This window comes from Physeter macrocephalus, chromosome 5 (genome assembly GCF_002837175.3).
Source record: "Physeter macrocephalus isolate SW-GA chromosome 5, ASM283717v5, whole genome shotgun sequence".
Classification (NCBI taxonomy): domain Eukaryota; kingdom Metazoa; phylum Chordata; class Mammalia; order Artiodactyla; family Physeteridae; genus Physeter; species Physeter macrocephalus.
This window is the reverse complement of record NC_041218.1, coordinates 97,503,913-97,564,045: the sequence shown is the minus strand read 5'-3', so window position 1 is coordinate 97,564,045 and position 60,133 is coordinate 97,503,913. Positions and strand designations below refer to the sequence as shown.

General features: G+C 41.5%; 1 long non-coding RNA gene across 1 annotated transcript; it reads left to right on the top strand.

Moving 5' to 3' along the window:
- Window positions 1–15,549: 15,549 nt before the first annotated feature.
- LOC102976215 (uncharacterized) lies at window positions 15,550–21,368 on the top strand. Its single transcript, XR_449097.3, has 3 exons — window positions 15,550–15,624; window positions 19,864–19,893; window positions 20,641–21,368. It is a non-coding gene; the product is annotated as an uncharacterized lncRNA (long non-coding RNA).
- Window positions 21,369–60,133: the final 38,765 nt, after the last annotated feature.

Here is a 60,133-nt window from a genome sequence, read left to right as displayed (position 1 = left end):
CGTGTCCCCTGCATCGGCAGGCGGACTCTCAACCACTGCGCCACCAGGGAAGCCCGAGAGGATTAAGTTTTTATGAATCAGTGGAGAATATATGATTGATGTGGTAACACAGAAAGGGAGTGTGGGAGACTGGATGGGGCACATTCAAAGACATTACATTGAGATGCGCTAATGTCAGGCAGATCTCAGAGAGACACAGGAGATCGTGACTCACCGGCATTTAAATAAATAAATACCCAAGATGTATTCAGCACCCATGTGGGCAAATGAGAGAGCATCTCTCTTCTGAGGGTCCCAACGGTCCGTGTCGATGGCATGGGTTAGTCATGCCTCTGAGTCCGGGACTCTCCTCCATCAGGACCACTAAGGACTCTGTTGAGCAATATCGATGTCACAGCTTCTTATTGATGATTCTTACCTTGAGCAGGTCTTCAGGTTTTTTTTTTTTTTTTTTGCGGTACGCGGGCCTCTCACCGCTGTGGCCTCTCCCGCTGCGGAGCACAGGCTCCGGACGCGCAGGCTCAGCGGCCATGGCTCACGGGCCCAGCCGCTCCGCGGCACGTGGCATCTTCCCGGACCGGGGCGCGAACCCAGTTCCCCTGCATCGGCAGGCGGATTCTCAACCACTGCGCCACCAGGGAAGCCCAGGTCTTCAGGGTTTTAATGATCTTATTAAGACCTCTTGCAGATCTCTGTCTCTGCTGTTTCACACATGAAGACACCTATGCCCAGAGAGGTTGCAGAGGTCACTCGGGGTCATATGATTATTTTATGGTGGAGACAGGATAAGAATCCTGATTAATCAATCAAAGGACTTCGAGTTGCAAGTAAGAAAGATCTGGTTTCAAATGGACTTGGACAACAAAAATATTTACCATCTTGCTGAAGGGGAAGTCCAGAAGGGGGTGGGGACGGCTCCTGGTCTGGAGCCATCATATCAGGGACCTTACTTGATTTTCCTGCCTCTCTCTTGCTCTGTCCTCCTCTACATGTCAGCTTTGTATTCAGGCAGGCTTTCCTCTTGGTCACGGTTGGTTGCCAGCAGGAGCCGGGACCATACCCTCTCCTGTTCCTTTCGATCAGGAGAAAGAGAAAATATTTCCCCCAATCAAAAGTCATTTTCTTCAGTATAATTGGGCTAGCATAGGCTTCTAACCACCTCAGGACAAACAGCTATAAACAGGGGCATAGCATGCATTGGCTGCCTTAGCCTGAGTTGTTCAATTAGCTCCTGGCAAGAAGGAATGGAATTATTATCATTGGCTAAGACTAATTCAGACACGCTCAGGGTTGGCTTTCACTGAATAATGTGGGCAGAGAAGGAGAGGACAGCCGTTGAAGCGAATCAGGGTTCAGTTAGAACAGCGCTGTTCAACAGGACTTTTGGCGATGAAGGAAAAATATTCTGTGTCCACACCATCCAATAAGGTAGCCACTAACCAAATATGTTGATTGAGTACTTGCGATGTGACTAGCAGAACTGGGGAATTGAATTCTTCATTTTGTTTCATGTTAATTCATTCAACTGTTCCACTGTGCTGTCCGAATTTTAATTCATTTAAATGGAAGTAGGCATGGAGTTAGAAGGACGAAGGGGTTGTGGATGCTCGAGGTAGCCGCCTGTGTCCCCCACCCTAGTGTCACGGGTCCTCAGTGTCCATCCCACGACTACGGCTGCGTCTCGCAATGATTGCTCCCCATGCTTTACTTTCATATTTACCACATTGCCATACTATGATGTCCAAAGGGAAGCTCAGGATCTGACGATGGGGTTGGAGCGGGAGGAGAATGACAGTTCTCTAAGAAAATCTAAGCACAGCATTTAGATCAAGTTAAGAATCCTCCTGCACACTGAAAGCAGATACAAAATGATTTTTTTCAACAACACAGATTTCCCCCAAATATAAAAGACCGTTTGAAATAAAAAAGGATGGAGAACCACAATGCTTAAATCCCTGATAAATCAGTGTACTAACAACATCTATTAAACTCAGAGAATAACGTGAATAATTACTATAGAAACGGAATACTCTCAAAGAAATTACCCAGCATTTTTAAAGAAAGAGCAGCCCTTTTTGTTTTGTACTTTTTACATAAAGCTGCATAATCCAAGATGATGGTTGTGCTTGCAAGTAGCTCTTCGGTGCTTATAGCCAAGCAAAGCTCTGCAGAAAGGATGTGCCCAACAGCACGAGGACAGACCAAAGCCAGTAGTATGGTGACTACACACTCCCATATAACTGAGATGGTTCTGTGTTTATACTTGTTATTCATTCTGGCACTTTCACAAGTGTGCTGGTTTGGGCAATAAATTCTACTGTCACTCTGCCAATGGAATACAAAGAGCCAGCGTGGCATTCCTCTCTGGTAGACAAAAGGAATATACCTTGATCTCTTAACACATGTGAGGTGCACAATACCTTGGGAGCTGACTGGCTCTGGCACCTCTGAAAACCATCTCACCTTGTGGAAAAGCGGCCTAACCTCAGGAGCACATCCAGCAATGCCACGGGACTCCTCCACTGGCCATCACTCGGCATCACATCCCTATACATGGAGCTGCCCTCAAAAGCAATATGGCGATGGGTGAGGTTGGGGCAAGAGAGCAGTAGACACGGGTGCAGAGTCCAAATCTGCCACTCAGGAGGATGTGACCTCGCTTGAACTCTTTGACCTCTCTGATCTTCTGACCCCAGTTCCTCAGATCTAGGGCACAATGACCAAGAGTAAAAAAAAAACAATAAATCATTAAAACGTAACCTCGGGCTTCCCTGGTGGCGCAGTGGTTGGGGGTCCGCCTGCCGATGCAGGGGACGCGGGTTCGCGCCCCGGTCCGGGAGGATCCCGCGTGCCGCGGAGCGGCTGGGCCCGTGAGCCGTGGCCGCTGAGCCTCATTTGTATAAATTATCCAGGGTTACGCACCACAGGCTTAAAGAGTTGAGATGCTTGTTTTATATTACTTGTTAATGTAAATATACCAATGTTAAAGAAATATAAGGTTTTAATATTGAAATATAGCTATTTTAATGTGGCTGCATTGAATTTTCTCTATCAATAATTGTCTTGCCTTGATTTTCCTGTCTGTTTAAAAAAAAACAGTTTTGAGGGCTCCTGATTAATTTTTGTAAATTGGAGTAGAGCTGATTTACAATGTTGTGTTAGTTTCAGGTGTACAGCAAAGTGATTCAGTTATACATATAGATAGATATAGATAGATAGATAGGTATATTTCAGATTCTTTTCCCTTATAGGTTATTACAAAATATTGAGTATAGTTCCCTGTGCTGTACAGTAGGTCTTTGTTGGTTATCCGTTTTAAATATAGTAGCGTGTATATGTTAATCCCAAACTCCTAATTTATCCCTCCCCACCCACCTTTCTCCTTTGGTAACCATAAGTTGGTTTTCTGTCTGTGGGTCTACTTCTGTTTTGTATACATGTTCATTTGTATCATTTTTTTTAGATTCCACATATAAGTGATATCATGGTATTTGTCTTTCTCTGTCTGACTTATTTCACTTAGTATGATAATCTCTAGGTCCATCCATGTTGGTACAAATGGCATTATTTCATTCTTTTTTATGGCTGAGTAATATTCCACTGTGTGTGTGTGTGTGTGTGTGTGTGTGTGTGTGTGTGTGTATACATATATATACAGCTTCTTTATCCATTCATCTGTCAATGGGCATTAAGGTTGCTTCCATGTCTTGGTCATTGTAAAGAGTGCTACAATGAACACTGGGGCACTGATTAAATTGTATAGTGTGTGCAAACTATTTGGAAGTCTTTGTGTTTATATTACTATGGTAAGCACTGGTCTAGGAGTCACTTATTTATCTGATAATCTAATAAAACAGACCCTCATGCAGAAACAGAACCAGTTGTGCTTTTCTGAAATCTCATGAAAATGTATAACTGGCTAGGAAATGAAATCACCCTTATTCGAATATGTAAGGAAAATGGATACATCACTGATACACTGAAAAGTCTGATTTTTCTTTTCCAGCCAGCCCAGCTCAGCTAGATCTTGGCTAAATGATTCTCCTTGATTTTCTGTGCTGCCCTCCTAAAATAAGGATTTTTTTTTTTTTTTTGGAGAAGAAGATTACCTGGAGAACTTGCAGCTCTTTCACCTAGAGTTTCAAAGTAAAGGCAGTATTTGTAAAGGATACTTACCATGGTAAGAAGGAACTTTTGTCAGCTACTCACAGCTTTGAAAAATGCTCCCTCTGAGGAAGGACTTGACTGAGAGTAACCTGGTGGCCACTTAGCCTTCCACAGAGACAGTGTGGAAGTCCTTTCTGATGTTCCTTGTGAAGCCTGATTCATCGTCCCCTTGGATCTCTCTGGCTTACACAGTCCATTCCAGTACTGGCTTGCTCTGCATCCACATCAGGAATGTCTAGTCCCTTTTCCCTATGGAAGACTTAAAATCATCTTTCGCAGAAAATTACCTCTGGCCATTTTCCATGTCCTCCCTTAAGTGGTCCCTTCTTTGTGCCTCAACCATAGTTCAACAATTCTGCCATCTTGCTTCTCCCTTTATTCCACTTTGTGACTACTCCTAAGATTAATGGATTAGAATTACAGATTTGAGAGTGCTGAGTCCAATAGAACAATGGCCTCTCTCTATATCTAATATACTCTGATCGGTGGGGTATTAAATCATGTATTTTGTTTTTTCACTCAGTAACTATCATGGAACTGTTAAGAAAGGGTACCAGTTGACTATACTTTTCCTAGACATCATTCAAGCAATTTCAATGGCTGCCACTAAATAATTAGGGGTGCCTAGCTTTGTCTGTGAAAACTAAAATGACAAGTGCCCCCAATGATAGAAAACTAAAATAAATCTTAACCTGAACCCACTTTGAAAATTCTATAGAAATACATAACTGCATTAAATTTGATTTTGAAATTATACACAGATTTTTCCCACATGATATAACTCTATGGAAACACACACACACACACACACACACACACACACACGGAATTTCACTTTGGTAAGGAAGGGATCCCCTACAAATGCCCATGATAGCGTATTCATTTTTATTTGCTATCATCCCAGTGGTTCTACAATCATTCAGAGAAAGGGGTAAACTGGGATCCCAATGATTCCCTCTGTAGTTTACGCTTCCTGGCTTTCTTCTCTGAAGAAGTTAGAGGCCAGCAGAGTCACACTGAGTCGAGGAAAACATCTCATTTTCTAGGAGATACAAAAAGAACAGTTGAGGGAAAATGTGCATTTTCTGAGAAACAGACAATTGCCAAGAGAGAAAGACCAAGTTAAGTGTGTGAGTGACATAAGCGTCATGAAATTTGGCTGGCTAAATCAAGTCCATATTTGTTGACAGGTCTGCTTCAGCCAAAGGGCTCAAGCAATTATAAGATGGAGTCTCCGAGAAACATTCCAGAACAGATATTTGGAATACTGGGGGCATCTGGGTACTTTAAACATTCTGCGATGTGACTGCCTGTGGATCAGGAAAGAGTTCCTAATTAAAGGTATTTTGAGTAATTGCCAAGTTGCTGGAATTGTCAGAGAGCCAGAAATGAACACTCCTTGAATCGCAGGACCCAGAGCCTGAGGTGGCTGAGATCAGAAGGCTGTTCCTTTCTCTGATCTGGAAGGTGTTATTTTTTGTTTTGTCTTGTTTTTTAAATGTTAAATGCAAAAGCCAGGAATGCACAAGAATGTATTTAAGAACGCTGCACTCATGATATGATCCCTTAAAAGGTAAACTGATTCACTCTCTTAGAACTAAGACACCCATGAGAAAAACTGAGCTCTATAGAGGATCTGGCACCAATCAATCAATATTTACTGATCATCTATAATGTTCTCAGCTGGTGCTAAATGGAGAATTGGGAGTGATATTCAAACAGAAGGCATGGTCTCTAAACTCAAGCAGTATAAACTCTAGGTAGGGAGCCAAGATTAACACATTTGAGTCGATGACCAGATTGGTAAAATATTTAAACATGAAATTGTGTAGTAAAGTTGACAACATTATAGCCATTCAGACAAGGAGGTTATCGATGAGTAGGTCTTGGTGCAGAGCCTTCCAGGACGCGTACGCTTTCAGAGTCCACAGAAATGGGAAAGTATTCCAAGTAGAGGAAAGGGCGTTGTGAAGAGAGGCTTGGAGGATGACCTAGTTGAGTAGAAACAAGATACACGCTGGATTTTTGGTCTATAAGGACTCTCAATCCTAAAAGGAAAATTAAACAAGAGCCTGATGAGATCAGCAGAACTCCATCTGAATAGGTATTTGGAGAGTTCCACGACATGACATTGGAGAGTCTGCATGATTTCACAATAGAGAAAGTCTAGAAGCACGGCAAAGGAATTCAGCCGAATTAGGCAGGAAATAGCAAGCCAGTAGTTTCCTTCAGCAGAAGAGCAAGGCTTTGAAATAAATATTTAGGGACGATTAACCTGTGAAACCCTGGGAAGTGCGTACAGGAAAAAGAAGGCTGGGGTTAAGGAAGCCACTAGAAACCAGTGTGAGTTGCCTAGTGTGAACAGTGAATGTTCAAGGGAGAAGGGGAGAGAGAGAGGAAGGACGTGAGGCGTCGTGAGCAAAGCAGAATGCGATCGCTCACTGGTCCCAGGGAATTCGTGGGCAGAGAAAGTCAAGGCTCATGTAAAGTTTTTAAGACTAAGGGCAAGAGCTTCTGTTACAGGAAGTTGCAAGGCAGGGAAGATGATGAATACGGCGTCACGAGTTTAAGGAAATCAATTTAAAAGACACAGTAAGTCAATGGCAACGTGGAATTATAATTTGGGTAACGGTTCTTAGTGGTTCAGGTTTGCCATTGCCTGCCTGCATGTGTAGACAAACCTCCCCGTCAGGAGGCTTCCCTTGCAACTGAGATACTGTATTTTGCATAAAACACGTCCTATGTCTGTTTTCTAACACAGGCAGAAACCCACCTAGACACACACTTCTTTCTGGAGTTGAGATTTTGAAAGTCTATTCGAGTTCAGATAAGCAGAGAAGTCAGGGAAGGACACTCCAAGACAGTGGTTGACATAAACAAAGATCTGAAAGTCACGAAATAAGGAGAACAAAGGTAAAATAAGAGTGGAACAAATCTAGAAATCCAGCTCAACGTTATTACTTCCTCTAGAGATGTCTTCCCTGATCATCCCAGGCCAGGAGGATGGCTTATTGCTCTAAGCTGTTCCACTCAAATGGCACTTAAAAACTTATTTCCTAATTTTTTGTGTAAACCTTTAATTACCATTCTTTGATAAGGTTTCAGTAGGCTAGATGAAGTCTAACCCATCCTGTGCTGCACAGAGATGCATGCTCCATAAAATCTTTATAGATTTTTTTTAAAGGCCTGGTTTTATTATTTTTATGATGTGAGGTGACATGAAAAAACGTAAACAGGAAATAATCCTACTTCCTTCATGAAGTCATTAAGATGTGAAGACAGGCTTGGGTCGTGCAGTGGTTATTTGTCATTATTTTGGCTTTCCCCCCTATGTGTGAGAGATTCCCTGATTTATGGAGCTGAATGGACCTCCTGCTCTAGAAGCTACAAAGGCAGCATGACCCTTCCTCACTCCACCTTGCAACTGGGATATGGGTATGCAAATCGGACACCCCCCCCCCCAGTATTTTGAATCTGGAGCTCCTGACACTATGAGGCAGCAACAGGGCAGAGCTTGTCCTGGTGGCAGCAGCCACTTCCAATTTCCAGGAGCAGAAGTGGTATGTGGGGTTGGTCACCAGGGCTGAGGATGGTGCAAGCTGCAAGCTGCCCATGGAAGCCAGAGCAGCTCAGTGGCCTCATCTTGCCCCAGTGCCTAGCTGTCCTTTCTTAGTGTCAGGCTGTTCTTTTGTTTTTCCAGTGTTTCTGGGAGGCACACAATATCCTTTCAGTAAAATTTTCTCTTACATTTTCCAGAGTCCGTTTCCACATGAAACTGAGAACAGCAGATTCTCCATCTGTAAGTATTTTCTGTAGTTTTTAAAATAAGTAGGATATATTCCGATTCTTCATTTGGGATCCAGCGGACTTCACTCTCTCCAGCAGGTGAAATATAGCTGAGTGTGTGATCTAGGGATGTGTTCCCACTGGTCAAATCTTTGACCTTCAGCAGTTTCCCTTGAAAAGACATCAATCAATCTTGCCTTCTCTTGCTCGTGGGAATGGAGCAAGCTGCTGCAACCCTATGTGTCAACAGCAAGCTTGATGCCAAGATGGTCATGACACCCAAGTTTGCTCTGGGCAAGTCCAGCTGGAAATCCCTCACCAGGACAGGATCACAGTGGAACACGCACTGTGGGACACAGAAATGAGAGCTGTGTACGAAAGGGAGGAGGACTCCCCTCTGTTCCCAAGGAACATCTGTTTATTCACTTGTTTGCTCATTCCTTCAATAGATATTTATTGGACACTTGCCTACTAGGTAAAAAGACTGAATGAGTATGAGTATTCCTGGACTTAACGAGTATGCGACCTGGCTGGGAATATTTGAAGGCAGTCAAACAAATACCACACAGTAGGGTCATTGATGTTATGGAGCTAGGAACAAAGTGAAGTTCATAGGGAGGGAGGACCCAAGTTCACGTAGAGAGCCCATCTATGCTTCAGAATAAGGGAATACCGTTTTGTCGTGCAGGATGAATAGGCATTGGTAGAACATTCCAGGCATTGGGAAAGGTATGTGCAAAGATCCAGAGGTTTGGGGTGAGTACAGATGCCAACGATTCACTGTACTGAGGATCTGCGTATCTGAGGGGGGAGAGAAGGAGATGAAAATTTGGCCTTTATCCTGGAGATGCTGGGGCCCCACTGAAGGTTTCCAGCAGTCACCTCCAACTTCTTTCTCACTCTGATATTACTGTTTCCTTTTTTCAAGGAAGCTGATGTGTTAAATCCTACAGTGTATGCGACGCTGACCACTGCCTGGCACATCAGGGGCACACATGTTTTTTAGCAGCTCTTATGTTATTTATAATCAGGGCACAGGAGTTGCAGAGCCCTTCTGGGTTTTCTTGGAGCCCATTCACCTTTTTAGATAGGCCAAAGCTTTGTCCCTCTCACTGGTGTTTGTTCTGGCGCTAAGGCATGCTCGGGCCTGTCTACCCATCCTGTGGAACCTCCCTTGGGCTCTGCTTCATGGGGAGCTGAATGGGGGTATCGCCCAAGGCAGCTTCCTAAGCCCTGTGTTCACAGGGGGCATCAGAGCCTTGCAAAATCACTGATCTTACTGTCAGGAGCTGGAATCTTTCCTTTTGCATCTTGGGAGGGTGGGTGAAGAGCTGTGCTGTGGGAGTGGGTGAGTGGGCAAAGGAAGATGAGAAAATTCGGCAGAGGCAGGGAAGGTACGCTGTCATCTGCTAAAGATGGGGATATTGTGCAAGCGAGCAAAGTATTTTTAAAGGGCATCTCTTCATGACAATACACGAAAAAAAATTTCTAAAGTTTATTTGGAAAATGTGAAACAGCTAAATTTACTTGCAAACCTAGTACATCTTCCAGCTAAGACTGGGCGGTGATGGGGGAAAGATGGAGGGGGAAAGATGGATAGGGAAAGAAAAGGAGAGGAAAACAGAAACTGAAAGGGGGACAGAGAGGATGACACAGGGAGTAGAAGAGATATGGGTTTACTGGATGGTCAATATTTTAAAAACTACTCTAAATGACTCACCGTAACCCACCATCTTGTACATCTTTTCAAACTGCTTTAAAAAAAAAAAAAACTGTTTTGATGACACTATCCCTAAGCATGATCAGACTTTCAAGAGCCCAGTGGTCCAGAAAACCTACTTCTACCTATGAAAAAACAAACAACAAAGACTTGTAGGAAAAACAAATCTACTTTGCATAAATAAGTATACAATCACATATATATGCATTCATTCAATCACCCTGACAAAAAACTTCAAAGGGTATTCCAGAGTTTAGAATATCACATCCAAAGTCACAAAGGGAAGAAAGACCATGGTTGGGCATTACCAGCAGCTCTTCATGGCTGAAGCTCAAGTTACAGGCCAGCCAGTGGCAGGGAGTGTATCTTGTCTTAACTCTGGAACCTCTAAGGAAGATCCCGCGGGGTCAGGGTTCTCCTGAAGGTATCCAAGCACCTAGGTCACACGATAAGATCTCTGTTTTAGGACGATCATCCTGTGCAGGGAGCTGGGCTTTCTTGGAGGGAGTTGATCATGGAGACATGGAGATGGTTTACAGACGGTGTTGTAAGAGGTTGGGGCTAGATAACTCCGCCTTAAGCAAAGTGGCAACAGTGCTGTGGATTTGGATGTAGTGACCAAACGGAGGTGAGTAGGGAGAGTAAGGGTTATGGGAGGGTGGAGGCTGAGAAAGAAGGAGTTGTCCAGGTTGCTGCCTCTTGGGATAAGTAGGCAAACTATACTACCAACTGTCAAAATGGGAAAAATATAGGGAGATGTAGATTTGGCTGGAGTAATGGATTCCTTTCTGGACAGGAACTTTGAAGTATCCTATGCACTTAAGTAGCATACATTTGGAAACAAAACATATACAGGTAACAGTTGAAATCTCACATATCAAATCAAGTCACCTAGAGAGAAATGACGAGGATTCAAGTCTAAAGGCGGAATTCTATACGGTGCTGTGTTTTAGGGTCGTTAAGGAGAGAAGAGTTTAGGCAGGATCCTAAAAAATGAAGAAGTCAAGAGAGCTAGCAAGGGAACCCAAGGACAGAGAAAGATGTCCTAGAAAAAAAAAAATAGAAAAACATCTCATGAATAAAATGGTCAAGTAAGATGTGTACCAGGAAAATACTCTTCAGCTGTGACAGAAGTTCTTTAGTAAACAAATCACTCTACTAAGAACAGAAATGAATAGAGAGGGGCTGTTGGTGGGGAGATAAAAGGGAGCTAGCAGGAACCATCTGTTCTTTCAATGGAAAGACAGGGTGCCTGCAAGAGCAAGGCCAAGTGAGCTTTTCGCACTTGCCAGAGACCAGCCCATGTTTATCAGCCAATGGGAAAGGACTGATAGCGGACTGGACAGATTCAAGATATAAGAGAGGGAAAGATATTACATCAGTTAACAGGTTAAGGTAGTGGAGGTGATGGGAAGTCCAGAGCACAGATAGAGGGAAGAGTTTTGGTTGAGAGGTGGGGTAGTTCCTTTCTTGAGGCAGCGAGGAAAGCATTAAATGAAGTTATTGATTTACTTATAATTGGCGGGGGTCACCACCCTGAGGGTGTCCATGTCTGAGAGGCAGGTTGGGTGTTTGAGGACAGTGCTTAGACCCTTGGAAAGGGGGATGTGGGGATGAAAGAGGAAGGTGACCATGGAAGAGGATTGCTGAGAAGGACCACAGACCCAGCTGAGGCTGGGAACCCTGCGGCTGTAGTGGCTTCCATCTGCGTGGGGTTGTGAATTCCTAAGGCAACACTTAGCTGCTTCCTTATGAGAGCAAGCAAGGCAGGAAATTGGACTATTCCAGGTTGAGTGGGAAGTCTTCTGTGTCCAGGAATTCTGACACTGGGGCACCTTACAAACAGACTGAGCTCTTACTCTCCGTTTGTAGGAAATACAGGTTTAGATACAGGGAGACATCAGGTAAAAGTTCATAAACTGGGAGCAGACATGGACGTAGTGTTTAGAAAGCCTTTACCCTGTGTAAGTCCCCATGGGCAAATTCACACTTAAAAAAAAAAGGGGGGGTGTGAGAGAGAGAAAAATCAGGTTCCCAAAGCGAACCGCTAAATAACTTGAGCAGAGGGTCTTGCTTTTCATTTCACGGCACTTGTTAAAGTAAACAGATCACTTTGAGGATGGACTAGATAGATAGCCAAGGAGGTGGTATCTCAATTACCCTGAGGGACAGGGGTCTGGAAAACTGATGACTCATACTTGGTTTAGTAAATCCTCAAGCTTGGGACCCTGGCTGTAAAGTCTCGGGGCAGGGATGTGTCCCTGTGTGTGTGCGGGCACATGCGTGTCAAACAGCCAACAAGTGAATTTCTCTGAGACATATTCCTTTCATCAGCTTAAGAGATTCTGCAGGAATCAATTGAGCCCTGCATGTTTTCTACAAGAGATGAAAATCTGGCAAGAAATACCTTTTAGACTTCTTTAAGAAAAAAAAAAAAAAAATATCCAGAACTAGGATTCCACTTGCTGTTTTTTTTCATTCACATCAGACTTTCCTTTGGAGGTAAACATCCTCTCTGCTGAGTATTGGGCATTATGAGCCAAAGAAATCCCACCTCTTTGGTTGCCAGCATGGCCCTAGCAAGCCTGAAGAAGGTTCTAGAATGGAGTGCTGGGTGACCAATACCCCCAAGAATGTAGGGCCAACTCTATAGGTCAAATCCCCCATAGAATTCTGATTAAATGGCACATGACTAGGCTCCCTAAGTTGCATTAAAGTTTTACAGATATCCTGCTTTATTCATGAGTTACATACCTTCTCATTAGACTCTAATTATCTACCTTAAAATCTGACAGCAGAATCTCACTGCACGGCACTTGAATTTGAGAGATGGAAAAACTCTGTGGTGTCTCAGACTTACCATCGTAAAATTAAGAGTGTGACGGGAACTTTGAGATCATCTAGACGAATGGCTCTCCATCACAGTGACAAAACTCACTCTCGAGTTATGACTAAGAGAGCAAACCAAGAATCCATTTTTAAAAAGATAAACATAGTTAAATACAAACAAATTTTAAAAGAAACCATAAACAAAGTTAAAATGTAAACTGTAAACTGAGAAAAATATTTTCAACACATATGGCAGATAAAGGATTTATGCCTATAATAAACAAAGAACTCTTACAAATGACCCAAAAGTGGGCAAAGAATATAAATAGGCTCTTTACAAATAGCAAATCTAAAGGCCAATAAACATATGAAAAGATGCTCAACTTCTTTGCAGGTCAGAAAAATGGAAATTAGAGTAACTCTAAAATACCATTTCTCACCTACCAAACTGGCAAACATGAAAAAGAGTGGGAACCCATAGTACTGGTCGTGATGTGGAGAGAGGGGTCCATTCATACACTGATGGTTGATAAAAATCTGGAAATGCCTGTTAAGAGTAAAAGCACATGCAGTCTTTGACCCAATAACTCCAACCCTGAGACTCTCTTCCATAGAAACTGAAGTAGATATTAAAAGTATTAAGTTACAAAGACATTAATTGCAGCATTATGGATAGTGACAAAAAAACTTCAGAGTGCTCCAAAACAGGAGAATAAATAAATAATTTGGGGATATTCATACCAGAGGACATTTTTAAAGACATTAAATAGAATGAATGAGATCAATACCACTTGATTTTGCAGCTTTCCATGCATAAGTGGGGAAAAAGCAAGAAGGCAGGAAGTGTGTATAATACGATCCCATTTAGAAAAAAAGACAAACCCAGTATTCATACACATACATATAATGTATGTACTTTTATATATGATGACATGGACGTAGATTTATAAAAGAATATATATCATGTTGTTACTACTGATTACTCTCAGGGGGAACAGGGAGAAGTAAGTGAAAAAACCCCACATATATTAATATCAGTGACAGTAAACCCACTTCCCTGGTGTAATTTACTTGATGTAAAACTATTTATACGTGAGGGATGTATGTGTAGCAACACATGACAGGGCAGCCCCTGAATATGGATGGTAGATGAGATTTCAGGCTGTTTTAATTTCCTTCTGTTTTTAAACATTTTCCATGTTTGGTTTTATTTTTATCATTATCATAGGGAAAATGCATATTCCTGGGCCCAAACCAGCCCAATGAGGCAGAGTCTCTGAAGATGAGGCCTAGTTTTTCAAGCTCTCCAATGGATTCTTATGGACTTAAAATAGTTTGGTAGCCAATGATGTGACACAAACCCTCAACCACTGCCGAGTACCCCTCAAAGGCATCCTCAACAGATGGCCTCCTGCTTGAATGCTTTTAGGGGTGAGATGCTTACTCAATGCCTAGTGGGGTAGCCCTTGTTTTTTGATTAGATCTTATTGATACCACTTTTCTTTTCCTGATAATGAGCTGGAATCAATTTCTTGTCAGTGTCTGAAGTGATACTATAGTATTCAGGCGTCTGGGACGGTTCATGGTCAGCCCATGTGGTCTTGCACCGTGATACCCTTCTCCAGAATATGGAGAGTCGAAGATCTGGGAGAAAATCAATTTGTCGACTAAGGAGAGTGCCTATGTTATTTACCATCTAAACTGGGGTACATTTGAGAGTGAAAGGGGCTCCAGGTGCCTGGGACCCTGGGATAAGTGCTATAAAGTGGGATTGACCCAGGCAAACTGAGATGCCTGGTCAATCCATGACAAGTCGAGTTTTCTCTGTATGGAGTATAAAGATGTACATCTGCTCAGGTGTCTGGCATGTTCCCTGCTTCTAGCAGCTGCCTGCAGGTGCCTACAGAAAGCCATCACATTGAAGGGTACCACAATCAAAGAAGGAGAAATGAGCCAGTGGTGATCTTTAAACCTCGAGTAAATTCAGTTGCAATAAGTTGCCCCCCTTTTTTTTTAAGATTTTTTTTTTTTTGATGTGGACCATTTTTAAAGTCTTTATTGAATTTGTTACAGTATTGCTTCTGTTTTATGGTTTTTTTTGTTTTTTTTTTGACCACAAGGCATGTGGGATCTTAGTTCCCCGACCAGGGATCGAACCTGCACCCACTGCACTGGAAGGCAAAGTCTTAACCACTAGACTGCCAGGGAAGTCCCAAGTTGCCCTTCTTGATGGCTTTTAAAACGGTCACTTGCTTCTAGGATACTACCCCTTTAAAGAATATTCCACTACTGTCATCTTTCTTAGGTTTGTGTGGATAACTTTCTGTTTAAAGGTCAAGGACTATTTTTCCATCTTCTTTCGAATGACACATGAGAATTAGCCACAACTTCAGTTTTCTGTAATACAGGCTCCACAGTCAGTGAGTAAGGGCAGAGGACTCCGGGAAGTAAACCACAGGGCCATGGGCTCTAAGCTTTATGAGTATATGGGCGGCTCTGGAGGACCTCTGTGGAATCATGGGACACAAGGCGAGGGTTATTTATGAAAAGTCTCCACCAAAGTGTGGGCCTTTGCATCATACTAGAGAGTTCACACACACACATATACAAATAATTAATCCATTCTTTATCAGTTAGGCTGCAAATGTCTTTGAAATCTGTCTCACTTGTTTTTTCAGGGCTCAAGCTATACCCCGTTATATAGATAGAGCCAAGGGAGGGGTGGAAACAAGGTTAGAGAAGATGTTTAGACCCCATGGGGATATTGACATCACTTCTTGATTGTTTCCACCCTAAAACGTGGTCAGATTCTGAAAAACAGGCAGTCGCCAGCAACAACCAAGGGCTTGGTTTACACTTGCGAAAAGCTTCTGAGTAGAGCAGTGCCACTTCTGGCCTCCTCTGGCTGTGTCCGTTTTATGGTATAAATTAATGGCTTTATGGGTTTGGCCCAGAGCAGTGAATTCCTCTTCACAGAGTCACTTTTCCATAACGAGACAGTCATCTTCAGTCCCAGGCTGGCAAGAAATACAGCAAAGAACATGAAAGCTCAGAGGTTTAGAGAAGAATCTCCTTCTGAGCCTCAGCCCCATGACCCATGGCCAGGCGATGTGGTAAATACGGTAAGTGTGAAACTAGTACTGCTCTTGCAGACACCCTGCTCTGAGGGTAATTATCGCCAGAGGGTGAATGTGACAATGTGGGTTTCAGGCTTGCCAGGTTCTCTCCTTTCCGATGAAAATCTCCGGAGTCTCTTTAGCTTGAGTTTCTTGTGACCACCCGCCTTGCATTCCACGGAATGGTCCCCAAAGCCAGTAATTGGACAGTTATGTTCCATTAGGCTGGTTCCTTCCCATTTCAGCATCACCCGTTCACATCACATTCTCCCAACACTGGCCTCACCCTGCTGTCAACACCCAGCCCTGGAACTCCACTTTCCCTCTCCCTCCACCATGGCATTCTCAGCTGAAATATCCTAGGAGAACCTTTTGTGAGGTTTAACTGGTACTTCTGTATTGGGCAAACAGCCCCCACGCCAGACCATATTTCTGCTTACTCTTCACTGGCCTTCTGTGGCCACCCGCAGGCATCTTCTCCCCATCCGTGTGGTTTTGGAGGGATCAGAGTCTTGTTCTTTCCTGCCCATCAGTTCTCCCTCTCACTCCTCCCATGCCCCGCATAACCACTTTCTTAATTTTAGTGACCCCTTTTGAAAGATACTTCCTTTTGACAAAGAATCCAAACTCTGACTTGTTTCAGCTCAGACGCTTGACAACAGTTTGCTACAGAAAATTGGATGTGAGAGAAAAAGTGAACTGAATTCTTTGAACTTTTGGAATTGCTTAGCTAAGGACATTAGGTGGGGAGCCTACAATGTATATTGCAAAATGTGTATCTACTTCCAGCCTGGTTCTTGACACCCCATATACTTCTCAGTGGGGGAGGAAATACAGGTTAATTTCAACATGGCAGCAAATCAGTAGAATAATCAGTAATGTTTTCTAAATCGAAATTAAAGTGATTTAAAAAAATAATAAATTATCTATTTAAATATTTGTGCCATTAGGCTATTCTGTTGCCTAAAAATACCCAGAAATGACTCTGCTTACTAAATCTTTAGCCGCTATAATAAATATTTTTACCCTGTTTAACTGGAAACTAAATGAACAGGACTAAACATAAGCAGTTGTGACTCTGGGACATTCAGCAACATGGTTAGCGTGTCTGTTATGCGTTCAGCGTGGACAAGGAGTCTCTCTTCGCAAGGTCTGCACACTGGAAATCTCTGTCTTAAATTCTTAGACGTATTGATCGCCAGCTCTCCATTTACCTACTGCCTTTAGCAATACCTGGCCAAATGTTAGGTTATCCAAAGTAAGAAAGATCCTGGGACTTTGCCAAAAAGGAGAGAAAAAACCCTATTCATCTGATCATTCATGTCCTTATTCATTCAAGATAAACTTATTGAGCACTTACATTTCAGATATAGTAGGTGCTCAATACACAGAAATACAAGACATGGCACTTGCCCTGAAAAAGCTTACCATCATTCAAAGTTATATGCTCAAATTCTCTCTTATGAATCAAAACAGGGAAAGGCCCATCTCTTTAGATAGTTCTTTTCCCCTTTATTAAGAGAAGGCCCTGGCTTTAAACCCTGTTCACAAAAGGTCAGTGAGAGAGAATCAGGCCAAGTTCAAGAGTGAAGCAAAGCCTTTGGAAAGATGCTCATCTGCTCTGTGAATCCATGACTTCTCAGTCTTCTTGCTACCTCACATTCTGCAGGAGTATTTCAAACCGTCTTTACTCTGATGGAACTCCTTTAGCATTTTGCCCAAACTCAAATCAACCAGGGTCTGCCCTGGACTCCATGTCTTCCCTTCTGCATTAGGTGGGGCTATCCTTTGTCTTAGCCAAGGCCATCGACTCTATCTGGAGTGTACTTGGATGCTTCTCAGTAACTTCTACTCTGTCCAGTGTGTCCAACTGCCCTTCTCAACTGGATTATTTCTATTGGCATGAAACATGCTCAGGATTTTCCCCTACTCATTAGTTTAGTGATTAACCCTCTCTTGTCTGTAATTGTGAGTTGCATTTCCTTACCTCCCACTCATTTCTCAATTCATTCTAATCTGGACTTAGTCCCAACACTGGTGAAACAGTAGACATCTGTTCTGAGGACATCTATGACCTCCATGTTCCTAATTCTAATAATGAGGTAATTGTTTTAATTAATTTATTTAAAAAATATTTTCTCAAAGCAATTCCTGAGTCTACTTTAAATGTCAAGTTGTCCTACAAAGCACCACCCATTCCTTCAGAATTTATAAGCCACAGATCCACTGACTTCTAATTTGTGCTGTGACTGCTGACAAGCCTGGCATCATTCTGATTCCTGATTCCTTGCGCATGACCTGTTTTTTCTTATCTTTTTCTTTTTTCCCCTCTCTGGAAATTTTAAGATCTTCTCTTAATCCCTGGGTGTTTTGAAATTTCCCAAAAGGGCTTAGTGTGTTCTGTTTCTATTCATTTTGTTGGTCTCCTTCAGGTTCTTAAATTTAGAAACTCATGTTTGGCTTCTGGGAATTTTTCTTATGTTATTTCTTTGACAATTTTCTTCTGAATATTTTTATATTCTCTCTTTTTGGAACTCTTGTTATTCAGATGATGCAACTATGGCCTCTGTATTAGTCAGAATTCTCCAGAGAGACAGAACTAATAGAACAATAGGGGTGTGTATTGATGTGCACGTACACACACACTCACTCACACATGCACATATATAATAAGGAATTAGCTTAAGTGATTATGGAGGCTGAGAAGTCCCAGGATTTGCAGTGAGCAAGCAGGAGACCCAGGAGAGTTGATGGTGTGGTTCCACTCCAAGCCCAAAGGCCTGAGAACCAGGAAAGCAGACTAAGTTTTAGTCCAAAAGCCAGTAGGCTCAAAACCCAAGAAAAGCTGATATTTCATTTGGAATCTGAAGGCAGGAAAATACCAATGTCCCAGCTCAAGGCAGTCAGGCAGGAGGAGTTCCCTCTTACTCAGCCTTTTGGTTCTATCCAGGTCTTTAATTTCTTGGATGGGTCCCACCCACAATATGGAGGACAATCTGCTTTCCTCAATCTACAGATTCAAATGTTAATTTAATCAAGAAATATCCTTTTGGACAAGCCCAAAATAATATTTGACCCCATGTCTGGGCATCCTGTGGTCCAGTCAAGCTGACACCTAAAATTAACCATCACAACCTCTATTTCTTTTTTCCTTTGCTCTCCTGCTTTCTATCGCTATCTTTTGGTTTTAATTTCTCAAAGATTTTCTCAACTTGCAATACTTCCTTTGAATGTTTTAATATCTGTCATTATATTTTCAAGTTCCAAGAGCTCATTTTTGTTTTCTGAATCTTCTTCTCCTTCTTTAAAAAAAATAAACTCCCTTCATGTTCCATGGATTCAATATCTTCTATGATATTATTTTCTTTTGAAGTTTTCTTTTGTAATTTATCTACACGTTCCACTCATTTTGTCTTCTGATGTCTTATAAAGCTCTGTATGATTTCTCTATTGCCACTGCCAGCACCTTAGCCCAAGTCACCATTTCCTCTCACCTGGACCCCATGACTGCTCATTATAAGTCATTGACCCTTCACTCTGCAGGCAGAGTGATCTTTCACAGTGCAAATATGAGGATGCTTCATATCCCTAGATAGTTTCCCCTTGTAAGGTCTTACAACGCCTTCTCATATCACTGTCTACTCCTTCTCTGACCTGTAGCTCTCTATATAAATCTATTCCATTTCTTAGATTTGCATTCTCTCTCTCATATAAGAAAAATTTCACATACCCCTCCCTTTGTCTGGAAAGTTCTTCCCACATACATATATATACACCCCCTATACTTTGCCATATATTCAAACTTTTCTGGTTTTTTAGATTTCAACTTATTTGTTCTTCCATAGAAACATTCCTTAATAATCCATTCTAGATGAGATGGTTTTATTATACACACCAATAGGACCATATTCTTTCTCTGGGACATTCATTTCAGTAAATTATTCTGTATTCGTTAAAGTGCTATCCCCCAGGAGGTTTAAGCCTCTTGAAGAAAGGGATCATGTCTCTTTTGCTTGCCATCGTATCCCCACACTCAGTAAATGAATAAATGGGTCTCTCCCAGGCTCTCTTAGTTGTTTACTCAACACCTATTGTTTTATTTTTTAGTAACAGAAACTCAATTTTGTTGGGTGAGGCAATATGCCCAAATAAGCTGTAACTTCTCAGAGTCCATTGCCGCCAGAGTGTCCAAAGAGTTTTCATTCATTGTTTTGTTTTCTCTTCTTTTTCCTACCTGGAGTGCAGATGTGAAGCTGGACATGGAACAGTGACCAGGTAAACATGGGGCTACCAGTGTGTGGACGATAACTGCATGCTAAGGATGAGGGGTAGCAGGATGACAGAAGAACCCGGGGACCCTGATAACATCACAGAGCCATGGTACCAGCCCTGGAAGGCCAACCCTAGTCTTCCTATCAGTGTTATGTCCTTACATTAAGGAACCCTCATTAAGTTTCTGTGCCATAGAGATGAACCCAAATCTCTGAGAAAATATTCAAGCCTATTCTATGTTATACGCTCATTTAAATTCAGTTATGAAGCTTCTTGTATATACTTAACATTATACCCCCTTTGAAAAATATTAGAGTGTGAGGATCTGAATTGTGATTTGGCCAAAGACTAAGAGTGAATTTTGGTGAAAGGGGTGTGTTTTAGCTGCTGGGGTCAACTCTGGCCCTGCTGCCAGGTGGCCTTTCTTGCTGACTATGATATGCCTAAAGTTATGGAGCAACCCCGATTGGCATCTGAGTCCCCATCCCTATAACACTTCATTATTCCATCAAAACTTTTGTTTAGATGCTCATTCACACTTCTTTCGTCAAGGGATATTTATTGGGCACTAACTGTGTTACAAACGCTCTGCTAGAATCACATTATCACTGTGGATATTATATCTCTGCTTTTCAGATTCTTTGCAACCATCTTTAGTCATCAATGTTAAAATGAGTTTATCAATCTCCTGGCAGGGCAGCTAATAGTATTAAACCTGTTATTTAAAGGAAATCTGTCTCTTTTTCACAGAGCATCTCCATCAGTGAATATGGTATCCAAAAGCGGTCTAGGTTCCTCATATTAGTCAGGATACAAAAACTGCTGTTGTGAATTAGTAACTTCAAATCTCGATGCTTCACCTGATAATAGGTTTAGCTTTTGCTCATGCAATAGTCTAATTGTGTGTCCCAAGAGTGACCTTCCACGTGGTCATTTAGAGGCCCTAGTGGTTCCATGATCCCAGGGACACCAAGAATCCTCATCTGGATCCTCTGCACCTGACTGGTAAAGGATGATGGACAGGAGAATGTGGAAGATTGCACAGAGCATCCTATGATAAGACTTGGAAGTGTTGTACATCACTTTTCCCCTGTACTCCATTGACCGAAATTCGCTTACATTGTCCCACTTAGATGCAAGGTCTCTGTGTCTTTGCTTACATTATTGTCTCAGCACGGAATGCCTTCAGCCTTCATTTTCACTAGCCAAATTTACCTGTTTTCCAGAAACAACTGAAAGATCACCTTCTTTATAAAGTCTTATTAATGTAGTTATTCCACCAGAAACAGAGAAACCAAGGCCCCACTCTGTCGTGAAGACGTGTTGCAACAGGTTAAGAGCAGGTGGTCACAAAATGGTTTAAATGATTATTCAAGGCAACCGTTTTTTCAAAAAGCAAATGAATGTCACAGATGATACGTTTTGGTGTCAACTCTGATGTCTCCATCATACACTTACTTGGTTTTACACTATGTATATTTATTGATTTACTTATTATTTTTATTTTTTAAAGTATAGTTAATTTATAATGTTGTGTTAGTTTCAAGTATACAGCAAAGTGATTCAGTTATATATATATATGTACAGATATAGATACATATATATATATTCTTTTTCAGATTCTTCTCCATTATAGGTTCTTACAAGATATTGAGTATACTTCCCTGTGCTATACACGATGTCCTTGTTTATCTATTTTATATATAGTGGTGTGCATCTGTTAATCCTATACTCCTAATTTGTCCCTCCTCCCCTTCCCCCTTTGGTAACAATAAATTTGTTTTCCATGTCTGTGAGTCTATTTCTGTTTTGTAAAAAAGTTCATTTTTATTATTATTTTTTTAGATTTCACATATAAGTTATATCATATGATATTTGCCTTTGTCTGGGCATATATCTGGAAAAGAGAAAAACTCTAATTCGAAAAGATACATGCACCCCAATGTTCATTGCAGCACTACTTACAATAGCCAGGACATGGGAGCAACCTAAATGTCCACTGACAGATGAATGGATAAAGAAGATGTGTTACATATACACAAAGGAATATTACTCGGCCATAAAAAAGAATGAAATAATACCATTTGTAGCAACATGGATGGACCCAGAGATTAGCGTATTAAGTGAAGTAAGTCAGACAGAGAAAGACAAATTTATATATTTAGATATTTATTTATTGACTGCTTAATTTTTTTGGTCTCTCCCCAGTAGATCATAAAGTGGGAACCCTTTGAGGATATCAAACCTAGTTTGCTCAACAATGTATTCATAATGCTTGGCACAGAGAGGGCACTCAGTATATACTTGTTGAGAAAATAGATGAGTGGTTTAATTAACTAGTGGAAGAGATGTTCAAAAAAGGAAGCGGTAATCAAAAACACATGATGAAAGAATAGAGCTTCAGCATAAAAATCATCATTCTTTTGGTAGAAGAGAACAAGGATATTTATCTGTTTAGAACTTTAAGACTAGACTCCTACATCTACTGTAGGAGTGGTTTTAAGTAAAGGTATCTGCCACCTCCCATAAAATCATGTTTGAATGAATGAATGAATGAATAAATGAATTCCCACTAAAAAGAACATTTGTGTGTAGTTAATATAATTTGTTTAAATGTAAGCACAATGTTTTTATAACAGTGATTTCCTATTGTTTGAGGAGATATTGTATGCAGTTTTATGAGGAATACTGTGAATGTGGAAAGATAAATAAGGCATGGGGCCTCACTCCCCACTATCTGTCTTTCCTTAGGGAAGACCTAGATTTCAGCTCACTGATTCAAAATCAAATTATCAACATCATCCTATTCCAAGAATTCAGAGACTTGCGTACATCTCTACTCCCTTCAACACATCTTTGCAAGGCAACATTGTGCACAGAATTGTGGGAAATACTATGAGGGTATGAAGACGAATAAGTCTCTCTCAAAGTTCTCTCTCTTTGTCTTCTCTCTTTCTTTCTCCATATTCTTTGTTCAGTCATAGGCTTTTTGCCCCCAATATATTTTTTTACTTAAAAATTTTTTTAATATTTTTATCTATTTATTTTTTAACTGAAGTATACATGGTTTATAATGTGTTAGTTTCAGGTATACAGCAAAGTGATTCAGTTACATATATACTTTTTCAGATTCTTTATCATTATAGGTTATGACAAGATATGGAATATATTTCTCTGAGCTATGCAGTAGGTGCTTGTTGTTTATCTATTTTACATACAGTAATGTGTATATGTTAATCCCAAACGCCTAATTTATCCCTTCTCTGCCCCATAGGCTTTTTTTAATACATCATTATTGGAGTATAATTGCTTCACAACGCTGTGTTAATTTCTGTTGTTCAACAAAATGGATCAGCCATATGCATACATATATCCCATATCCCCTCCCTCTTGAGCCTCCCTCCCACCCTCCCTATCCCACCCCTCTAGGTGGTCACAAAGCACTGAGCTGATCTCCCTGTGCTATGCGGCTTGAGCCTCCCTCCCACCCTCCCTATCCCACCACTCTAGGTGGTCACAAAGCACCGAGCTGATCTCCCTGTGCTATGCAGCTGCTTCCCACTAGCTATCTATTTTACGATGCTACTCTCACTCGCCCCAGCTACCCCTTCCCCCCATCCCCGTGTCCACAAGTCCATTCTCTATGTCTATGTCTTTATTCCTGCCCTGCCACTAGGTTCATCAGTACCATTTCTTCTTTTTTTAGATTCCATATATATGCGCTAGCCTACGGTATTTGTTTTTCTCTTTCTGACTTACTTCACTCTGTATGACAGACTCTAGGTCCATCCCCCTCACTACAAATAACTCAATTTCGTTTCTTTTTATGGCTGAGTAATATTGCATTGTATATATGTGCCACATCTTTATCCATTCATCTGTCGATGGACATTTAGGTTGCCTAAGCTTCTGTTATACACACAAACTGTTAGGCTCTGGGGTTACAAAAATAAATGGCAGAGGCTCTGCTTTCAAGGAAATCAGAGTCTTGATTGGAGGGAGGTAGATTTATCAATCAGCTAACAGCAGAGTGTCACAAGAGCAGAGAGGCGTGGAGAAGGGCACTATGGGGCAGGGACAGGAAAACAACAGGGGGAAACTCCCTAGAGGAGATGATCACGGATCTAAGGTCATGGTTAGGTGGATGTGTTCTAGATTCATCCACTGGGGTTTGAACTCTTGCTCCACCATTTCTTAATTGCGTGATCCTAGGCTAATTAATTAGCTTCTTGGTGATAAATGGCCTTGCAGTAAAAACAGGATAGTAACTCAAAGACTGTGAGGGTTAAGTAAGATGTATATATGTATAGAGCATTGATTTGCACCCAGTAAGCGTCATTAGATGTTACTTATTATTTTATTATCATCATTATTATTAATAATAGTTAGCAGGAGACAACCTGGGGGAAAAATAGTCGAAAATGCCATTCTAGCTTACGGGAACAGCATGTGAGAAAACAGGGAAGTGTTGAGAGGGCCCTAAAGGAACTGCAAGCTCTAAGGTTTGGAGTGCGTGATGAGGTTGAGAGAAAGGCAAAGTAGGACAAGGCTGCGTCAAAAAGGACCTCAGGAACCTAAGGAATTCTGACACCAACCTGCAGGAGCCTCTATTTTAGTAAAGGTATGATGTGATCAGATTTCCATTTAGTCACTTCGATGGAACTGTGGAGGATGGATTGAGCGGCCAAGGCAGAGAGAACAATGGGGAGAAAATGCCAAACATAATTACCTAGTAATGAGGTATTAATGCAGTAGCACAGGAGGGTGATTTCAGAGCTGACACAGAAAGAGAATCAAGAGGTCTTGAAATCCATTGGCTGTGGGAGTGAAAGGCTCCATGTTTGGGTCATAGGGTCATAGGGTGAAGATCATCGCTGACTGATGATTAATAAAAGTTAGGAACACAGCCTTTGGTTTTGTTTGTGTGTGTTTTTAAATTTTGCTTGTTTTGGTTGTTTGGGTTGAGAGGAAATGAGATCAGTTTTGGTTATGTTAAGTTTCAGCATCTTGTGTAACATCCATTTAGAACCAAGTAGGAAGTTGAATCTATCAATCCAGAAAGAGAGAGATGGAGAGAGAAAGAAAGAGAAGGAGAGAGATCTAAGTTGGAAATAAAGATTGGAAAGACATCAGTGGGTACGTAGGAGTTTAAGTCATTGGTCAGTTACTCCCAGGAGGACCATGGACCAAAGATGAAACTTACGGGGCATCAGTTTTCAAGCAGAGTTTGTTCAAGTGTGGCCCTCAGGTCACTAGTATCACCATCAACTAGAGTGCTTGTTTAGAAAGTGGGGTCCTGGGCAAGACTCCAAAATTGTGTGGGTGTATTTATCTTTCCAAATATACATTTGATTGTATATATAATGCTTAGGTCCAGATCTATCCAGTAAGAGTCTGAGGGAAAGACTGGGAATCTGCATGTTTTACAAGAACCCATGGGATTCAGTGTACCAGTGATGGAGGCTCCTTAAGAAGGGGATTCAGATCCACAGAGGAAATCTGGAAAGTGTGTCTAGAAGGACGAGGGGAAAACAGGGAGTCTAGGTACGGCAGACGTCACAGAATGAGACCTTTTCAAGGGAGTGGACGGAGGGAAGGCGGGCCACCAGGATGGTAATCAAGGCTGGAAAGGTGGGTACCGCCACTACGGAGAACGGTATGGAGGTTCCTAAAAAAACTACAAATAGAACTACCACATGATCCAGCAATCCCACTCCTGGGGATATACCCTGAGAAAACCGTAATTCAAAAAGACACAGCCACCCCAATGTTCATGGCAGCTCTATTTACAATAGCCAGGACATGGAAGCAACCTAAGTGTCCATCAAGAGAGGAATGGATAAAGAAGATGTGGTACATATATACAATGGAATATTACTCAGCCATAAAAAAGGAACAAAACTGAGTTATTTGCAGTGAGGGGGATGTACCTAGAATCTTTCATACAGAGTGAAGTAAGAAAGAGAAAAACAAATATCGTATAATATTGCTTATATCTGGAATCTAGAAAAAAAGTACAGATGAACTTAATTGCACAGCAGAAACAGAAACACAGACATAGAGAACAGACATATGGATACCAAGGGGGGAAGGCAGGGGTGGGATGAATTGGGAGATTGGGATTGACATATATACACTACTATGTACAAAATAGATAAGTAATGAGAACCTACTCTATAGCACAGGGAACTCTAATCGGTGCTCTGTGGTGACCTAAATGGGAAGGAAATCCAAAACAGAGGGATTATATATATATATACGTATAGCTGATATACTTTGCTGTACAGCAGAAACTCACACAACATTATAAAGCAACTATACTCCAATAAAAATTAATTTTAAAAAAAGGGAAAAAGAATCTGGTGGATTCAGCTAGAGGGAAATTCACAGTGACTTTGGTCACGCAAGTTCAGCTGAGTAGCGGGGCTGGCCTGGGAGTGGAGGAGAGGAAGCAGAGAAAGCACTTCATTTCATGTTCCGACCATTCCAATAAGCATGTCTGAAAGAAAAAGGGGGAGATAAGGCAAAAGCAAGAACAGCTAGAGGGAAGGAAAGTGTTGAGATCAATGATTTTTGCGGTTGTTTTTCTATGAAAGGTGGTGAAGAAGGAAGGGTTTAAGCAATGTCCCTAAGGAGTTTTGAACTTCAGAGTCACAAGCACGCAGATGAGTTGAACTGCACAGAAAGTACCGCTCTTCCATGAAGGCAGGAAGGAGAGAGGCAGGAAGGAGTGTCTGCACAATGGTGGGGAGAAGGGATGAAGCAAGAAAAGGAGCAATTTCCTCCAGCCTCCTTCTGGAAGTTTTACGGAAAGAGGGTAGCGTTCGAGGCTCAAAAAGTAAAGACGTGCAGCAATTATTCCTAATGATTGCTCTTTAAAGAGTGTTCCTTTTTGCTCCCGGGCCGGAGCTAGACAGCCTGAGGAGTGTCTGTGGACGAAAATGAAAAAGGCTCTATTGACTCATTCCTACCGGCAGATGAGCTTTACTGAGAAGCCTCCATTTTTATTAGTGACTCTGTGGCCCGGAGGAAAAGGGGAATATGATAGCATGGTGTCTTAAAAGGATGCCCTGGTGGTAGCCCTTGGGATGCCACGTCTCTAGCTAACTTTTTCATTCATCTCCGGGCCCCGAAGTGGTTAACAGAGCTTTCCAAAGTGCCTTGCTTCTACCTAGGGAATAGCTTTTACTCTAGGAGATTCTGACGCAAGGCTAAGTTCATGGAACATGTTGATTTTCATACACTTCAAATGGAGTCTAAATCAGCTGTCAGATATTTACAGGCAATTTTCCTCATTACACAGAACACTCTGTGATTATTATACTTGGGCAAGCTTGCATTTATTTGCACATAAGCATGTCAAGGTAGGGGGGAAGGCTCCCTGAGCTGTAGCCAGGAATATGTCAAGGCACTCCAGTATTACTCAAGACTGGATGGGATGAAATACTGGGCTTTTCCCCCAGAGCTTGTCATCACCCTTGCTCGGGTACCTCAGCTTACCACGTCCCCCCCCGACATACCCCATAACCCCAAAGGCAGAATTGGGCTTGTGCTATTTAATAACCTTCATGAGGTCTCAAGACTTACCGATGGTGCATTTTTCAAGGGACTCTGGAAAGTTCTGTGTTCAGGTGATAGGAATGCAAAATGAAATGAACCGAAAAAGACACCTCCCAAGCCAAACACGGCTGACCAGGGACACCAGACAGATGACTAACAGCCACAGAAAGAACGGGTCCTTAGAAGCACTGTGCGAGTCCCTCTTGAGGTCTTGGCAAGTGAGTTAAATGAAAACAAAAGATGAAATGTTTGCAACAGCTTGTCTTTTATTTTGTGAATTGTGAAACCAGCTAGCAAAAGGAAGGGTATGTTTACCAACCCGTTCTGGCTTGAAGTCATGCCTTTCGGGAGCAAAATTTATACACTTGAAGGTGATTTGAGTACAGTATGCAAGACAACATGATGTAGTGGGAAAAGTTTCCCAGGTTTACAGCCAGAGAGATGAGGGTTAAAATCTTGGCTCTGCTACCCACCAGCTAGATGACTTTGAACAAGTTTCCTAGCTGTTGAATCTCAGCCTTTTTAACCTATTGGGAATTAACTCACAGATAATGGTAACGATGATGAGAAGATGTAAGTATGATGGGTAAAGTTGGGCTGGTACTATGGCTGACTTAATATAGTCGATTCAGTAAGTGACATGGGCATGACAGTCACATACTCTGGAGGATAAGAGCACAGGCTCTGGGCTCCCAGGGCCTGTCCCCAAAGGCTGGGGTGGCCAGTTTTCTCATCTTTAAAATGGGGCAAGTAACAGTGTTCTTGTAAAGAGTCACCGAGATGATGCTTACAAAGTACTACAGTATCTCATGCAAGGTTACTATCCAGTAACTGGCAGCCATCATTACCAGGTGGTACCGCACTTTCTATTTCCCTTTACACTGTGGTTATCACAACACCATCCATCTCACTGGCCCCTGGCACATGGACACCTTTATCTCATTCATCTATTTTCCCCCCACCTATCACAATGCCTACAACACTGAGATTTAATGGGTCCTTAGTAAAATCTTGTTGAATATTGAATGAATAAATCCATAAAGTGCTTGTCACTTAGGAGATAGTCAGTAACATAAGTGCTTTTTCCTTTCTGACATCAGCCTCCCTTTCGCTGATTTGAATGGCAGAAAATACCATCTCAACTTGTCATACTGTATATTTTTGGAGAAAGGAAAAATGAACCACTTCCATGAGCAGCGAAAGGGTTTAGTGAAAGAATTTAAAACCAACAATCTGGTCGATTCTAAGGGTATAAATTAAGCTAGTTAAGCAGTCTTAACCCAGGATATTGGCAAGATAACTATCAGACCCTGGCAGTTTCATTTCTTCATCCTTCTCTAAGGTTAGGCAATAAAAATTTAACCAAGACATTACAGGTTTAACACAGAACCCATGAGAACAATAAAATAATTCTAACTAGTTCAGTGTGGATTGGAACCCAAGAACCGGGCAATGACTGTCAGCCACAGCTAGGTCCTATATTGCTAACAGATGGTGAACATTTTCATGGACTTGGGACCAGTTTAGATCAGAGTGAGAATCTTTCCCTCCCCCCCTCAACAAGAGACTCTAATTAGTAGGTAGGACATTAGACCACGTTAAAATTCCAGGCTGACATCTTATTTGTTAGTTTTAGATTGAACTCATGCCTGAGGGTGGCTGGACTGGCTTGCTGAAGCACACACATGCACACGCACACACCACAAGAGTGACTCTAATTTTCTGTTCCATGGGGCTCCGAATAAAGATTTTCAAAGTCCCCTAGAAAAGGGCTCCAAAGATTTGTTGGATATCAAATAGCTCCTTCAAGACAACATTTTGATGAGTTAAATGTAAATGAATCAGAAACATATGGATTAAGTTTCCCTTGAAATACACAGGGACTTAAAAATCAAAGAGGAAACAGTGCCTGGACCGGGGTCTTATGGGTTCTGCTAAACCCAACACATTTGAGAAGCAGTTCAAGATACTTGAGGCATCCAAGGACGAGGCTGGCCTGACCTACGTCTAGTTCCTACCGTAGTGAAATAAGGAACCTAAGTCATGCCATTTATATTGCATTATTACTAAAGATTCCTCCTTCCTTGTGGTTTGAAAATTAGCTAAACCGAGCCTTACCCAAGGAAAACCCTATAAATGGTGTCTGCAGCACAGAAAGCTCTCCAAAGGCTAAAAGAGCAAGTTCAAAATGTTCTCAGACAGTATAGCTGTTACTGTCTGACAACGCAATAAAAGTTGAGCATTAGCATCGCACCAAAGACTGCGTAACGGGGGTGTAACCTGAGATTTGCTCTTCAGAAATTCTCCACCATATTGCCAGAAAGGATACATTGGAATAAAGAATAATTATTTCTGAAGACAAGTCAGACGTTAATCAGCATTTCCAATCACTCCTCTTATTTGCTATAGATAGTGGATTTTAAAAACTTCTAATTGGTTAATCAGTAAATTGCTGATGTAGGAAACTTACATTTGAATCTCATCACAGGAAACACATGCCCCAAATAGATTTGATGAGTTAAACACATACATGATAAGTCTAATTTTAATTTAGGTAGCTCTTAAAATTTGCCCGCTTTTATCACTTATGATAAATAATGAAACTTAGCATAACCTATTTTGAAGATTTACCAACCTGCTGTTGACCAGTCATATAACTAAATCCAGAAGTAAGCAAGGTGATATAGACTTACGGATCTCCTTGGAAAAGAGAACACTATTATTCGTATTATCGTATGTATGGTTTATTTTAAACATAGGATTTTTTTAAACTAAAAGTAATACATATTCAGAAAAAAATTTAGAAAATACAGAGAAAGCATCATGGTTGGGGAAAGAATCATCAGGAATCTTACCATCAAGAAATAACTTCCAACATTATGATGTCTATGTCTATAGAAAGACAAAATGTAAATATTGTTTTGTGCTATGAGTTTTTCAGTTAATATACTGCACACATATTTCCATTAAATCATTGTTAGTACATCACTGATTATAACATGAAATTCCAATGTATAAATATGCTCTGATTTACTTAGCCAGGTATTCTTTACATGGTTTCTAATATTTAGCTACCAAAAACCAAACTGAGATGAACGTGTTTTATGGCTAATTCTGATTTTTGCCTTAAGAGTAGTTCCTAAAAGTAGAATTTCTGGGTAAAAATATTTGCATGTTCTAAAGATTCTTGATATATCTACACGGACAAATTGTCCCTTAAGAGATGGCCTGACACAGAGCTAACCATAGCTATTTGGTAGAAGATAAAATGATCCCCCAAAAGGCAGTAACAATGACCTCTCCTTTGAGAGCACATACAAGTGACCCTTGCCCCAATCCTTAGCCAAAATGAAGCATTACTGGCCTTTTTAATCTTTGTTCCTCATAAAGTCAAAAAAGCACATCTCTTGGATTTAATTTGCCTCACCTTGACACAGGTGAATTTGAATGTGAATCCTGTTTATATTTCTTCTTTCGTGATTTTTTGGTGCATGGCTTGTGTTTGTTTTTTTCATCTGTTTACTTCTCATTGATTTGTAAATGTCCTTTATATTTTAAGTTATTAACACTTTGCCACATAGGCTGCAATGTTGTTGGTGGCATGAAAGAGTGTATTGTTTTGTGTTATGAAATATACCAACCATACATGAGAATGTATAGTTTATATATTCATTTTAAAGCAAAATAATAATGAAGACCCACTGTGTTCACAAACCCCCTTCAAAAATAGAACATTACCAAAGCCTTTGAAGCCACCTTTGAATCCCTCAGTACTCACTTCATCATCCATCTAGCCCAGAGGTCACCTCCTTTCTCAACTTTATATTTCTCATTCACTCCTTTTTTGTATGTATGTATGTATTCATAAATAGTACATAGTTTTGCAAGATTTAAATTTTGTATAAATGGAGTCAAACTTTTTTTTCCATTATTTGATACTTTGACCAACATTGTCTTGATTTGATGCTGATCTGTGTAATTGTAGTTCATTTATTTTCAGTAATATACAGTTGTTTTTGAAAGAATAGATCATTATTAATTTATCTTTTGTTCTATAGTTTGGCAGTTTTGTTGTTTCCATCTATTTTACTTTTGTAAACGACTCCATTTTAAATATTTTTCTAAATGTCTCCTACAGCATGGTAACAGGGAGTTAGGGTATATTACAAAGCATGGATTTGCTTAGTTACAGGATATCTGCATCTTCAGTTTTGCTAGGTAATTCCAATATTTTCCAAACCAGTTTACACTTATACCAGCAGTGAATAATGTTACTTTTGCTCCCAAACTTGTTTTGAGAGACATTTAAAATTATTATTTAAATCTATCCATCAGTCTTTTCATTATGTATCCTAATTTTGGTGTTCATTTTTACTGGTCTTTCCAAACCTACAGTTATATAAATATTTTATTATGTATTTATCAGTTCTTTAATAATTTTTATGTTTCAATTTTTAAGTCACTTGTTTTGGCGAATGGTATATCAAGGATATATTTTAAATTAATTCGGCAAAAACTTGTTAATGTGTTTGGCATTTAGTTGGGCACTGGTTATACAACAATCACTCCTGAAGTAGACAGGCTCCAAAGTGGTCCTCATAATTCCCACCTCCTGGGGTTCATGCCTTTGTGCAATCCTGTCCCTTTGTGGTGGGACCTGTGACTTGTTTCTAACAATAGAATATGGCAGAGGTGATGGGATGTGACTCCCATTATTGCCTTATATTACCTAAGACTCATGCTAGCCGACTCACTCTGGAGACTTTGCTGGCTTGGCGAAGTGAGTAGCCATCCTGGGAAAGCTCATATGGCTGGGAACTGTGGGTGGCCTCTAGGAGCAAGGGTGGACAGCCAGCAAGAAGCTGGGTTCCTCAGATCTGCAGCTACAAGGAAATGAATTCTGCCAACATCTTGCGTGAGCTTGGAAGATTCTTCCCTAGTGGAGCCTCGAAATGAGAACACAACCCAACCAAAACCTTGATGGCAACTTTGTGACACTGACAGAGGACCCAGCTAACCTGTGCCCAGACTCCTGATCCATAGAAACTGAGAGATAATAAATGTGGCTTGTTTTAAGCTGCTACATTTATGGTAATTCGTTATGTAAAATTAAAAATGAATACACTGGACATTACTTATTAAAAATGTGTCCTTTCTCTCTCAATCTTAAATACCATTTTTGGCATAAATAAAATGCATAAATTGGGAGTTAATGTATCTGGGCCTCTAAACGCCAGAAACATTCAAATAACCAAATTGTTCTAAAGTGATTATTTAAGAACTATTGATTTAATTATTCCACTTTAAAATTTGAATAATGTTGACACATTAGACATGTGATGGTGATGTTATCCACTAAACTAAACAGGACAGTTATTGCTGCCATGGTGGCCCACTGGCAACCATGGACAAAGTGCGCTGGTCCGAAGGAGACCCCATTCAGAATGTAGCTTATTTCAAGATGAAAAAAATTCAAAAGCTTAGTGGACAAAGATCTTTGAGTACTGAGCAAAAGAGGTTCCAAATGTCCAGTTATAAACAAAGAAACTGAAAGAAAATTAGTGTAATTTTCTTACAAGAGCCCACACAAATGACAAGAATGATAAAGCATCTCAGCAAAATCATGACACTGTTGGCCACTACAACGAGCTTCACAGCTTGAGTAAAGGGTGGACATCGCAGAAGTAGTAATTAATCAGGTTGGGGGCTTCCCTAGTGGCACAGTGGTTAAGAATCCGCCTGCCAATGCAAGGGACACTGGTTCGAGCCCTGGTCCGGGAAGATCCCCCATGTTGTGGAGCAACTAAGCCCGTGCACCACAACTACCGAGCCTGCACTCTAGAGCCTGCGAGCCACAACTACTGAGCCCATGCACGCACCACGACTACTGAAGCCTGTGCGCCTACAGCCTGTGCTCCACAACAAGAGAAGCCACCACAGTGAGAAGCCTGCGCAGAGCAACGAAGAGTAGCCCCCACTCGCCACAACTAGAGAAAGCCTGTGCGCAGCAATGAAGACCCAACACAGCCAAAAATAAAATAAATTAAATAAATTTAAAAAAAAATCAGGTTGCTTCTATGAGAAGGCAGTTGTACAGTGATGATGGTCTGGATAAAAGAACGCACAAACCCTTCCAACCAACAGGTCATTATCAGTGTGGAACAGACATTTCAGTCCATGATGGTTGTATAGTGTAAAGACTTACAGATAGCCACATACCTGTCAAAGTCCATCACTGTGAGGCTAAAGATCACTGTGCAGCCAAATACATGGACACAAAAGAGCTGGACCACACAAGCAACAAAAGAGATGCTGTTGACCTTGACTTGGAAGTCAGTAATCAGCTTGGGGGCTGTAGCAGAGGAATAACAGATGTCAACAAAGGATAGAAAGCTGAGGAAGAAGTACATTGGAAAATTGTGATTTGGACTCCTTCGAATAGTCATAATGAGAAAATTTCCAGTCATGAGAAGTCTAGAGTTTTACTCTTAGAGTAAGAAGAGAAGGAAACATTGTTTCAGACACTGTCTTGATTACTGTAGTCTTATAGTAAGTCTTGAAGTTGGGTAGTGTCAGCCCCACTACTTTATTCTTCTCCTTCAACAGGTATTGACTATTCTGGGTCTTTTGTGTCTCCATATAAATTTTAGAATCAATTTGTCAATATCTCACAGAATAATTTGCTGGGATTTTAAGTGGAACATTGACTCTATAGATCAATTTGGGAAGAACTAATATTTTGACAATATTGAGTCTTCCTATCCATGAACATGGAATATCTTTCTATTTATTCAGTTTTTTTATCTTTACCATCAGAATTTTGAGGTTTTCTCATAGGTCTGGCACATATTTTGTTAGATCTATACTTAAGTATTTCATTTTGGAAGGGAGGTTCTAATGTAAATTGTATTGTGCTTTTAATTTCAAATTCCACTTGTTCATTGCTGGTGTATAGGAAAGAGAAGATTTTTCTTTATATTAACCTTGTATACTGCAACTTTGCTATAATCACTTATAATAGTAGGAGTTCTTTTGCCAATCTTTTGGATTTTCTACATAGCTATTAGGATCTGATGATAACAGTGTCAGAAACCAGTATTCACCCACTGCATGGAACAGAAGGGCTTTGGCAGCATTTCTTTGACAGGGGATGAGGAAGGAAGGAAGCCAGTAACTTTCCTTGGCATAGTGGGGAGCACCACTCAGAAAGAACTAGCTAGATTTGGGGAGCAACTGTTCTGGGATGTTTGAGACCTGACCAAGTGAATCTATATGGAAGGCCTTCAGAGTTATCAGTGGAATTGGAAAATACAATCAATAATGTGGAGGACCAGGCTGAGAAACAGAATGTTGAGGAAAAGAACAGTATTCACAGAGAAGTTGACCATTTAAAGGATAGGCAACAGAGATCTTACAGCAAAAAAGACCCACATAAAATAGAACAGAAAGAATACAGAGGTACCAAAAAACACTCTCCTGTCCTAGAGAAGGACCTGAATTTGAGTACTTAGAGAATCCACTGGCTATCAGAAAGAATGAACACAGATCAATGTCTAGAAATCCAAGTAAAAATCTTCAACTACTATTACTACTACTAAGCTACACACATATGTATATTTCTAAATATACGGGTCAGTACCTGATCCCAATACCAGATCATGGTCTTTAAACTTTAAACTAGTCCTCGGGTCCACGATTTTCTCTGTTGTCTTCTTTAGAAGTCTTATGGTTTTCTTGGCTTTCTGGGGGAGGGGTTTCATATCAGCCCTGGATATCCTTTCAAAACTTGATCGCAACTGTAAGATATCTCGTAGAGGTTCTTGAAATTTTCCGTCATTTGGGAAGCACTCTTCCCTAACTTACAACACTGAAGCAACGTTTATTATGTTAATGATGATGATTTTACTTTTCCCTCATTGTAAAAGTTCTTCGGGAAATGATTTATTTTGGAATTAGGAAGTGAAGTGTCAAATATCTCCTCTCACGTCATCCAATTTTGCAGAGATCTATTTGATCTTCGTACAACATTTCCTTTTAAGTTCTCTGATATTATGAAGAAAATGTCACAGCCAAGACATCCGAGAGTAGATCAGTTCAAAGTCTCAATGGGTTGGCCCAGCTCACTGCCCACTTGTGAAGAATTCCTAGATGATGACAAGTGGCCACTGGTTATTTGGCTCAGGTTTTGCCAAGGATGAGCCCTGGACAATACGCTGGGCTTACAGAAAGGGTCTCTTGTCTTTCTCTGACCCATTTGGAATGGTAGATTTCAAATATTCCCAAGGTGTCAATGGCAGTTTCATTTTACACAATGTATCTGGCTGCCTTTTAAAAGCTCTGCTAAGCTTTCCTTTGTTTTGTTTTAGTGACACCATTGTAGTTAATGGAATATTGTTAGGAATTAAAAGCAGGGCTTGACTTCAAGGCCAGAAGTTGAAATTCTGATAGCAAAAGTCCACCAGCATACCAGATCTCTTGAAAATTCTGATACATTCTTGTGAAAAATCCAGATTCCAAAAAGGTCCCAAAATATCTGAACTTCAAAAGAGAGAATGTACTCTGAAGATATTATATTCTATGTTAAAAAAGTAAGCTGTAGTTTAAAGAAAAGTATAAAAAAATTTTTAGAGTTTTCAGCTGTTACTATAAGATTGACTAGCTATGGTTATATGGTTATAGAAAATTCACTACCCCAAGGGTCCAAAAACCTAGTTTTGAGGCTGATGTTCATAAATTATTACTTATGTGAAACTTTACAAAATATATAATATTTTTATGCCTTAGTTTATTCATTTGAACAATGAAATAATTTTATCTGTCCTATCTTCTTCACAGGGTTGTTTCGAGAATCCAGATACAATAATGTAAATTAAGATCTTTTGTAAATTTTAAAAGACACTACACAAATGGATAGTCTTACTTTGCTTCTATTACTGCCTTAGCATCTTCCCCAAATTTATGCTGAGACATATAACAAATTTCAGCTTGTGGGCCTAGAACTCAATTCAACAATTTCTTGAAATGGCAGTTTACCTCAAATAATTTGCTTCAATCTCAGAAATAGAAAATTATATACCTAAAAGCAAAGTCCTAAGGTTAGTTAAATGATGACATTAGAGTCTGTCATGCAACACAAACTCTAGAAATCTAATAATTGAACCAGATTTGCGAAGTGAACCAGGCTGGTGGTTTAAACATTTTAGCTGCAAAACTTTATACAAGTGAAATTTACTCAGAGGCCCATTTTTTGAAAGAAATAGCATCAGAGTAGCTCTCCTGAAGCAACAGACTCAGAGCAGCCTTTCTTGGTTTTTTCAGCATCTGTGAAAGGACTCAGTTAGGAAACCACTGATCTTCAAAATGCTTTATTTAGCCAAGGATCCTTGTTCAAGCTACGCCTTGAAGAGAAGAATAATATCAACACTATGTAAAGGAGTCCTTGCCCTGTGGCAGCACTGGGGGTTCTGGGTCCATTTCACCTGTACCACCCGGGTTTTAGTAGCCCTGAGGGGACGTTTTCTGTGGAGCAGTTTGGAAACTATTGAACCAGTTCACCAGTTCGCTCTTTCATTGAATCCAAGAATCGCTTCCATAGCTCTTTGGCTATCCATTATCTATTGTCCACTGTTTCTTCTCACGCCTTAAAGAGGCAGTGTTCTCTGATGTTTAAAGTTCTGATTGTCTGAAAATGACTCTTTGGGTGGAGGTGAAAACTCAGTCCCTGCAGTTTCTAGTTTTTTCATTCAGAACAGCACAGATCCAGGCTTCCCTCTCTTGTCCATGGCAGCTTCCCCCCATGTATGGACAGCTATCACGGCCCCTCTATGTCTCCTCTCCACTGCAAACGTTTCTAGTCGCCTTGATTTTTTCCACCCTCCTCATTAGGCTAGCTACCTTCCAAGGGATTAACTGTTACTTGTCAGTATCCTTCCTAAAACTGGGGACTCGGACTTGAACCTAACACTCCAGTTTTGGTCTCCTCAGCACATGTGCTACCCACAAATTGAATCTTCTACATCATCTACTGAGGTAAATTACTATAGTTTAGAGTCAGTTTCTATCCTGAAAGTGGTTCAGTAAACAATACACTGGGTTATGACTTGTTACTAAGCATGGGAAGCCTACTATTACTGTTACAGCATGTTACCAGGGGATGATGCTATAAAATTTCTTACCTACCCTCTTTGCTTTTTTTCCCCCTGCGTTTTCTTTACTCTTTTCATTCTTTCTATTTTAATTCCTCCTGAACTGCCTATTTCCTCCCCTAATGATGATCAAGGTGGCCCTTTAGCCTTACTAAATGTTGGCAGTCTTCACCCCCCTTGGAAATCGTATTGGGGTTAGATTTTATCATGAAAATTTTCACTGACCAATGGGGCTTGCCTGGACCCAAACACTTGGTCATCAAGCCAGCACTGTGGAAAAGTCTTGAACCTGTTTAAAGACATTTCATCTTCAGAGTTATGAGCTCCATCAAAAATAAATAAATCAGTATATTTTAGAATTTTCAAAGTAGGGATTTTTGCCTTTCACAATAAAACCATTCAATATCCTTTTAGCACCCCAGATGGGGCTATTTTGAACTAATCCAACACTGGAATTACATTAAACAGTTTAGAAGATCATGAGTATAGTAGCAGCTGAACAGTGTATTACTCCTTTTTTTCCAAAGGTCCACATGTGTGAAAATATTTACTTTCATTTCGAGCATTCTTTCTTGAGTCTCTTCGGAATTTGTGCGTTTTGAGACACAAAAGAAAGAAAAGAGAAGTAAACAGTTTCTACAGCATGTCAAAAGCCAGTTCTTCTGGGACCATATTTCCCCCTAGGATGACAACTGAAGTCTTTCACTGAGAACCTTTAGTGAGTGAAACAGCAATGAAACCATCTCACTTCTGCAATTGTCTCTTATTTCCCGGATCACACCATGTGGTAATTCTAAAACCTCTGAATGGAAATTGCTGCCATCATTTGAGGTCATTCTGTAACCCCTCTAAGTCTTCCGCAGCCGCTTCAGCTGCCCATCTTTTCACAGTTCTACATCAACAATCCCATGAGTGGCAGAGCTAGATGTCACATCCCCAAATAATGAAATCCAAGAAGGGAATGGCCATCTGCAAGCTCGGCTAATTCCAGAGTCGTCTTCTTGTTGATCCAGACATCTGTCCCTCCATCCCCCCTCCTTCCTGCCAGTCCAGGAACCATCCCATTGAAGAGGAAGTTACTTTGTGACAAAGGGACACAATGGTTCATCTATAATGAGTAGCATAATGTGAACATTTAAAATGCACATGTAGTTTTCAGTATGTGGAGACCAGAACTTTTCACCATGACATCACAGTACATCAGAAGAAAAAAATAATGGAGAAAAACAAATTTGGCAGGGGTAAAAAATATTGAAAAGTTTTCTGAAGTTATGGTGACAAGTTTTTCACTTGGTTGATTATCGACATTAGCTGCCTGCATTGCGTAACCTAACCAAAGCCAAACTTGCATAAAACATTACTATTTCCTGTATTTGTGTCCAGCATAGATGACCCTGTATTCTGCTTTCTAGTTTTGCTTTTCATAAAATCAATTCTTTCATCCCATCCTCAGACTTCCTCCACTGGGAGCCAACACAGGTGGCTCCCCCTTCTGGGTGAACTGGTACCCAGGGGAAAAAAAAGAAACCAAAAATGCCTTGGTAGAAAGGATTCTGAAGCAGTAGGGACCCGGGGACACTTCCAAAGATAGAGAACTGGAACTTCTGAAGAGGAAAAGAAGTCTGGAGAGGAGGGCACCACCTTGCCTCTACTCATCACAATGTCTTACTTAACCCTTACCTTTCCCGAACAGTCCCAGAGCAGGGCAGCCAACCACCGTGATCCTAGGAGGTAGGTGAGAACCACATGGCTGTCAGGGCTGGGAATTAGCTTTTGGATTCAATACATAGATAAAACATATACAATGGTTAAGCGATGATTATATTGAAGATTCTGGTTTAAGTTTTCACATGCATTAGCTTTTCTAATGCTCTTCACAGCTCCATGATGTGCATGTGATTACTGAAAGACAGCATAGTGTAGTTAGTGGATAAGTCCACAAGTTCTAGAACAGGACCACCAGGAATGAGATGTGTGAACTGGGGGTACTACTTCACCCCTCAGTGACACAGATTCCTCCTCTGTGACGGTGTCAGTGCTCACTCTTTATCCCCAATTTACAGACAAGGCAAAAGAGACTGAAGACGTTATTCACAGTTACATGCTGAGTAAATGCCGAAATTTGAGCCCTGGCCACCAAATCTGCACACTTAACCTTACTTCACCCTGCCTCTGGCAGCTACATTTATAAAACGTTGATTTCTTCTTTTAAATGTTCTTCTTCTGAAATGGTATCTATTGTTGTGCTTCTACCACTAGGATATAATCAGATGGCTCATGCAGAAAGCGGTAGTTGTCTATAGATTTAGGTTAATGGTTCCTCAGGTAGGTAAAGCTACGGAGGAAGGTAAGACCAGAGGCCCAGACCAGATAGAAGTTCAACTGCAACGTGGTGGCAGCCCATGTGGGGCTTCCACCAATGGTAGAGTGACAATGATGGAGAGGATGGGATGGATTTACAAAATGATTCGGAAGAAGAACCAATAGAATTTGGTGATTGGGCGGGTCAGGAGTATGGAAGAGAGTGTGAACATAAAGAAAAAATCTCCAAATTTTGGTTTCTCCAACTGGAAAATGATTTTTAATAACTTTCAGAGTTCTCATAAAAAGTAGAGAGTATGTATGAGAGCCCTAGCACACTGCCTGGCATGGCAGGGACACAGTGAACTGTAGCTATAGGTAAATATAAAGAAAGAAACCAAACAGTCAATAAGAATTATTAGAAAGAAGAACACTTCTGGGTGAGTGCACATGTGTATATCAATGAAAAGTAGCACAAACAAAGGATTCAGCATTAAAACTATAGAAGATGTATCTTAACAATACTGATGTCAGCTCTTGACTATATGGAAGGAGTTTCTTTCCAGAAAAGCACCGTGCTTGACAAAGTCACAAATGCCAAGATTGAGGTTATTTATTTATTTATTTATTTATTTATTTATTTATTGCCATACGCGGGCCTCTCACTGCTGTGGCCTCTCCCGTTGCGGAGCACAGGCTCCGGACGCGCAGGCTCAGCGGCCACGGCTCACGGGCCCAGCCGCTCCGCGGCACGTGGGATCCTCCCGGACCGGGGCACGAACCCGCGTCCCCTGCATCGGCAGGCGGACTCTCAACCACTGCGCCACCAGGGAAGCCCGAGGTTATTATTTGTATTCCAACTTTCTATTCGGAAAGTTCGAATAAAAATAACTATGGCAATGGATATACAGGATGTCCATAAAGTTTGGAAGGATAAATGAATATGCATAATGTTGTCAGAGAGGTATTTAATTTGTGGAACAAAAATCATGTTTCCAGACTTTATGGACACCTTGTGTGTATATGTGTGTGCGTGTGTGTGTGTGTGTACAAATATACAGTCATACACACACATTTTAAAAAGATATTAAACAAAACTTTTAGAAGGAATTGACTCTTAAAACAAACCAAATATGTTGATGTTGAAATGTTGCCCCAATAGACAGCCCTCAACTCTTCTATTTTTAGAAAATCTGACTGCATTGACACCAAAGTTGGCTGGGGAAGATTCTCCCCCATAATTTTTCTTTATTTAGCTGGTACATCATTTTAACTTTTTGACTAGCCCCAACTACTTGAAACGGAATGTGTTTTAGACTTGTATTTTCCCTTGCTTCATTGTCGCTTGTCTTGGAAAAATGGTTGCATATAAAGTAAGTTCTGTCTCTCTGACCTTTTCAAAAATTATCTTCATCCTTCAGGGCCCACTTTGCTGAGAGGGTGGAGCGTGCTCTGCTTTCTTCTCCCTGTTCTAAGCCCTCCATCTACCCACATGGACACTGTAGGGGGGATGGTACTGAGTGCTCCTTTTGGTTAAGACGGGACTGCCTCATGCACAGAGTGCTCAAATATACAACTGCTAGACCGCAGACTGCCACGGAAAACCACTGTTGGTGGAAGGCTGCCATATTACAATTTCAAGAGAAACACCCCAGCCCCCGGCTGCCTACCATCTTTTTGCCACACGGCAGGAATCTGTAGGATGACATCCTAGCAGATCTCAGCAGAGGCTCCTACCTGCTGCTGTGTAAGTAGGGCTTCTTGAATTTATCATCCTGGGTTTCTAAATCTTGATCTCGTAATGTTTCTGCTTCATATCCCCCTTTCCAAATGAGTCATCGAGAGTATAAAGTATAACCAGCTGTTTGGAATGTAAGAACATGGGTTATTATATTATAATGAACTCCAAGATGCAGAGAGGCAAATGGTAGGTATGTAGTTTCATTTCAGATCTTTGTCCTTTCAGGCCTTTCTTTCCTTCTCCCTGTCTCCAGTTTCTCTTCCTAATATGAACTCAATTATTTCCCAGGCCCAAACTCAATTATTTTCTTGCTTAGCCCCTATTTACCTCTAAGGAAGCCTGTCTGTTTTTCTGAGTCTGTGGACTTCATTTCCCTTCCAAATCTACTCTTAGAAGCTTCTGGAGGTCTTTGGCTTCAAGGCCCTATGGTTTTCCTGGACCAGACGTTTCCCTTACTACTTCTGTAAGAAGAGTGACTTGCTCTCCTGAGACGATTTCAGTTTATGTCTATTGTCTCGATGTGGTTAGTAACAGTGGCCCCTTTCAGTCTCAAAAATATAGGTTTGGATCATGGATTATATGATCATTTTATTCATAAGGCTTCTTATCAGCTTTCAAACCTCAGTGGGGAGGGAGATACTTATGGAGATCCTGCTTCCGGGCAGAACAGAACAAGGTTTCAAATGCAAGCACCTCATATAAAATTCTTATGAGTCTGTGCTTCAGGTTAATATCATCTCTGTTTTTCTAATGAGGAAGCGGAAGCTCAGAGAGGTGAAGGATCTCACCTAAGGACACTCAGACAGCTCCTAGTAGGGCTGGTTACCTGGAACTAAGCCTTTTTAATTCACAGACTGTTCCTTCCACAGGTCTCCAGCCCCACTGTCAACCTCGTCGTCAGGGACCCACAGCCAGACTCGTCCTTTTGCTATTGCAGCCTATTGTTTTCTTTTGTTACTCTCACTTCTGCCTTTCCCCAACCCTTGAAGACAACCTGGGAAGTATTCGTTTTCTTCCCTTCATTTCTGTAACCTGTGGTGTGTAAAACACAGTGATGCAAATAGAGTTCCATCTGCCAAAGAAGATCTAAAGTTGCTCAGGGAACCCTTAGTGGAAACAAGGTTGCCATCCACCCCCCAGCAGCCTGCTCTCCGAACTAAGGAAGGTCTACAAAGAGAATCCTGAAACACAGACCCTTGGCAATGTCAACAGAGGTGGGCAAAGGCCCATAGCAGGTGAAACACCATGAAGAGTGGGAATGCAATTTAAGTCATTTTGCCCTAACTTCCTCATCTGGAAACCAAGAGTAAAGACTGTATTAGCTGAAAGAGCTGTAACATCCAATGCGTCCAATGCAGTGTCTGGTGCAAAGGAGGGACTTATGAACGGCTGATTGCTTCTCCACCCTCCCTCTACATGCTTGTTACTGCATTTCCATCTGTCTTGAGAGATTTTGGTAAAAAGAAAGAAAGAAATCTGAGTTGTGGAATTTGCAAACAAAATTAGGAAAATATATTTTTCCAGTTAAAGAAAATAGCTCTTGGCCTCATGCTGAAAATCTGTGGCCCAAGATCTTTATTCAACCTCTTCAAACCCTGGAAAGATGATATCTTCTCAAGTATGGAGACAGCATCCCTGTGGGATACAGCGGGGGGTTCCCTGGGTCCTGCATCCCATCAGGTGAGGCCTACAGTGTCCAGTGCAGGGAGAAGGCTCTATTATATTTTCTTTCATAACAGCAATGACCATGCTCTATGTCTGACCACGCTGACACTGTCGTTGCCCCACAGAAAACACACTTTCCACCGAGCCTGTGGAGGTAAAGGAAAGGAACCTAGAGGGTGCCAGTCGCCTAGTTCAGGGCTTATGAGAAGCTCTTTCCTTTTCTCAAGGTTGCACAGAGACTCGGGAGAAAGTGTACATTGGGCTGCATTTCTCCATCTGTGGGACAGGACTGGGCAGTGGAGGTGGCAGAGCAGAACAGAGCCTGGGTAGAAGTCTGCAGCAGGAGGGAGGCAGCCCCCGTCAGACAAAAGGAAGACTGGATCTTCAGTGCTTTTTGCAGACCTATCAGCTGCCCCCGTGGTCACGTGGCCCCTGCAGTGCCTTAACGGCTCCCGGAAGTTGCAAACTACAGCTAGACTTAAGAGATGGAGAAAATTTCATCTGCTAGAATTCCTCTAAGGACGTTTTATCTTGTTAAGGGAAAACTCTTTGATGAGAGTTTGTGGTCGAAGGCAGGAAAGGGGAGCCTGAGTGTGTGTCAGAAATAATAACACTGGGGCTTCCCTGGCGGCGCAGAGGTTAAGAATCGGCCTGCCAGTGCAGGGGACACCGGTTCGAGCCCTGGTCGGGGAAGATCCCACATGCCGCGGAGCAACTAAGCCCACGTGTCACAACTACTGAGCCTGCGCTCAAGAGTCCGCGAGCCACAACTACTGAGCCCACGTGCCACGACTACTGAAGCCCGTGCACCTAGAGCCTGTGCTCTGCAGTAAGAGAAGCCACCACAGTGAGAAGAGCGTACACCGCAAGGAAGACCCAACGCAGCCAAAAATAAATTAATTAACTAAAAAAATTAAGAGAAAGAATAAAACTTTTGTGACGGTTAAATGAGATAGTAAGTGTAAAGCGATTAGAACGGTGCTGGGCGCCACAGTGAGGGCTATGTAAGCGTTTGCTATTTAATGTTGTTCTTGTTTACATTATTGTTATTATTATCACCCTTAGCCACTCTCTGGTGTGCATAGTTTTGTAAGTTTCCTTTTCTAACTTTTCTACTGCTAATATGGAAATGACTTCCCCTTCTGTTTCCTTCCCCTGCCAGCTTTATTGAGATATAATTTGACATACAACACTGTGTAAGTTTAAGGTGTACAACGTGATGATGTTTTTAAAATAAATTAATTAATTTTTGGCTGCGTTGGATCTTTGTTGCTGCGTGCGGGCTTTCTCTAGTTGCGGCAAGCGGGGGCTACTCTTCGTTGTGGTGTGCGGGCTTCTCACTGCGGTGGCATCTCTTGTTGCAGAGCACGGGCTCTAGGTGCGTGGGCTTCAGCAGTTGTGGCACGCCGGCTCAGTAGTTATGGCTTGCGGGCTCTAGAGCACAGGCTCAGTAGTTGTAGCGCGCAGGCTTAGTTGCTCCGCAGCACGTGGGATCTTCCTGGACCAGGGCTCGAACCTGTGTCCCCTGCATTGGCAGGCGGATTCTTAACCGCTGCGCCACCAGGGAAGCCCCAATGCGATGATTTGATACACATATATATTGTAAAATGATTACAATAAGTATTCCTCACATAGTTACCGTGTGTGTGTGTGAGAACATTTAAGATCTACTCTCTTAGAAATGTTCAAGTATAAGATACAGTAGTGTTAACTGTAGTCACCCTGCTGTACACTACATCCACCAAACTCATTCGTCTTATACCAGAAGTCTGTACTTTCTGACTGACATCTACGCATTTCCCTCCACCCCGACGCCCCCTCCCCTGCCCCAGAAACCGCCATCCCAGTCTCTGTTCCCAAGACTTCGACTTTTTTAGATTCCACATATATGTGAGATCATACAGTATTTGTCTTTCTCTGTATGACTTAGTTCACTCCTTTCCTGTTTCGTTTTAAAGTTAATTTAAATTATCTGAAGTTCATGAAAAATATTCTTATAACATTTTAAAATATCATAGATAAGGCAGAAGCCCTGAAAACCCCAGGTCTTGGGCTTCCCTGGTGGCGCAGTGGTTGAGAGTCCGCCTGCCGATGCAGGGGACGCGGGTTCGTGCCCCGGTCCGGGAGGATCCCACATGCCGCGGAGCGGCTGGGCCCGTGAGCCGTGGCCGCTGGGCCTGCGCGTCCGGAGCCTGTGCTCCGCAACGGGGGAGGCCACAGCAGTGAGAGGCCCGCGTACCGCAAAAAAAAAAAAACCCAAAAAAACAAAAAACCCAGGTCTCAACCTTCTCCACAGAAACAACCATGATTTTCAATTTGTGTATATATTTCCAGAAAATATACTCATGGAATACTCATAGGAATATATTTATACTCCTATAAATAAATAAATTAATAATATAATATATGATACCTATCTATAGATATAGGTAGATAGATAGATGTCTATTTCCAGGTTCTGTTCCTAATCTCTCTCTCTGTGTCTCTTTCTGACTCTCTGTCTCTGTTTCTCTATCTCTATTTACACACTCACAGGAAATGTGTAGTATTGTTATTTGTATATATGTATTTTTAGTCAACAGTAAATATTGCGCTCTCATTCTGTAACCTGCCTTTTCAACAACAATATATCGGGGGTATGCTTCCATATTAATTAAGAATAGATCCACTTCATGCCTTTAATCCACTGTTGAGCAGGCCACAGAAAGGAGGTTATGTAATTTAACTGGATTCTCCCCTGCTGAAGGAAGTTGAGGTTGTTTGAACTCCCCCCATCCACACAGGACACCCTGAACTAAATTGAAATATAAATGATCATCAGGGAGAAAATCCTTGCAATGTATATAACAAGGTGCAACATGCATTAAGTTTCTGGATTATGATCAAGAATTACATAAAGAACTCTTCCAGATCGACTCGACAAGGAAAAGGCAAAAAGGACAGGAGAATAAAGAAAAAAAAAAAAAGGGGCAGAGGTTATAAACAGGAAATTCAGAGGAGAGAAAAAATGGGCAATAAACATATAGAAAAATATTTTTCCTTCCCAGCAAACAGGTAAATACAAAGTCAAACCGTAAGAGAATATCTTTCCTATGCTACCTTGTCAGAAAAGAAAACACCTGATGGTCTCCAGTCTGGTTGGGAATCGGGTTTTTTCAAACCCTGCTGGTGGGAGCACAGCTGGACAACCGGCTGCATTTTAAACAGGACACCCAGGGGCCTAGGAAGCCCATTGGCCACAGAGTCAGGGCTCCCTTCCAAGTCCACGTCCGCTGCCAAGCTGGGGCTTTTGCACTGGGGGGTTGTGGTGGGAAGCAGTGAGCCTGGATCAGCCTGGAAGCAGGTACCAAACACCCCAGTACCAACGGGGACACCTGTTCTCCTCCCAACCTTAGGCCCTGCTGGTCATAGCTAATCACCCCTCATTCCTTCCCCCCAGGATAGAACGGATCTCCAGATTCCTTCAGGGTCCCATTATCATTTAGCTTCTGTGGACCTCTCTATGACCCCACAGTTCAAGAGAGTAAGGCAGAAACTCTCAACTCTAACCGCCTGAGTTCAAGTCCCAACAGGGGCCACGTTGTCTGACTTGCCTCCACTTTCTACCTGATAGTCTTGGAGTACCTGCCTCCCAGGTGGTGGTGGTAATAGGATGGAACGGACCCTAAGGACCGTGGAAGAAGGACTGGTGGCAGTAAGAACGTGATAAATTATAAAGGACCATTAATGATCTGAAGTCTACCTGTGGACAAGGTTTAAATTATTTCCCAAGAAACTCCTAATCCCCCGTGCCCCGTTCCCCTCCCCTGCAAATACAGCAAGATGCAGTGTGAGCTGGGGGCGGGTCTGAACACAACGGTGGTGATGCCAGGTGTGTTTCCACCCAGCCCAGGCCCAGGGTCCTCACTGCTTTCTCCTGCGAAGTTACAGCTTTCTTCGAAACATGACTAATTTAGTGCCTGCGTTGGACCAAGACACACAAAATAGGACTCATGAGTCATACACTAGGCAGTTCAGAAATGTAAGGTATTTGTTGAATGCACTGCACAATGACTGGTTACTTGGGAGAGGGTACAAAACTCTTACTAAAATAAGGAAAAATCTACACGTCTTGCTATAAGACGTGTAGACACACCGTAGCAGGCGGTGGAAAAGTTATAATAAATGAGAAGTAGCAAAGTTCTGCTTCAAAGTTTAGTGATTGACGTTAAAGGCGAGAAAACAAATAACTGCTGAGCATTTGCTGTATGCCAGGCACAGACTAGACAAGTTTATATACGGGGCATCAACCCTCACAGTTCTGAGGTCATGTTGCCGAACCCATTTTTCCCGTTCACCTTTGTTTTTGTTTTTACGAGGGAACAGGTTTACCGAAGATTCAGACTGTTCATTTTAAAAGAGGCCATTAGACCGAGGTGGTTGTATAATACCTTATCCGCCTCCATAAGCAAACTAAAGTCTAAGCCTGAACTGTCTCAAGGTTAAGAAATCAAAACCTAAGGGCCATCCATCACCAATAGCCAACTGGGCTTTCCTACGTAAGTCAACCACTTAAGCTAAATCCAATCAAATCATCTATTTGCTTTACTTCCTCCTCTTCTCTGTAAAGTCGCTCCTCCAACTCCTGCTGGTGGAGTGTAGCTCACCACTTCTGGCTTGGCACTGCCAATTCAAATCAATCTGCTCAAAAAAAACGTAAACATTTTAATATGTCTCCATTTATCACATAACAGTTCTGGTGTCAAAAGAGGGATCCGAAGGAGACCCTGACAGCCCTGGAGAAGCAAGCAATGAGCAGTAAGTAACCTAGTAAGTTTTGTACTATCTTGTCTATCTCATGGCTAAAGTTTGAAAATGAAGGCTATAATATTTCTGTTTACATTTGTCTGTATGTTTATCTATATATGTGTGTTATAGACGTGGGACTTTCTACCGCCAAATGGTATTGCCAAACTTAATTTGTCAAAGAGCTCTATTTAATTGGTTTAAAGAAAAATAAATGCTTGTGAAGTGAAGTATTCTCAGAAATATAGAAGCTAACCCAAATATTTTTCAAGTTCACATGATCTAGGATAATATTCAGTAAATAAAAGCTAGTTTAAGTTTTGTTGGTTTAGTTAAAATAAGCACTTCAGAGTTATCAATATTAAATATAATGCAAACATACAAACTTTATTCTGCTAGGTTTACTGAAAGTCACATAAGCTCATGTTATCTCTATTTCAAAATTTGTCAGCAAAAAAATAACTTAAGACGATGGTTAGCTATTTAATGTATAGTGAAATTCTCAAGAATTAGCTAAACATAATTGTTAAGAACAAATAAATTAAATAGATGTAAGTAAGATAAAAGTTTATAAATTTTTCAACAATAATTATGTTTTATAGTATGTCACCTTAAAAATAGTTACTGAAATCTTTCTGGTAACTTGAAAACTTGAAGTTCTACTAAATTAAGTTACGCGATAGATATTCATGCTAAATTACATGGGAAGCATTATCAAATAAGAAGTGATGATAAACCTTCTTAGGTTAAATATATATGGATATATGTTACTAATACAGGTATTCCAGAAATAGAAGTTAGTAGAAATTTTCCAGTTCCTTTATTGTCCAATTAGTATCTTAAACTGTTGTATGCCACAGAAAGAACTAAATTTTCTTATCAAATAAACTCTCATCAGGTCTTTAACCACAGGCTATTTTTAAAATTTGTTTATTTATTTATTTATTTAATTTTGGCTGCGTTGGCTCTTCGTTGCTGCACGCAGTCTTTCTCTAGTTGTGGCGAGCAGGGGCTCCTCTTCGGGGGCTACTCTTCATCGCGGTGCGTGGGCTTCTCATGGCGGTGGCTTATCTTGTTGCGGAGCACGGGCACTTGGCGCGCAGGCTCAGTAGTTGTGGCTTGCAGGCTCTAGAGCGCAGGCTCAGTAGTTGTGACACGTGGGCTTAGTTCCTCCGCGGCATGTGGGATCTTCCCGGACCAGGGCTCGAACCCGTGTCCCCTGCATTGGCAGGCAGATTCTTAACCACTGTGCCACCAGGGAAGTCCCAACAGGTCATTTTTTAAAGTTGTTTTGTTATTCACAGACAGTTATTGTTTTACTCTGATCCTTGCAAAAGTGCGTTGTCTTCAGAGAGATTCATGGAAAAGACTCTGACAAGTACTCTAGAATGCAGGTTGCTGATAACTTTAAGATCAGACCACTGAATTGGGTAAGAATTTCCAAAACTCTAATGGAAAAACTGGATTCAAGCAAAATAAGAATTAATAACATGAGATTGAATAAATTGATGTGGATGATTATAATTTTTAATGACTTTTTGTTTGAAACATTGCTGATTCTTTAATGTTTTAGTTTTCCAGGTTAAAGAAAATCTTTTCTCTGAAACTGTCTATGATCTAGCAGCAATTTGGTAAATTACGCATTTGTAAACAGAATGGAAACATTTACTTTTTCTCCCTATCTGATCCCTCTAGAATTTGAAAAAATATTGGTGTTCTTATTTTCACGGCAATATAGTTATTGGCGTAAGTTCAATAAGTTCAATATTGTGTCCTGTTCTCCTTAAAACAGGACACAATTGGAAACATTGGTTATATTACCCGGGCTTTGACTAGAATGTCATCTTTGAGAGTGATGTGCATAAAATCAAATCTGATCAGACAGTTTGAAAGGAACTAAGGTTGACTTTATAGAACCAATAAAGCCCCTTGGAAAAAATCATCTGGTATCTTGTTGACAAGCTTCCAAGCCCTGCCAGGTGAGCAATAAGGTCACTTCCTGGCAGCCCCAGGAGCAAGAGCAAATTAGGGGCCCACAAAAAGGGAGGAATTCACCCAGATCTATAGAGATTCCCAGCAAAGTCTGATGATAAGTCTTTAGCTTGGCTCCCTCGCCTAGAGAGGCCTTTAAAAGCCCATAAGGGATTCCTTATGAAAAGGTCCAGCAAAACTAACTTAAAAAGAGCCTATGAGGTCAATCGCTATTCTTGCTGCACTTATATAAATCATCAGGTCTAGTTTAATAAAACTAGACTTATGTTGCAAACAAATTAGTCTTATTTTGATTAACCTTTATAGAAATGGGAGAAACTATAGACAGAAAAATCATATTTTGATGGAAAAATATAGCAACCCTTGTGGGTATTAAATTCTAGTCCTCTTCACCGTCTTTGAGATTTTTGTTATCTACTGGTAAACTGGTCTGGATCCTGAATTCTTCTTGTTTTCTCAAATATCTGACTACAACTCTCCAAACTAATATCTCTGAATTTCTCCCACCCTTTGGACTTGGAATCACAAAAGAACAAAGACTGCACTTGAACCTCTTTGGAAGGGACCACACCGGGCCACTACCCAGATGGCAGCCAAACTTCAGGGCCTGGAACCTTGATCCACATATCCCAGTTAAAAAGGGCTCCTCCATACTCTTGGAACTGCACACCAGGTGGAGATCTAAAATTAAAATGGACCAGGGAGGTTCCTCCCCAGAAGCAGATGACACCTTGAGGTGGACAGCTCTCCCAGGATCACAGACCAAGATCTTCATCTCCAATAGGAAACCTTTATTTCTTTTGCCTTTTCACTACTTGCCTTTTCTCTCTGTTAATGCCTGAGAAGATAATGCTCCTTAACTCTGGCAACTATCACTGAATGAACTGCTAAGGTCATAGCTGCACAACCAAAGTCCCTAGGCTTTCTTGTAAAGGGGGGTTTAGATAATAGAACTGCTTTAGATCACTTATTGGCTCAAGAAGGAAAAGACTGTGCCACAGCAAATACCTCCTGCTGTACCTGGCTCAATACCTCTTGTATTGTAGCAAATACAAGGCATTAGCAAATGATTCACACATGGCTAAAACAGGTTGCTGTTCCTTTTGATAAATTCTTTGGTGTATCTGAAACCAACTGGTTTGGTTCCTGGGGGCCCTGACTACGGAACATACTTCAATCTCTTGATATCATTCTCCTGATAGTGACCACCGTAGTCTCCCTGGTGCGCTGTATTCTCTCAAAGATACATGTTCGTAGCCATCAGCTGTACATCAGATGGTCTCACTTCACTTGGAGAAACAAACAAGATGAACAGTGAGAAGAACAGCAAAAACAATTCTTCCACAAACCTGACATCATAACCTATGATTTTCATGATGAGACAAGACTGCTTGACCCCAATGGTGACTGAGAGTGAGACAACTTTTTGACCGGTCCCTCATGTATGAGAGGATGGCCAAATGAAGGGAATTGTTAAATAAATGAAACAAGGAGGCCATGAGACTCAGGTGGCTCTAATGCCTCAGCAGCCTACCTTCCTAAGCAAACCCAAATCTAAGTGTGAATGCCTCAAGATTAAGAAATCAAAACCTTAGGACAACCAGTCACAAACATCCAACTAGCCTTTCCGAAAGAATGCAACTGCTTAAGCTACAGCCAATCACATAGTTTCCTTGTTTTGCTTCTACCTTTTCTCTATAGAAATCTTCCCCAGCTCCTGGTGATGGAGCGCATAACCCCTTCCAATTGGGTGCCACCCGATTTGAATCAATTTTTGCTCAAATAAACTTTTAAAACGTTTAATATGTCTCCATTTGTCTTTATTTATTTATTTATTTTTTTTTTGCGGTACGCGGGCCTCCCTCTGCTGTGGCCTCTCCCGTTGCGGAGCACAGGCTCCGGACGCGCAGGCCCAGCGGCCATGGCTCACGGGCCCAGCCGCTCCGCGGCATGTGGGATCCTCCCGGACCGGGGCGCGAACCCGGTTCCCCTGCATCGGCAGGCGGACGGGCAACCACCGCGCCACCAGGGAAGCCCCCATTTGTCTTTTTTTGATATAATAGATTTTTAAAAAATTTATTGGAGTATAGCTGATTTACACTATTGTGTTTGACTTTTACAAGACTCATCTCTGACTGATCCCAAGCCCCCTGCACGCCTTACTGCACCCGGTTTCTAAAAGCCTCACTTTGAAATCTTTTTTTGTGAGCTCTAGGTAGGTGAGGGAGGGGTGGGAGGGCCTGGGAAGCTAAAGCTCTGACAACATGAGGAAAGCACTTTTGTGCCCTGGTGATTCGTAGATAGTTGATCTGGGTTGCTTGGAGGGCAGAGATGTTTGTGGTTATTGATGGAAGAGGAAAGTGGGCAAAGGGTTAACCGAGAGAGACGCAATGGGGGAAAGGAGCTTGGGAATGGCTTACTAAGAAATGGACAGGAGAAGGAGAGGAAATGAAAAGGTCCCAAGCAGTTTCAAGCAAGTTGGAAGCAGAACCTAAAGACAGCCAAGAAAATTAAGGGTGTGTGGGAGAGAAAGTGATCCAGTGCATCAGAGGCAAATGAGGAGAACAGGCAGCCGTGGGTATGACCTGAAGACAGCTCTAAATACCCGCCTGGTGACCTTACCCTTACTGAGCATGGCCCAAAGTTTATGTTCATTAGTAAGAACAGAGCAGCTAGATGATTTTATATGCACGACTGCATTGGCAGAGGGTGTTTTTTTCAGTAGATTTATTCCATCATTTCCAAAACCAACAGCACAGTACAGTGCTGTGAAATGGAGTTTTCCGGAAGACACTGTTTTTCAGTAGACAGTATTCCCTGGTACTCTAGTGTTGAGCCATGGAGTCTTTGACTGGATTTACCTGGACAAGAAAGTCTTTCCTTCAAAAGGAAAGATACTGACAACGTGAAAAGAGCATCTATTTCTTCACTGGAGCAGTTACATCTCCTCCCGCTTTGATACTATAAAGAGGAAATCACCCATATCCACTGGCATTGTGACATTTTCTTAACCTCTACATTGGTTCTCTTTGCTCTTCCTGTTAAAACTCCACATGGTCGGGCACCTTCCAAAGACTACATTGCTGGGAATTATCTGGAGGACAAAAGTTCCCAGGACAAAGTTTCACGCTTTATGTAAACAAAAGCTCATTTCTATTATTTTCCGTTTAGCCGTGAGCAATTAAGCTGGAAACACAAATGCGAAGTATATTTGTGATGACTTTGCACGTCCTCTGACACGAACCTCATTCTCTTTGGGATCAGCAGAACCTTTACTGGCATGGACAGATATCTTTGTTACACTCCTCCATTCCTGCATGACTAATTCATTTATTAACTTGATAAAATGCAAAGTTTGTCAGCATAAGGCGGGAGTCTCAATCCTAAATTAACTTTTTTTTTGTCGAAAACAAAACTCTAAATGATACTTGCTGCTTTGAGGAACATTATTTGCTCTTTTCTATGTCAGATCCCCTTGGGGAGGTCATTGCAGAAGGGGCTGGAGAGGGGCAAAGATTTCTTTCCCATTTCTAGCCCAAAGGTGCCCTGTTGAGAAATGTGACCTTGAGCCACATGAGATTTGCAAAAAGAATAAGGAGGATATCAACAGGATATGAGAAGAGAATGCACGAGGCAAAATAAAATGTAGGAAGACTCCAGAGGGATTCGTTTTTATTGTCAGTACTGGAAGGGTTCTATACGTCTTCTTGTAATAACTGGAAATCGCTGGAATTAAATTGTCATCAGAAAAAAAAGAACACGGAATGATTCAGAGATTATATGATTATCTGAAAGAGAAAGATGTTGCCTTGTTATCCTCGCTAACTGTTTACCTGACTCGTGCTATTAACGTGACTAAAGAGGAAACAAGTCCATCCAGAGGGGGTGATGAGGGAATAGACTAGCAAACAAAGAATGAGTTTCTAGAAAACATATCCAGTGCCCATGGGAGGAATGAATGGGGACATGGAATAGTAACCACAGGACTTCAAAGACTTCAGACCCACTGGCAAAATGACCCTTCATGTGGGGATAGAAGCAGAGTACGTAACCGATGGAGTTCAAAAATCGCTATGCCTTGGGCAAGCCCAACCCTGTGGTGAAATGGATTAGCTGATCCTTTCAAACGTTCCATTCAGATTACTCTTCTTTGTTTAGTTCCATGTTCACCCCAAATCTCTCTCTTGATTACGCCCTTCCTTCCTGTGAAACTCAGCCCACAGAGTCACTGTGCACTGACCCTACAGACTTGGAACATGGAAATGTTTGTGGAGTCCTCTGCATTACAGATCACTGTGTTGGCATTCTCTTCGTATTGCTATGTTATTACAGTGAGATAAATAATACATGTGTGGCGTCTGACAGATTCTAAGAATACCTGTCTCCGTGACATTCTGATATATAGGTCAGTCCTGTCATCTCGTTTCAGGCGATTCTGCCCGGGGAGAAGTGGATACCTCATCACAGTATTTACAAAATCAGTGTGTCTGCCAAGAAGGTCTGAGCTACACCTGGAAACATAGAAAATTCCCTGAGATAATAAAGTTCTCCCTGCTAGATTCCTTTGGACGCCGGCTGATGACATCTCAAACTCTGAAAGCAGAGAGTTAAACTGTGCCTGCAGAAGAGCTAAAGTACTTTCCTGTAACTCCGTGAAGGAACCTGACTCCCATAAGCGTCTGGGACACTATCTAAGCACAGTCCTTGGGCTCAGGAGAAAAGCATCTGTTCTTCTCTGACATTATGGCTAATCATACATATTGGTGGCTTATACCTAAGAGCGTTTGTCACGTGCCAAACACAGCACAAAATCTTCATGTACGTAATTTCATCTATTCCTCATAACAACTATGAGGGAAGGTTGTGGCGTGGCCCCATTTGACAGATGAGGACAGCGGGACCCAGACATGTTGAGAGATTTCCCTCAGTCTCAACAACGGTGCAGCCAGGCTGTCTTTCTCCAGAGCCCACGTGCTGACTGACTCCCTTGCTCCAATGACTGGTTTCTTCGTAAAAAATGTCTTTTGTTACAGAATGGTACCATTGAAGTCAGTGGTTTGTGGTCAACCTAAGTGGCTAAGCCCCTCCACACCAGAGGGACGCTCTGCCCCGCCCATCGTTGGCTGTAGCTGCATTTTAGCTGCCAGAGCCCGTACGGCTCGCTGGGGCTGAGAGGATAAGCCTGTAAAACAGAACGCGGCTGCCATGACTGATGTACACTTTACATGCGGGGTAGAAGGCAAACAGGACTATCGCTTTATATGAGCGGCCACGTGTCTGCCATGTTTACCTCAGTTTTAGCCCATCATTTCATTGCCATCGGAAGTTTTTACCTCTACTTTGAACCTAACTGTTCCCCTGTGGAATTTCTCACTTTGCTGCTCGTTATTTTTCACAGCGGTTACATGTATCTTCACTTAAAATTCTCCCCAGCTCTACTCTACTGCCCTTAGAGACAGTCAATCTCATCTTCATATGCCTCAAAACTCTGCTACGTTCTTTTTTAGAGAGCCCTGTTGGCCTAGGCCTTTGCGTTTATACTTTATGTTTTTTTAATTTTTAAAAATGTTTTTAACGTCTTTATTGGAGTAGAATTGCTTTACGATGGTGTGTTAGTTTCTGCTTTATAACAAAGTGAATCAGCTATACATATACAGATGTTCCCATATCTCTTCCCTCTTGCGTCTCCCTCCCACCCTCCCTACCCCACCCCCCTAGGTGGTCACAGAGCACCGAGCTGATCTCCCTGTGCTATGCGGCTGCTTCCCACTAGCTATCTGTTTCACATTTGGTAGTGTATATATGTCTATGTGACTCTCTCATTTCGTCCCAGCTTACCCTCCCCCCTCCCCGTGTCCTCAAGTCCATTCTCTGCATCTGCGTCTTTATTCCTGTCCTGCCCCTGGGCTCTTCAGAACCATTTTTTGTTTTTAGATTCCATATATATGTGTTAGCATACGGTATTTGTTTTTCTCTTTCTGACTTACTTCACTCTGTATGACAGACTCCAGGTCCATCCACCTCACTACAAATAACTCAATTTCATTCCTTTTTATGGCTGAGTAATATTCCAGTGTATATATGTGCCACATCTTCTTTATCCATTCATCTGTTGATGGACACTTAGGTTGTTTCCATGTCCTGGCTATCGTAAATAGAGCTGCAATGAACATCGTGGTACGTGACTCTTCTTGAATTATGGTTTCCTGCGTTTATACTTTATTCTTCAAATACAAACCCAGGACCCAATGTATTTCATGTACCTCTAAATGAACAATGGGCAGGTTTCCAGAAATTGTGTTGCTCTGGTAGACACCCAGGGTGGACCCATCTCAGACGTGGATAACTAAGGCCAGAGAGCCTGCCCCTTCCCAGAGACAGAAATTTCACAGTAGGAAGCGCCTATAAAGGGGAGCCCATTTTATAGGTAAGGAAACAGAGCCACAGAAGCCATTAATTTGCCCCATGATTAGCTGGTTGATAGCTGAGTACATAGTAAATGCTCAATACATATTAACTGAATGAATAAATGAATGAATAGATGGATGATAAATCCATGGCTGACCACTGCCTGCCTCGACTGCATTCTGAAATATAAACCAGGAAACATCTCCTCCTGCTCACAACCGTTCAATGGCTTCTCATTATTCTTGGTATAAAATGAAAATGCTTTACCACAGCCTACCTTCGGGATTCTTACCTGCCCTTTGCCATAGGCCAAGTACATTCCCATTTCAGAATCTTTGTGGGTGTCAGGCCTTCTGCCCAGAATGATGTTCCCCCAGAGCTTCATGACATCCACTATGTGACTTCATCAGGGCTGTGCTCCAGGGCCCTCCTTCACACAGGCATTCTGTCTGTCTGTCTCCCCTGCTAGAACCATGCCTCGTGATACGGCCTATGCATCGCCATGTCCCCAGCTCCTGTATGTGTGCCCAGTGCATGGAACCCAGTGAGTATTCAACCCTTATTTATTGAATAAATTAATGAAATCACATGGCCTCCATAATGCAATATTATATGACCTCCTGCAACAATGGATATATTAATTTATAAACACATATAAAGCATTTAGTACAAAACAAAGTGAGTCCATCAGGTGCCAAACACAGATATGGGGCCACTTTTAACTATATCAGCTTTTTGGCGAGAGACCTCTTCAATTTGAAACTATCCCAAGATTTAAAACTTGAAAATGCGCATTTTTCTACAATCATGTATCTCATGGTGTATAATGGCATAGAGTGATGACCTGTACAGTTCCCACCTAGCTGTCTCTCTCTCTCTCTCTTTTTTTTTAAAATTGTGGTAAGAATGCTTAAAATGAGATCTACCCTTTAAAGAAATTTTTAGATGTACAATACAGTAGTGTTAACTATGGGTACCATGTTATACAGCAGATCTCTAGCACTTATTCATCTTATATAACTGGAACTTTATACCAGTTGAAAGGCAACCCCCCATTTTCCCCTCCCCCCAGTCCCGGGAAACCACCATTCTACTCTCTGTTTCTATGAATTTGACTACCTCATGTAAATGGAATCATGCAGTATTTGTCCTTCTGTGACTGGTTTATTTCATTTAGCATAATGTCCTCTGGGTTCATCCACATTGTCATACAGGTCAAGATTTCCTTTTCTTTTAAGGCTGATATATATATATATATTCTTTATCCATTCATCCATCAATAGATACTTAGATTGTTTCCATGTCTTGGCTCTTGTGAATAATTTTGCAATGAACACAGGGGTGCAGATATCTTGTTGAGATAAGGATTTCATTTCTTTCAGTTATATACCCAGAAGCTGCATTCCTGGATCATATGGTAATTCTATTTTTAATTTTTTGAGGAACTTCCATACTGTTTTCCATAGTGGCTGCCCAATTTACATTCCCACCAACGGCACAAGGGTTCCAATTTCTCAATATCCTTGCCAACACTTGTTATGTCTTGTCATATTGATGAGACCCATTCTCACAGATGTGAGGTGATATCACATTGTGGTTTTGATTTGCATTTCCCTGATGATTAGTGACGTTGAGCATCTTTTCATGTACTCTTTCGCCATTATCCTTGGCTCTGCTGCTCCCAGTTTTCCATTGGCTATCGAGGAAAACCAATCCCATTTCCTGAAAGTCACAAGACTTCCGTCATCTAAATGGCCTTGATCCCTGTACATTGGAGACCATCTGTTAGGGGGAAGTCACTTGATTGGTGTTTCTTCAAACATCAACGGGGAGTCTGCTTCCCCTCCTTCCTTCCAGGAGGCCCACGTGTGAGAAAGAACAAAGCTGGGAGGAATGTGGGATGAGCACCAGCTCACACGTGGTGTGTGGAGTTTTCTTTTGTGGTCCCAAGCCTCCCGTTTCATCACGATTCACTGAGCTTTCAATTCTGTGCCTGAGAACCAGCTAGCAGGACAATGCTCTTCAGAAAAGGAGGCAGGCAGAGAATAAAGCTGTGACATTCTCCTGGAGACTCATCATTTTGTCCCTGCTTTATTTTAAGGCACTTCTGTCACCACTCCTCTCTGGAGGCTGGGCAGGGCAGCTGGCCTCTTAGGAACCACTCAGGGCTCTGGTCGCCTCTGGCCAGGCGGGTCCCCTGGCAGGGTGGGAGCTCCCTCTCACCCCTTGCCGAGCAGCTGTGGGTCTGAGTGTCTGCCCCGCCCTGCCCACTCCCAAGGGCCCCTGCAGCTGCAACGGGTTATTTCTTGGCCAGGAGCCGGGACCTACCATGGGCACAGCCAGTGTCCTCCCTGAAGCCATAGAGATGCTCTGATCCCAGATTTGTTTTTCTTCTTGTGGTTTTGCAGAAGAGAAGAACCTTAAGCTTACTTAGGCTTTCTGGATGTTTTTAAAACGTCATTCTCTGATTCCCTAGGTTGGATCTCAAGAGACAGAGGACGAGAGTAGCTCTCCAACGTGAAGAAGCTCTAAGTTGCTTCTCAGCTCCATCCCGGAGGGAGAAGTGTGGGTCGGTGATGTGAATGTGGATCAGGAAGCAGGTACAGGACTGAGAGGTCAGCCTCATCTGGGTTCCTAGCCTGGCTCTGCTTTTTCTAGCCCACCACTTTCCTCTGGGACGTGGAATTGAAAGAAAGCCTGTCTCACAGTGGATTAAATGAGGTCATGCCTGTAAGGTGCCCAGTACAGGACGGGCACACAGCCTGCATTCTGGGACTATTAATTATTAATATTATATAGCTTTTGTGGTTTATTATAGGCTTTTATTTCTTTGGTTTCCAGAAACAAAACCAAGAAGATTCAGTACTTCAAAAACCAGCCTATCATTTACTCATCATTTCCATCACAAAAAGAAATCCTGGGTTATCCCTTCTTTAGAGAAAATAAATACGATGGAAAGAGATCAGCTTTCAATTCAAGATGCATCTCATCTATTCCTGTCCAAAAAAATAGGTGGTTATCCAGAAAGTGAAGCATGACTGTTTGCTCATTAAGCTCCTTCCTTACTGATATTTCCTCTAAAGTGGAATGGTTAATGGAAGGTTAAAAAGAAAACACTTGAATATTTGAAATCTAACCTGCCCTATATATTTTAGCTTAAATTCTCTTTTGACTTATATTGCTATAGCACCTTTTAGGGGAACAGGCATTTATCTTAGAAATATTTTCCCTGTATTTACATTCAAAGTTTTAATAGTTTTGTTTTAAGTTTATATCTTGTAAATACTTACAACTGGATTTTTAAAAAATCTAATTTGAGGTCTCTTTCTTTTAACTGAGAGAACCCACTTATCCTTACTATGCTTGCTTATTTATTATTTAGTTATTGTTTTGATCATATTTTATGCTATATATATGTGTGTGTGGTTTTCCCCTTGCTTTATTTTTTCTATTTGTCTGAATTCTGATAGATAGATTTTTTTTCTTTTACTTCATTCTTTCTATTTCCCCACCCCCAGTTTGGAAGTTATGATTTTACCATTTACCACTTTCCTTCTAAATTCATTGTTCCTTTTCAATAGTAAACTTTTAAAGTCTAAAATATATATATATATATATATATATATATATATATATATTTTTTTTT